The 72,089-nt window shown below is 36.2% G+C and overlaps 1 protein-coding gene across 1 annotated transcript; it reads left to right on the top strand.

The window, feature by feature from the left end:
- The first annotated feature begins 23,933 nt into the window (after positions 1-23,933).
- On the top strand, positions 23,934-71,728 carry IGF1 (insulin like growth factor 1). Its single transcript, XM_050907784.1, has 4 exons — positions 23,934-23,996; positions 28,355-28,511; positions 63,793-63,974; positions 71,650-71,728. The coding sequence occupies exons 1-4, from the start codon at positions 23,934-23,936 to the stop codon at positions 71,707-71,709; spliced, it is 462 nt and encodes a 153-aa protein (XP_050763741.1). The 3' UTR covers positions 71,710-71,728.
- The last annotated feature ends 361 nt before the right edge of the window (positions 71,729-72,089 follow it).

Genomic DNA, 72,089 nt, shown 5'->3' with positions numbered 1-72,089 from the left:
CAAATAACATTTGAATTCATCTTCCCCTTATTCACAGGATGAGTCATTCTGTGTCGTACACACTTCATTTTTGATTTATGTAAGACGTACATTTTAACATCCTTTCTGAGACTCAATTATTTAATCTATTTTTGTCATTCTATTCATTTGGTTATTCAAGTCATTTTGCATTAATAATCAGTCTCCATTCTTCTTCATTATTTAGTATTATTTGGTATAATGGAGTGTGTGCCAACTACGACTTCTGGATGAAGCTTCTGGATGAGTGACACATTTACTGCTGAAAGTTAAAACATATAAAACTTCAGACAGTGAAAAAAGCAAGATATTTGTAGAAGTACTGTCTAGTTTTGAACATCATAATTGTGACTTGAGCCAAGTTAGTAATAACAGTATGCTTTTCCCAGCTATTTGTATCCATACAAGAAATAAATATGTTCTCCCCAACAAGTCAATACTGAGAACTAGAAATGTAGCTCTTCTCAATTTTTGTAATACCTTGTTAGGTATGTCACAGGGAATAGGAGGTGTTACTTTAGTAGAAATCTTATCTATGAAGAGACAAATATTAAACATCTTATTTATTAATTAGTCAATATATGTGGTCTACTTTGCCTGTAGCACTGTGGGCTCATGAAAACTGAAGAATGCTCAAGAGTTTCAGACTTTTGCTTTACAGACCCTGTATATTGTTTCCTATAAACAACTGAATGCCAAGACACCTGCCAAAACCTTCTCATGGGCTAGAAAAGGAAACAAAATAGGCTTCTTCCAACCAACTACCCTAACCATACTTCTTTGCTACCTATATACCCAACCAATTCCTCACAGCCCCAGGAAAAAGGTCAAGGCTAAATTCTCGTGCACTGTGGTTCACAAAACAACATTTTGCCTTGTCAGACACATTTTCTGATTGTTTCAGTCATGTAAGTCAGGACATTTTATGCAGACATATTAGTCTACATAGTGTATGGACAGTGTGTGGAAGGTGTAGTTCTTGAAAGTCATTTCACAGAATCACAGAATCGTTGGGGTTGGAAGGGACCTCTGGACATTTTCTATCAATCCTCTAACAATATCAGCTGCTCTCCTCTCATCCACCACCCTTCTGGTCTGAGCAGGGTCAACTAACGCAGGTTGCTCAGTAATATATCCATTCAGGTTTTGAATATCTTCAAGGATGGAGCCTCCACAATCTCTGCGGGCAACCTCTTCCAGCCTTTGAACACTCTCACCACAAAAACCTTCTTATGTTTAATCTGAATGTACTGTGTTTCAGTTTGTTTCCATTGCCTCTTATCCTTTCACAGGATATCATTGAGAAGAATCTAGCTTCACCTTCTTTACTCCCTCTGCCCTTTACCACTTTGATAAGATCCCCCTAAGCCTTCTCTTCTCCAGGCTTAACACTCCCAGCTCTCAGTCTTTCATCCACATGTCAGATGCTCCAGTCCCTAAATCATCTTCATGCCCTTCACTGGACTCACTCCAGTATGTCAGTGTCCTTTTTGTATATGGAGGAGTCCAGGACTGGAGTGGAAAAAGGGAAAGGGTCATGTCCCTCCACCTGCTGGCAATGCTTTGCCTAATACAGCCCAGGACACTGTAGGCCTTCTTTGCCACAAGGGCACATTCTTAGCTCATGGTCCACTTGTCCACCAGGATCCCCAGGTCACCACGTCTTTTCTGCAAAGCTGATTTCCAGCTGGTTGGTCTCCAGCTTGTGCTGGTGAATGGGGTTATTCCTTCCCAGGTGCAGGACTTTACATTTCCCTTTGTTAGAAATCATGAGATTCCTGTTGACCCATTTCTCCAGCCTCTCAAGGTCTCTCTGAAAGGCAGCACAACCATTTAGTGTATCACTCATTCTCATTTTGCATCATCCATAAACTTGCTGTGTGTGCACTCTGCCCCTTTATCCAGATCATAAGTGAAGATGGTAAACAGTATTGGCTCCAGTATCCAGTCCTGGAGCACAAAAATAGTAACTACCCTCCAGCAGGACTTCATGCTGCTACCCTTTGATCCCAGCAGTTCAGCCAGTCTTCGGTCTACCTCACTGTCTGTTTATGTTGTCCAAACTTCATCAGTTTGTCTATGCAGATATTATGGGAGACAGTGTTGAAAGCCTTGGTAAAGTCAAAATAAACAATATCAGCTGTTCTTTCTTTTTGTCCTTCTCGAAAACAGGAGTGTCTTTGCTGTCTGCCGGTCCTTAAGAATCTCGCCCAACTGCCATGACTTTTCAAAGATCTTTCAGAGCAGCCTTGAAAAGACATTGGCCAGCTACCTCAGCACTCTTAAATGATAATTTCCTCAGCAGTGTTACAATACATTTAGAAAACGCTATCAAAGCATTCCAGTAGCTAATTGATATGTCTACATGGAAAACAAATCTTGAATTGTGTGACAGATGTGTTTTCTGATTTATGTTGCACGGGTAAAGAATTTAAATCTATTTCAGGTGATTCTCTCACTAGCCATTCTCAGCAAAGCCAGTAATTACTTATTCTTCCTATTCTTCCCAAGATGATGAGAGTATCACATGAGTTCAAATAAATCATGAAACAAAAGCAGAAGAAAGTTCTTTTCACTAAATAGGTGCCATTTTTTTTAAAGTGTCCATCATAGGAAAGGATTAGCTATGTAAACAGTCAACAAGAGATAAGATCAACTTGGCTGCTGCAGGTTAAATGTTAAGAAGGTAAGCAAATAATTGAATATCATATTAGCAGACTTTCACTTCTCATCCAGAAAGAGTATAGTTGGAAGAAGCAACTACTCAGATCTGTGATCCTCATTATAACAATGCTGGCCATTATTGGAGATTGCCATTTGGCATCAAAAAGATAGTTCTCTCATACACCCTAAATTATCTGTGATAAAGTGTCAAATTCCCAAACCAAAAGAGTATCATTCTTTTTTGACACAAACCTGTATGAATTAGCTACCTGCAAGAGGCTTACTAATTCTTCATCATTAGGCTAATACAGACATCTCAAAGATATATGTACTGCGAGCAGAGCCAAATATTTTTCCAAGGTACTAACAGTAATATCTTCAGCATAACTGATTTTCAGTTCCTGCATATTTATCCCATGTCACTGTTTCCCATACCTCTATATCTGTTCATTTTCTGGCTGCTTCCACAACTGGAGTTCAAAAACCATTAATCACTCTGGTGACACCAAGGAAACCAACAATGATACTCATAGTCTTTTAGGGAGATATATATTCTTTTTCCTGTTTAAATTCTGTCATTCCAGTAATACAATAAAATGTCCCACCATTAAGAACATGGGCCTGGTTTTGTTAATTATTGTATCTGCATATAAATCAGCTTGCTTTTAAGTTCTACCAGGCATAAAGTTTTTTAGAATATTTAGGATCTCTCTCAATAAGGACTCAGACACATCATCAAGTTGCTTGACAAATTATCATACAACACATGATCTTTGTTTGCCAATTCACTCTTAGCCAGAAACAAAGGGAAAGTACTATGAGTTAGCTCAGTCCACAAAGAAAACAACTTAAACTAAGACTCGTTTTTGCTCATGCTACAGGCTAAGAAGACCCATTTACATTTGCCACAGTTCAGCTGACAGACAATAGCATGTTAACATACCATAACCTGATCTGAAATCAAGGATGATAGAGTAACACTAATGATATTGGACCTTCAGCTGTGCAGAAGATACAGGGCTTTCACTGCTGTTTGAAAGCTCTGCTTATTTTTGTGTCTTCTGGAATATATTGTGGGAGAGGAGGTGTCACTCAAAATCTTTAATTGGCTGAAAGTTAGCAGCTAAACTAGTAGCCTGGGTTGCCTTCTGTAGCACAGAAGAGTAAGATTGAGAGTGCCAATACTCAAGTAATATATATATATACTCATCTTAGAAATATACAGTGGCTATTTGTTGACTGGAGATAAAATACAGCTCCTAAAAACATTCACTCTCTTTCTCCCAGTTCCTTTTTCTCCAGGTACTCAATACAAGTCTTTATGTCAAGGTATTACTGAACTATAGTATCTCTGACCTTTCTGGATAACATTATGTGTAAAGAGTTCCCTACAATGAAGAATATTCCATACATGATCAAGATGTTACTAGCACAATGTAAGCTAACAAACACATAATAATATATTAAAGTGTTTTAAAGTGAGAAATTGTTATATGTTTCAAGATCATTGAACCAGTTCAACTAATATTGAATATTCCTTTACTAATTTGAGGGGATTCTGAAAGTATTAAAGCTTTTAAGTTCTGTTTGGCTAAAATTTCACACAGTGGTAGGTTAAACCTTTTCAATGATCTCAGGATTAACCTTAGCTTTCAAAGCTCATATAAAGGAAAGTTCTATAGTCCTTTCATCTGAGATCTTATTTTCTTTAGGATTATGAGATAATGCATCTGGAACAACATTCATTCATCCAGGTTTGTGGTTTAGCTGAAAGTCAGTCCAAATTCCTGTAATCGCAAATGACATCTGGCTAAACATGCACTTGGGTCAAGTTTAGACCTCGGCCACTATAAAGGGCTGTGGTTAGATAGCATGCTCAACTTGACACCTCCCAAACAGAGGAACATATGCTCAGTCCACACCAACACAACAAGTTAAAGTTACACATCCTTTTTTTTTTTTTTTTCTTCCCTGTGGCTCAACATTTTCTTTCAACAGCCTTCAAGATTTATTGTCAAAAGCTTTTGTGGTGTTTGTATGGTGCTTTCCACAAGAACTTACGCTAAAAAATGCTCAAACCTATACCTGATGCCTCCTAGTGTCATTCAAATCATAAATCAGAATTCCAGAGCATTAACCAGTAGTTCCAAAGGTAAAAAGCCTGTTGCACAATCTGAATAGGCAATCAGTTTATGAAAGGGAAAAAAAATGAACTAGTTTGACAGCAGAGAACATGTCAGAAAGTCTGTAAATTCAAAATCAACTAAAATTCAGCTGTACTTTAGTCATGCTGTAACAAAACCAGGGAGCTAGAGGTCTGCTTGCACCAGGTCTTTCAGATGAGACTTCTTTGTGACAGGTCTTAGCTTTTTTCATTCTCATTACCCATTTTCTTGTACAGATGCATATTGACCTTCTCTCATCATTATTTTCTTTAGATCTGAATGAGTGACTGGATTTCATCTCATAGTTCCTCCAGGGCCTGGAACTGGTCAGTCTTGCTTACGTTTTAAAGGGTTCATACAGAAAAACTACTCTTTCTGAATCAGCAAAACTGATAAATCTCTTTCTGCATCTTACATCACTGCAGAACTGAAGACTAATATATGAATGGAAACTTAATGAGGATCAATGGCAGTCCTCTCAGCTATTTAACGATACTGATGATAACATTATTCTGTTGAGTAAAGACCATGAGAAATGTAAAATGGATGACTGTATCTGTCCAAAATGTAGATGTTAGACTTCCAGTGAATACCATGCTGTTACATGAAGTACTATTGTTAATCTGTTTGCTGGGTATTTTTCTTTCGTGTTAGTTTTGATTAATACTTCAGCAGGACATTGAAGACACACTATACTATTTTAAAGCAACATAAAACTACAGTTCTTGCTGTCTTTCCTCCTAGGCTAATTACACCACTGACCCCACATCTCAATATTTCCCCTTTATCTCACAAGATGTCAGCTATCATTTCTTCAGTGGTCATACCACACAAATCTGTCTCCCATTAGGCTTTGGGCTTCAGAGTCTTAATATTAACTGAATACTTTCACTGGCACAAGTTATCACCCATGGCATTCAAGTGACAGGACATCCCTTATAGCAAAAAATATTGTTTAATTAGAAGCAAAGCTTTTCCAAGAAAAATCTCTTGTATACCACCTTCCACCTGAAGTTCACTATCCCAAATGCTCAACATGGTTGCAGTTAGTAAATAGACAGCAGTGAAAAGGAAAATTTATGCTAAAGGAAGCAGACAACCCATGGAAGTACACAGTAATAAAAGTGAAGAAGAGCACATAACACAGGAGAACTACAAAATACTTGCTGCACTGCAAAATATACAGAAGGAGAAAACAGAAGATTATATAGCAAGAGAAAAAAAAGGTGCCATAAGCCCACTATAGGAAGAGTAGAAGAGAAAATTAGATAAGCATTTTATTTAGGTTTAGTGAGGATTTTTTGTAACATCTGATTCAGCTTGACTTCAGACAACTCTCAAGCTATTTCTACACTTTTCTGCTTCTAAAAATGTGCTTTTATTTTGAATGTGTATATTTTCCATTCCTTGTACGCTCTCTACTTACTCCTACTACTTTTTTTAAGGTGGTCCTTTATGTTATTATATTTACAGCTCTTTCCTACTCCTTCTCCCCAGAGCATGTTTTTAACTGCCTCCTTTTCCCTTTGACTCCAAACTGGAAGTAACACCTACACTGTTGATGGCTTGGTCATGGTCTTATAATTACCCCCAGCTGTTTGTCCAGGAGGCTTTCTTTCTAGAACTGTAACTTGTTTGTTCATTTTTCTATTGGTCAGATGTGGAAAAGCCCATAATCCCAAATAACTGCACAGTAATTCATTTACTAACCAGATCACCTTCTGTTTGCATGAGTTTCACTTAGCATTCTCTTACTTTCTCAAAGAGAAGCTTCAAGTTCAGCACTTTTTTTCATTAAGCATTTCCTAAAGGTTTTTCTGCGAATTGGTTCAGTCCCCTTTTATAACAGTTTTCAGTACATTAATATTTGGTAATACTGCAAATAGAGTTTCACATGAAATAAGGACTGCCCAGGCAGTGTCATTGAGAATTAGGACTTTTTTTCCCTAAACTTCTGTTTGAGATCGTTGTGTTGCTGGATGCAAACCAAACTGATTTCTGAATGAACCATTTCTAGAAATTTATCTAATAGTCTTTGGAATGAAAAAAATCCAGCCTACCATATGGGGTAAATATATAGAGGTATACAGGGTAGAATATTTTAAACTGAAACAATACAGAAGTATATATCTTTAGGGAGATAAAACTTTTCCCTGTAAGAATCAGTAGCTTACACAGAGTTAAATACCAGCCATCCAACATTAGGCTATGAACATATTCTTTAGCTCAAATTCACTGTCTTCTCTTGTCAGTATGATTAAAGGCTCAGATTCAATGTAACTGATGTCTAAGGAACTTTAATTTTTCTTTGATAAACTGACAAAAAATCGTTTCTTTAATGTTAATCCAAAGGGCACAATGTTACAATGGACTCCTTGTGATACACTAAAACATGTGAAAATCTGTTCTTATCATCAGAGCGCTTTACTAGCAGCCACTACAATACCCTGCCAGATACAAGGGTACCTGCAGTGGATTAGTCTGGAGCAATTAGCTATCAACACTTGGTAGTTGTTGGTATGGGGGGGAGAGAGACATATATAATTTCCCATAATGATGATAGCAAAATAATAATTGGGTCAGAATAAAAACCAGGTAGAACAGAGAGCATATGAAAGTAAGTAGGAGAACCTGAGGCCCTGCACATTAAGGACATCTCCTAACTGGTGTTGGGGGAGCGTGAGGGAGTAGAGGTGGTGGTGTTTGATTTCTGGGTTCTACCAAATTCACTGCTTTTGTCTCACTTTTCTGTCACAATTGTCTGGACAGATGCACATGCAGCCTTAAAACCTTTGTGCAGAGTAGGGCTATACTACTGCAATCATTATAAGGGAATTACAGGGTATGAAGTCTATAGCAGAAGTGAAAAATGGAGTGTTGTCTTCATGATTCTAAGCCAGTGCTATAATGTAGGACCACCTTTCTACTCCCTTTCTGCCTCTTCTCCATAAATACATACATACTCCAGAAATGTACATACCCATGTTTCCTGTGGATATGTACACGGCACGTGTAACATTTGTCTATATTTTAATTTATTTCCTGTGATATTTTGTGCCTTGCTTCATTTAAGAAGAAATATAACATGACAGAAATTGGACTCAAAGGAATTAATCATGTCTGTATCATCACTGGAATGAAATGTCTCTTTCTCCTATCCCTTGTTTCCATTTTCATTCAAATTGGACGGAAGAAACAGCCCTAGCAGATTCAGCTCGTCAGCTATATTACTGGTAAAAATCTGTTTGGAAACCAGATTCCTCCACATGAAAATGTGTGTGTTAATTAGCCCCTTTTGTGTCAGCCTGTTTCTGAGCCAAGTCTGAAGAGTCATTTAAGGGCACCGAATGTCTGTTCTGAAGAGACGCTTACGTGATTGAGAGTGTCATGACCACTTGAAAAACTTTCTTCAAGGATGAGAACTTTTCTGTTGGCAACATGTTATCAGGAACATCTAGTCCAGCACCATCAAGGATTTTTCTGTTTATTTTAAAAACATGCAGACACTACAACTCCTTTTGGTTGTAGTGATACAGGGAATTGAGGGCAGAAGAAAAAATGCTCAGAGAGCACTTGATTTAATGAACTAAATGCATTTTATCATGAATAAGTGCCTGGACTTAAGTCCCACAAGTTTACCTATCAACTCCTGCTCCATCTGTAATGCTTTTAAGCACAGACCAAAGCCAAGAAATACAGTTATAGCTTATGAATTTCAATCCCTATTGAGAAGACTGGCAATGATCAACTGAGGGGTGTTGGTCAACTTATTACCAGCAGAAAGAATAAAGTCCAGGTGTATCTGCCTGATATGTGCCCATTTTTATTAAAAGGGTGGACTTAAATACCTTCCCTTTTTGGCTTTTGTGGCCAATAAGGGCAATGTATTCCAAATCATCCTGGCTTCTTTGGCTCATATAGGGCCCCAATCCTCTGGATTGAACTGGAGTGAGCAAGGAAAAACTAACCAATTTCCTAACAAAATCAGCAAGTTTCTTCATTCCCTTCCCCCACGCTAAGTCCATGAACTCTGTCTTTCCCACAACTCTTGTCTCAAAGAGGCACAAGGGTTATTTTTTCTCATAACCACCCCAAACTGCATTTCTGAGAGGACACTACTTCCTTCCATTCTCAGCAATTTCAGAGGCTGCCAGAGGCTGCCCCTCTTCCCAGAAGTCACTCACAAAGTCAACAAGCAGTTTACCCTCTAACTGTTTTGATGTTGGCCTGCCTTCCAGCAATTCTCAGTTGGCACATAGTCTCCTGCAGACTATAATCAGCTTGGCACATGTTAAAACAGCCATGCCAGGGCTATGGCCAGAACGAGTCGAGTCAACTGCTGTGTTGCAGTTACAGTTTGTCTTGTTACAGTTTCAGCAGCTCACTCAAGACCAGATTCTCTGACTGCCCACATTGTCTAGCACTTTGAATCTCCTTTATGTGAAACTGAGAGCATTGCAGTTTTAATGTCAAGAAATAAACCTTAAGAGAGCTCTCCTCCAGCATGCTCTGAATTCTTTACACAGCTTAGATGATCTGCACTCCGGCCAGCCCACCCCAGTATTCCAAAACATCACGCCTAACACAGCATAGCCCATCCTGCCCCAATCTCACATCAGACTGCTTAACCCCCGTACCTCTACACAAGATATGTCCCTTCCAAAACCCTGCTGAACAGACCGAACTCATAAGGCAGGCATTTTTGCCTTTGGAGACAAGATGTTCACAACTGGGAGAAGGGTGTGATCATGACCTCAGGGACAAGCAAGAGGAAGTGGACTACATTATTCCCTGGGAGGGGAAATGTAATGAGGCAGATATACCCAGGTCTACAGTCGTGAGGATACAGATAAAGGCAGTGGAACATCTCTCCTATCTATATGGCCACAATCCCCTTCCCTCTAAGGCACAAGGACAGCCTTGGTAGGCAGGATCACCATTCAGCAAAAGTAAACAGTCAGTGCAGACTGAACTGGCCACTGTTAATAGGATTAACAGTAGCAGCACTACTCCAGCTCAGCTCACCTGTCTGCTTACTGCAGTCTATATATATACAGCACCAGCGAGTCCTGGCAAGTGATTTTACCCACATGACCAAGAAAAGAGTACAGAGGGGGCATCCAGAATATCCTCAACACTGGGCAGTAAAGTAACTGCTAGGTACAGGTTTCCCAAAGGATTATTGACAGCCATGGAGAAGGAGCTCTCTTGACTCTTGATTTTGTTTTTTGTAAGGCAGGATGTCCTGTTTGCAGTCATATACAGGAACTGTGATAATAGCCATTTTTAAATGAATACTCGGTGGAGAATTCAACAGTCTGTATGACAGAGAAGGCTAGTGGCACTCACTCTTTGCCCATTGTTCTTCCACAAACACATGTTGCAGGTAGGGGATGCTTTTTTTCTTAAATACTTGGAAAAAAACTTGTCACTACATGACTCGTATTTAAATTTTCTGTTTTTCCCTGATCAAACTGCAAAAATTCATTAACACTATGACAACATCCAAATAAAGCAGCCCATCAAGGGCATGAACATGTCACAGTGTTCCTGTAAAAAGTCAATGCTTAATCTGACTGTGATTAATATAGGTAGCCTTTCTATATAGATTCTGACTATATTGGCAAAAAACTTTTTCTGCCTTTTGGAGGGAGAGTGTTTGTATTTAACAACAGATTTAAAAAGTCTGTCTTTCAGGTTTCACTACTTTTTAAGACTTTTTCTCCATCTAAGGCTAATAAAATCTGGTTAAATTGGAAAACAGAAGTGACTTTTACACTTAACCAAAAAAACTGGTTTTGCTGTTTACAAAATACTCTATTATTTTGGCCTAATGCCCAATGTATGTTGATACAGATGGTATGTTTCCCTTTTACCTTGCAAGAGCAGTATCTACCAAGGTCAAGGTCTTCACTGCATTGGAATGAACAGTGACAGTCCATGCTCTCCCTACAGGCATTCTGAAGAACTCTGTAGTCCTGAGTGATCCTTATAGCACTCTTCACACTGCCAGTCCACCTGCTTCACAGGCAATGCCTTTGTGCTTTGATTGAACCAGAGGAAAACTCAGCAGATATGTGGCAGCTGTTCCATGTAGCTAAATTCCTTGTAGTCTCATTGTATGATAGTACCAAGGATGTTCACAATACATGCCCAGAATGAGCAAGACACAGTTGGCCAGAACTCTTATGTTCTTCATGCAACAAAGAGAAACTGGGACTTGACCAGAACAAGCACTGTCCAAAAGGACACAGTCTACAGTGACCATTTGTGCAGAGGGCAGAAGAATGTTGCTTTACTTCTGGGTAGTAGGTTCACCTCTTTCCTTGGAGCTTCCTGCTTCCTTCCTCACTCCCCTCCAACCTTGTTAGTCATTACTAATCAGAACACGCAGTCACAGAAAGATCAATGGCAATGTTGAAAGGGAACAGTGAGAAGGCTCCTTTATGAAAAGCAACATGATCGGCCACAGAGTTTTTGTGGTATAGAGCGAAGAAGAGAGCAAGTATCCTTACAAGAGGTGCTACAAGAAACTGTATCCCAAGGACATCCTGTGAACATGAATGGTGTGGTTGAAAATCATGGGATATTCATTGTGGTCTTGTACATGTCCTCTGCCTGACATATCCCTATTGGGGAGATCCTCTTGAGCAATGTAGAGGAGCTACATAACTGTAGCAATCTAGGACCCATAAATAACTTCCTTCCTTTCTTGAGCTTGTCCTGGTGCAGGAGAGTTTCTGGGCCATCATACCTTTTCCTAATATATGCAGGGAGGAAAAGTCCCAGAAAAAAGTATTTATTACAGCCTATTGTAATGACTAAAGATATTTTCCAGCTGCTGCTGTAACATAGAGATATATGCATAATGTTTCACCACCTCCCAAGATCCTGATTCCTTTCTTTCCTGAAGTTATAACCCTTAAGATCAATGTTTATTTAACACTATGAACAAGCCTGGACATGTCTATCTAACATAAGTCTAGTAAAATGTACCCATGTTGCCGATGAGGTGTTGGATGTCAAGTTTCTCTTGGAGGAACCTTTGAAATACAAGCAACTAATAAATAAGTGCTTTTTTTTTGTTAATATAGGTCACTTAATCTTACGGTTTATCAAAAGTCAGTCATTTAATGGTATGCTTGAATCTGTGTGTGGTTTGCTTTCTTTTTTCCTTTTGATACTTTTGGTATTAGCTCAATTTCAGAGTTCCTACAAATTTACTGTAAAAGATCTGTTTGACAATGAGAGAAGAAGTTGCCAGCCATGCCAATTATAGTGATTTTGTGGTGTGGGACTTTAGGCCACTGGGAACTAAAGGCCCATGCCAGAAAAAAAAATGCTTTTCTAGGCATCTCTGTTTCTTTCACAATTGTATTCACATATCCAATTCAAGCTATGGCTTGCTAGTATGTTATCTAAAGAAAGAGATTAGGCTTACATTAGGACTTTTCTGAGTAACTGATATTAAACGGGGACATAGAAGAAATTCTTTTTTTTTTAATCTTTTTTTTGCCTAGGAAAGTAACATCTGGAACAAATAGAGTCTTTAACTGATTATCATTAACACAATTGTGTTGTGTTCTCAAAAAGCTATTAAAAAGTGTTAACATGGTTACATCATGAACTTCAGCTGGTTCTTATAACACATGAATCAACTCAAACCAGAAGTGTTCACATAATGCATATTTAAAATACTGTATTGTAAAACATGATTTTCAGAATATTTTCATTAATATTAGGATTATTTACCAGTTCCAGCTGTTACTTTGGGGATAGATTTCACTACCCATATCACACTGAACAGTATGTAAGCATAAATGTAAACATGTTCACAGTTCTGTAGGTAATAAGCAGCTAATCAGTTTAGATGGAAGAGACAAAAGCATAATTGTTTTCTTTTTATCAAACCACTCTGTCTCACCTGTTATTCAAACATTGCCTTTAAAGAAGAACCACACATGATCAAAATCAAATACAGACTGCATTAGTTTTGAAATAAATTAATATTGATAATCAGTATGTGTCTTGAAGTGTCTATAAGAATGTTAAAAATGTCTCCCTGTATAGAGCCCCAGTGGAACATGATAGTTTTTTTTTTTACTATGCACAGCACGGTGTATCAGTGCAAGACAGGAAGGAAAGAAAAACATAACCATCTGTAACTGCAAGGATAAAAACAAGGACCTAGGACCTATCATTAACATCTGCTAAAACCTCTTTTGGCCTCAGTGTATGCCTTCACACCTTTATGAAGAATAACAGCATTAGCTAAGCCATTTCTTTTAGCAGACAGACCTTCTTGACAAAGCTTCCCAACTAAATCATGAGAACATCTTGGTTAGTTTGTCACATATAGTAGTGTGATAGCCAAAGGCCACGTGCCTGCTGAGCTACAAAAGGATTTCGTGTGTTTGGAACGAAGATTGCTCTAGACTTCTCAACTCACCTGACAGCCACGAAAACCCAGTAGTAGCTAGCAAGTACAAGTAATTAGTACATAATGCATCTGGATCATGTCAGATCTTTTTACATACAAGGTCATGTAATGGTTGCCTCCAGGAAGACTGAGCCACATTAAAATTATAGGAGGCTGTCTCCCAGGCAATATTTAGTCAATGAGGTTCTTGTGACTACATATGGACAGCGAAACTGAGAAGCGCTTCTAAGTTCCTCAGTTGAGGTGCACATCCTGTCCACATCCTGAGCCTTGAGTCAAGACCTGAGCACGCACCCTTCTTTGCTGTAATTTCCAAAGAAAGGTGGTGCCTAGGTTGCCCGCCCTGTGAAGCGTAGGCACAGCCTCCAAAAACATCATCACTGGTAAGTATGGCACTGAACACAATGATACAGGCTGTTTTTCCTATCTTTGGGCACTACATGCCATGTGCAGCCACGGAGAAGCAATAATAATTTTACTAAATGGTAATGAGACACCACTCTTGTGGCAGGAGGAGTAAAGTATGAGCAAAAGGAGTGAGTCTCATGTTCAAAGCCCAAGAAATGACGTTTGCTATTCAGATGGATGTTTTGCAAGACTGGAAAGTGGTCTTGGAAATGCCAAACATGTGGCCACTCATGTAGCCTTGAGTCCATCCTTTTATTAAACTGTAATTACATGACCACAGAGTATTTCCCCCAAAGAATTCCTTCTTCATTCAGGGAAGAAACTGAATGTACAGTAGGGGCTGATGAAAGGATTCAGGTGCAACTGTAAATCTTATTTTTTTCATATCATGTGCTTGATTTTTCAACCATAAAAAACTCTTTTTTAATTTAGAGGGGAGGGGATGTTATTTTTATATAGTAACAATGTTAAAGATTCTTCTGATGAAAGTAATACTGGCAAAACAGACAATTGTTGTTCCAGTAAAGAACTGAATTGTAAGTTTATGTGTATTTCAATATGACTAGAATAATATATACCTATCGCAACAAAAAGCAGACAGAAAAGCACCTAACATACTTTTGTTTCCATATAAACAATATATGTTTATAGAATAAGAATAGAAGAAAATGATAAAAATTATCAGTAAAGATTAGAATAAAAGAAACAGAAATCTAACATGCCTGTCAGAGCACTGTAATCTTCTACAAAAAGATTCAAAGATAATTTTTAAAATGAAAAAAAAATGCAACTGATTCTAAGCCAGTATGTTCCAGTCTTGCTAGAGTCCGTGGTTCAACGATTAGTACACTCAGTTTTAGGGCTTCTAATACTATATAAAAATATTCCAAGCATACATGAAACAAAGCTTCAAACAAAACTCACTGTGCCTTTTAAAATTTGCTCAAGTTTTGACAGGTTAATTTTGTACCTGTAGTCTTTATGCCAGCTCACATAACAATTGCCTGCGCCCCTCTAATGTTAGGAAGAATAAAATACCACGTCTCCTTCTGCAACTAGCATAAAACCACATCAGCACTGAATTCTGCTCTGCCTTGTTCAGCTGAAATGTGATCTTGTGTTCACAGCTGATCTGGCTCAGACTTGTGTTCCTGAATGACCCAGTAGCATATAGATCCAGTATTAATGATTATAGAAACATAAAAAAAAAAATTGTTTAAAATCTGAATCATTCACCAAAAGACAGATAAGTATAAAAAACCCCCCCACAAACATTGCAAAGTATAGGTAGATACCATGCTTGTATGTATGCTTTCTTTTCTGTCAAAAGACAAAAGAATGGAAATAATAGAAATTTATAAAGAAAGAGAAACCTTTTAAATCAAACAAGAAGCAAAGATCTTTGTTCCACTGATAAAATCTGCCTCACAGCCTGCTACACTTTTCAAATCTTAAAGGAGTGTTTTCAAACACTGATGATGATTGGAAGTATCTCAAAACTGCACCAATATTCAGTTCTTTTTATCATAATGATGATGCTGTTGCCCATAAAAAGAAAGATTTCACAGTAACATTTTTCTAAAGAAGCAATAATAATCTTTGATCTAGAAAATATCCTATGTAACAAAAAACCATGCAAGAAACATAAAGATTTAGCAAACTAAAGATGTGATAGCTGTAAAAGCAGACACAGAAACAGGAAAGTCTTGTTTAACTAGATAACACAGAATATGAAGTAAATATGTTCTCCTTCTCTTAACCTTTTGTGAGAAAAGTAAAATTCTAAACAATGAAATAATTTGGCTTAAGACTCTTATTTCTCTTCATCATCTAAACTTCTAACCCATGATAATTCTCACGGAACTTGCCCCTCTTTAACAAAGATAAAGCATTTTCTCTTACTTCTTTGTGTGGGTTTTTTCATGTGATAAAACTTTTCATATTCATGATTTTTTATTTTATTTTTAAAAAAGATCTAATATCCTACATAATACTGAAGGAAAAGAGGTTAAACGAATACGGAAAGGGTAAGTAAAATTCAAATCAATCTTACCCATCTTAAATGGTAACCACCTATTAGCACCAAAAGAAGTCAAGTCAGCGCTGCAGGTGCTCATTACCACTGAAGAGCAACGGAGACAGTAGCCTCTTTGCCAGCAGGCTGTTTTTCCTGCACAGGGGCATGGCTCAACCCATAGGCAGGTTCAGAGACTGGAAAAAAGTTTCATGCTAATAAGACTGCTTGTAGAATCAGGACCCTATTCTATAAATCAGCCATGTGTACATATTTAGACTAAGGATTATTTATTAAATTGTTCCGTGTACATCCCAAGTAATGCATAGCTAGCCATTGGTGTCTGCCACCTCATGGGATGCAACTCCCTTTCCAGCTATATTTCACTGTTTTCAGATATATTACTCCTCACTTACATAAGTTTAAATAACAGCGTTGCTTTCTTAAACAGCAGAGTAATGAAGCATAAACTTCTATCATACTTTAATACCAGTATCGTATAAAGAACAATAATTCCAGAAACAATTTGCAAAGAAGGTCTTTGACAAAAACACTTGTGAATGGTGTAAAAGAAAAAATAAGAAAATAAGTAAAAGGAAGCATCTGTTGGGAATTCTTCCAGCTATGCTTAACACTTCTGGAAGATGACAGAGACATAACACGCGCAGGGCTAGCACAGTAACTTGTCACTTCCTATAAACATACAGAGGTGTTTTTTGGCCACGGTGATGTTTTCCAAAAAATACATAACGTGGCTTGCTCTGCTTTCCTTCTATGAGTCTCAAAGTACATTACAAAACATTTCAGAACTATTATTCCTGCTTCACAGACAGGAAAATATGGAACTGATTGGAGAAATGGCTCAAGTGGCTCAAGGTAATACAGTAATTCAGAGGTAGAAATGATAATAAGAGCCAAGTTCAACACAATTGTATTTAAGATCTGTTAGAGATCAAAGATGCATTTTTGCTTATTTTAATGCATTCACATACAGAATGCCCTGAAATTCAAAACCACAGATGTGCAAAATCAGTCTCCATGGCCTAAGCCGCCATTGCCTTTCAGAAAACCTAAAAACATATCCAATGATGAAATAACATTATCAAACACAAAGTGGATGAAAATAAAGGATGACAAATACATCAAGCTTACTAAGCAGATATTGTTCAGAACCGCAGAATCCATGCAAGAGTTAAGATAGATTCACTCCTATTTTGCTAAATGCAGAGCCTCATTCTGCTATAGTCCAACATACTTCATACTTTAAGATGAAAAGAGGGAAAGAAAATCAGATTTGTTCATTTGATGAGACAACACTGTTTAAGATGGTGGTTGAAGAGATGGTTGCTATATGGGCTACAGTATAGATAGAGGTCTGAGCTTTAGATGACACAGGTTAAGTCTTTATTACAGAGAAGCACTCATGAATCAGAATCAATATAGCTTTTATTTGGGGCAACTTTGTCATTCTGTGGGTTCTTTTTAGTAGTTCATTAGTTAAATGAATTATTCAGTAGTTTCTTAATGAAAGCATAGTTGACCAAAATCTAAACATTTTAATTAGGTGAGGTTGTTTATGGGTTTGGGTTATTTTTTTCATTAGCTTTTAATGTTTTGATCAAAATAAACCAGAGTATCACTGTAACTAATAGGCCAAACTAGAGGTGACCAATGTATCCGTAACTTCTATTTGAAGAAAATAGAAATGAAAATGCCAATGAGGGGGTTCAGTCTTCGAAGGTGCAGAACATACTGGCTTCAGTCCACAAAACACTGTATAAATTTTATGAGATAAGCCCCTTCTGTGTAGTAAATCATGGGAGTGAAGAGAAATGAACCCAGAAGAAAGAGTCCTAAGCAATGCAGTAGGAGCCAGATTAATTGTAAATTAAAGAAATTAAAAATGGACTAAGCAGATGTTCTTTTTGTTTACAGACATCTTATTTCATCTCCAAATAGTGTTTGTTTATAAGTACAGACTTCAGAAAGTATACCTCATTGTAACTCATGCAAAAACTCTTCAGGCCAAGATAAAATAAATAGGCATTTTGCCATGTGCTCACACTGTTTGCTTTGTATGGAAATATGCAACCTGCTTGTGATAAAATTTACAGTATTCAGTTTGTTCTCTTTTACAGTTCTTTCTGAGTCAGCAAACAAACAAACAAAAAAATCACACATAGGCATTAGCATCCATGTGTCTAACTCACGGAAAATGCAAAATACCATTAAATATACCTGCTAGACTGTATTTTATAAAAATCTATTATCACAGATTAACCCTTGAGATGACTCAGGAAAAAAATGAATATGTCTCTACATTTAATCTAAATGTGGAGGTAAAAGTTTAGGAAATGAAAGGAATATCTAAGGCCATGCATTTTTCTTCCTGTGATACAGACATTTAAGTGACTCATGGAAACCATCCTTCATCTACCAGGAAGCTATACACATATATGTAAACCCCAGCCTATCACAATTCCCACTTGTTTTGCCTTCTTTCTCTGCATGCAAGCATAGAGCTTATGCAGTTATATTTCTCAGTTGTCTTTCTTTGTTAATTCTGACTTTTTGCTTCTTTTAGGAATAAGAAAGTAAGCAACTTTCTGGAGCAAAGATGATCTATTCAGTGCTTAACATTGGGAAAGGGAGAGCAAGACTACAGACAGCTGAAACTGGGAATTTCCAGTTTAATGGAAAATTCTGGTATTCTGATTATTCTGAATCAGAACAAACTATTTCAAAATTTCCCACAAAACAGAAATTAAAAAAACTAAAAAAATGCTTTCAAAAATGTTGAAACACATTTTGTTCGAGCTTTTTAATTTTGTTTATTTAATTTTATTTTTCATATTTTGTATTTTTGTTTTACCAGTCATAACTACACGTCATCTCATGTCACTTAATAATAATCAAGTAATTTTCATAATACATTATAATTATTCTAAAAATTAAGTATTTAAATTGTGAAGACAATATATCCAATAGTTGCTGTCTATTTCATTTGAGTAGGAAAATAAGATAGATATTTGGCTTTGTATTATTTTTAGCAGCAACTGTTTCTAAAACCAAGGGAAAAGAACATACTAATACAAGGATATTCAAAATGATAGCTACTTTAAGTTATACCATAAATTAAAAGTATACAGTACTTCATTTTATTCATCACAGCATTCTAACCACACACTTTCTCTGCATCCTAGTTGCAAGCAATAAAGTCCTTGCCTTCTTGTGATCTTAGCAAAGCTATTATTCTTACTCCACACAATGTGAAGTATTCAGTAGTTTCAGTTTACAAGTCCATGGATTAATTCTGACCTGTTATTAACACCGATTGTTTCTACCACTACTACCTATAAGCACTAATTCTGGACCGAGGTTCTCATGCATCCAACCTGCTCTTGAAACACTCATGTTTTTCTTGATCAGCGAATATGAAAGGTTTCAATTTACTTGATCCTCATTTAATCATGAAACTTGCACTTTCCCTGTTTTGCCCAAGTGAGAAACTGCTTTTCATGGCACTGCTCTCCCCTTGGTGTCTCTTCAATATTGCCAATGTAATGACAGCTCAAATTGCATGCCCTCATCCTCCCCATCAAATTTGTTACTTGTTTTTCATGCAGTGATGATGCTACTTAGGCCACCATGAGAAAAGGTGTTTTGGGTTTTTTTTAAAACAGTTCATTAGCTCAAATGAATTAGTAAAATAATTTCTTTCTTGATTTCCTAACTTTTAACTTGATGAAAGGAATTTTCCACCATATACTTGACTTATCACTAACTTCAACACAACATTCTGTATTAATAAAATACTCCCTTTTACCCCTTTCTCCAAAGTTGTTTCTTAGAAAAGAAAGCCAAACTTCTCCATTAGTAAACGCATAATATTTTACAAATAATTCACTAGAGACTATAAGAGCTAAACAATCATTTGTGTGTTTCAGGAAATAATACTAACATTGTAAATAACATTTTATCTTATCCAAAAGTAAGTAAGATGATTTATGAAGCAAATAAAAAGAGACAGCTCCAAACCAAAAGACCTTAATCTGGAGGCTAAGCAAAGGAGAATAAGGAAAATATACACTCAGATCACGCTGAAATTCAATGAAAATTGTTGTGTTCTCCACTTTAAAACCTCTTCACAAATGGATCACAAAAATAGTAAATGACAGAAGACAGAGTATCTCTATTTATGAAGAAGCCAAAGGTAATACTCAGGCCAAAGGCTGCACTGACAAGAATCCCAGATCAGCGTGCCAAAAGAAGGCCTTATGGTGGGGTTCAGTTACCTGCAGGTGCTGAAGGCCATTTGAGATGCCCTAAAGTATGCAAGAAATCTATATGAGGTCAGCAGATGGGACATAGAGACTTATGGGAAATAAGTATTACTCTGTAGTGGAAGCTGGGGGCATACAGGATATCCTGCAGCACTGAAAATGACACCAGATGCCTAGATTTAGGCAAATTAATAATGTCTTTAATGTCTAATATCATGACTGGGATCTCAAAAAAAAAAAAAAAAAAAAGGACACAAAAAATACAGTTCCTATGGGCCCAGTGAAGTGAATTCAGTAACCAGTCAGTAAGCTAAGGGAAGACTGATAAGACATCATTCCTTCAAAAGGCTCCTCTGCTTTTTGGTGGGGAGCAGAGAGGACAGGGGACACGCTACCCATAGCATTCAATATAGCTCAATCATCTGTTCACACTGCACGAATCTTACTGCATCTGTGTATGTTCTGTGCAGGATGAATGTCCTTAAAACAACATAATAAAAGACAATCTTGTCTCTGCTATTTTCATATAAGGAAGAACAGCTGTTCACCAGCCACTGTATTTATTGTCTCCTTCCATCCTGTCTTCCACCATGCTCTCAGCCCTATCACCCTCTCAGGTGATATCTATTATAGTGGTTCTATCTTGGTTCCAGAAAACTTATAATCCCAGTGTAAGAAAAGAAACAACAGTTACAGATAACAAATAACTGCAGATAGGTAAGAATGATCTAATATAGAAGAATGCAAGAGGATGGCATACCAGTTGCCTTACTTTAGTTCAGATTTTTTCAGACATTGTGGCAACGTTCCTACCTTTTAAGGAAGGATTTAAGGAGGGATAATATATTAATTAGGATAGTTGATTATTTGTAGTTTTGCTAACTGTCTTCTATAAAATGGAACTCTCGCTGGAAAAACTGACACATGAGCTCTACAGCATTACAGCATGTTAGTGGTATCATAGGAGTATTAAAGTGCAAAAGATGATGATCAGAACACATACATTCCTAAATATCTGATTATCTATCATCTCACACATTTCACATGTCTTTGTGGCTATTCTGTCACTGCAGGTTATACTTAAGAAGCTAAACAAAAATATATATGCTATTGCCTTTTAATGTAGAATAGCTATACACATTCCAATTAAATAATTTTTTCTGACCTGGACATCTTTTGTGAGTATTTTGATGACTACCATACACTCTGTAGTTTACAGGTGTATTTTATTAATTATTAATATATAATTAGTAATTTATTAAAGGGAATGTGTGTAACTGCATAAACGCTCAATCATAAAGTAGTAATCATACAGTGCTTTATTCTAAATGGTTTATAAAGTAAAAGCTATTATATTTAACAAGGGAGAAATGAACAAATCTCCATTAGTTAACAGACTGCTATACTGACTAAAATATTATCACCAGAATAGAACCTATATTTTAGGAAAGTAGTGATCCCCAGATGAATATGTCCTGAGGAATGTTTAATTTTCTAGAAAAAAAATTGAATTACTTGTTAGTGAGGAAAAGCACTGCACTAACAGTAACTCTAAAAATTACTACCAAAAACCTCTCTTGAATCTATTCTGTTTTCCTGCCTTTTCACAATACCACTTTAAAACAAGAACTAAAAGAAAGAAGTGAAGTGCATCAGAAACTTAGGCTGGTCAGGTGGAATGAGGATAGGAGTTCAGAATGGCTTCATGGAAAGAAACAGGATTAGCAGTTTTGTAGAGACACCACAATTCTCTGGCTACCCTGGAAGCCAAAAGTTGCATCTTCTACCGCATGCTGCTCTCATGACCAAGAGAGGCCTGGTGAAACCTAGGAGAAAGCAAGCAGTGAGGAGTGAAACGAAGGTTTGAAGCTCAGGCAGTGGGGAAGTGATGAATGAGTGGATTCCTTCTGTTATTTAGGAAAACAGAGGCAGAAGTATGTGCACTCATCTGTAGTACTGTAAATGTCAAAATTAAAAAATATCAGAGCTTTGATAATTTGTCCTTCCACGTTCTTCTCTTAGGCTGGTGAAATAAGTGATACATGTGCTATGAGTTGCAGCAGGCTATGTCAAGCTCTGTGTAGAATGGCGCCACTATTCAATGACCTCTGAAATGCAGAGGGAAGAATAAAACAGACCAGAATATTAAAATACAGTACCTGCAGTACAAATGTGTATTAGAATACTTGAAATATTGGTATTACTTGAACTAAACAAACTTACCTCAAAGCCCCCCGTGATTCTGCCATTATGCTACATTAGAAGAAATCCCTTGCAAAGATTAATCAGCTTAGCTAAACATACACCGTTTAAAACTGCACAGAGCAGAGTATTAGCGATTCATAGAGGATACAAATAACTCAGTGTGTCCTTTCTGCCTGGCAAGCACCATATAGTTCAAGGTGGATCTGAAAGCTGAGACTGGACCTGGGCAAACATGATCTCAATTGTTATTTTCAATAATAAAGTACAGCTAGCACCTCAGCATGCAACTCACACTTGAGTGGAAGGGGATAGGGACAAGATGCAATGTTCTGAAACAGCTTTTATGGAAATCATGCAGTGTTTATGACATGTATTTGGTCTCTGGAGCTGCAGTCTTGTTTAATCCTCTACTTTTAAATGCCATCTTGCAAAACCAAAGGGTAACAAGTACAAATTGTATCTACAAAACAGCATCACAACTTTATTCTCAATAGCTGAGTATTGAAATGCAAGCATACATTATAAATAGAAAAACAGCTGGCTTGGAGCACATTGCAAGCCACTAACACAGTTGAGGGATTTGAATGACATCATAACCCGTGAGAGCATGTTGCTGGCCAGCTGGTGTTATTTATAATATACTCATAATTGAGGAAAAATAAAAAGGCAAAAGTTAGGTATTGCAGAACTAACAAAGTTGAATTCTCTGTTTCCCAATGTCATTTAAACTGTTATCAAGAGTAATTATGAAGATTACTACTAAAAAGGGGGAAAATCACTTTAGAATTACAACAGCGTATTTAAGATAAATGTCATGGAAGCCCCCCAAACTGGGCTACTTGTGTTACTATATTCATGGTACTGTAAATTCTAGGAAATGATATGACTTCTCCTGTGTGGTTGCTAAAAGATCACAAAGCTATTTTGCCCTATTTGCAAGTGGTGCTCAACAATTCTGTTATTTTTAGCAAATAACAAACGGCTATTTTAGGGTTAATAGCACAGAGAGTTGGAGGTTTTAATTGTTACTCAGCATATAGGTGTGCCAAGTTTAATAATGTAAAGATGAATTAAGAAAAAAGTAGATAACCGACTGCCTGTCTTTGTATACTATATAAATAAAATACTTGTGCCTCTATGCATAAATATGTACATATATACAAAGGTATGCATATATATAAAAAATGCCCTTACATATATAAGTTTTTATATATTTGAAATGCAGACACACACACATAAATACAAATGCACACATAGCTATCTGAAAGTTAACCAGAATACATTTTCTTATTTTTCATAGCAGCACAAGCTGTTTTGTCTGCTAACCCCTCAGTCACTAATTCACATTCTTTTAAAGGGAAAAAAATATGCTTCTGTGCTCTAGTTTTAAAATGCAAAGGTATGATGTTATTTGTCACCATGCCCAAAAAAGTCCTTACTCGGTAACTTTGCCAGAAGAGGGAGAGAGAGAGAAGGCAAATGCTCCCCCAGCTGTTTCCTGTCTACAGTGTCTGTGTAATGTAGATAAATGTGAGGATTTTCTCTAAATCCCTCTTCTGTTTGCTAAATCTCACTGTCACTGCTAAAATCAGAGCAGATAGAGCCTGCGCAATGGAATAAAGTCCTCAATATTGAAATGTGACATTGCTCTCAACATCTCACATCTCTCTGGATTTCTTTTTTCTCATCATTACTGCTAACAAATTCATTTCCAGACTTTGCACTTTTAAGAAGCAATGGAAAAAATCAACAGTCTATCAACACAATTAGTTAAGTGCTGCTTTTGTGATTTCTTGAAGGTAAATCTTTATTACTATTTCAAATAATTTTTTAGTTTTATTTTATTGTGTATTGTCTGCTTCTGGTTTGAAGAGTATTGTGCACTTTTCAATAACATTATTTTAGAACTGAGAATTATTTATAAATTGCTGAACATGCAATTTTATGTGATCTGGAAAATGGCTGTATGTAATAGTTGCAATTACATAGATAACTGTAAGGGTAAACTATTGCAGATACATGTCTTAAATTTCACTTCTATTCAGAGAACTTTGCAATTTTTCAGTTATGTCATTATTAAAGGGTCCAATTACATCATTGTCTGTATTGTTAATTAATGCTTCTGAAAAAAAGAACTTTTAGCTATTTTCTGCAGGTGCAGGGTTTTATAGGAAAAAAGGTATTATTCACATGTTAAGTTTCTGCAATTTTATTATCCACAATTATAAATAAAATGTTCATGCTTTCACAGGGAAACTTTTAAGGGATGTTGTCACTGCAGCAATTTTCTGGCAGCATTGTAGCATTTACTTGGTTTTTGCTTTCATAAATTAAAAGTAAATGTGAAGTTCAGTTTGTTTTCTACACTAGAAACCAGCTGCGACTCTTGCTGACCTTGCATATTTGTATAGCTTAAGCAATTGTATATAAAGAAAATGGAAATTCCCCTACATGTTCATCTCCAAGTTTTCCCTTGTAGGGAGGGCTGTTTCAGGAAAGTTTGCATGTGAAGTTTCATGTTATGACCCTATAATTTCTACACATTAATATAAACTGTCTTTAAGTAAATTTGGCTTCAGTAGGTGCATTGACCTCTGTTTCTGTCAATTGGCCCTAGTTCAACTTTCCATTATCAGCAAATTTATATCCTTCAAGAACTTTTTTTCTTTAATATTTTGCAAGGACACTTATACAGTTGACAGAATTACCCTGTTTTAATTGTTTAGGGCCTAATTATTTTTTTAGAGTGTCTTACACTTGAAACACACTTATCTCATTCCTTAATGATTCAAAAGAGCAGGTCTGTAATTGCAATGGATGAAACCATTCTCTTAATGTATAAATGGGCATCCCTTCCAATATACTTGAAAGATGAAGATGATTTTTTTTAAAGTATTGAGCAAGGCACTAAGAGACATTACTAAAAGTAATGTGCTAGTTCCTCAGCTGGTGCATCCTGCCAAGCTTCCTTGGAATCAATGGAACATATTGATTTAGGTTAGGATGTAGCCCAGATTCTTTAATCAAAGTTAGCAGTATTTAAACCTTGATCCATTCTAGAGTATATATGCTTTATTTGTATAATAATTACTAGTGAATACTGTTATTACATACTAATTACATACTTCTACTATGGCTTGGTAATCAGGTCCAACCTCTATGTAGCAAAATGTAATTTTGAATATAACTCTGGATTTTTTTTCTATAGCATATACGATCCATAAAAGTGTTGCCCCTTCAAGATATTTATAATTACTGTAGATGCTCTTATACGTTATTAAAATGACCAAGCATGTGAAGAATTCTTATGCACAACTTCTGCCAACTGATAGATTGTTAGAAGAAGAGGACTTATATAGAAGAATTAAGAAGTAAAAGAGATGTAGAGTGTTCATATATGACATTCCTCTGTGGTGCCACTCTTCTGGACTATTAAAAGAGGAATGCAGCAAAAGCTGGTTATTTTACTGAAAAAAGAGGAAATTCCAGCTGTGAAAATATGGTCAGTCATTCTATGCAACTAAAAGAAGTACTTAACCAGGCTCATCCTGAACCTGTATCCAATTTCCAAATGTAATTAGATGCTTCAATAAACCCCACCCACATGCCAATGCATTTTCTTTTAAACCCTCAACTTTCTAGTCAAATTGGGGATATTGCAAGTACTCTGCCTGTTTGTAAAGAACCTGAAGCAATATTGGATTACAACTTTGTATTTTCTTAAGAATATTCCCCTCAGACATAAATGGGAACTTTGATTTTATCAGAAACATATTGAATCAACTAATGTTATGTTTAATTAAAATGATGAAGTAAAGTTAAAGTTTTAAACTATGTTTTGGAATTAGTTTTGATGAAACAGCACTTAATTTAACAAATAATTGATTGAGCCCTAGAAACATGTGAGTCTGTTTTCTTTTCCCCAAAGTTTTTACTTGCTTGAAAGTTCTTGACTGTTGTTAAATTTGGAGATAAAGTTAGAAATTCTCTGTGGTTTATACTGTGCAGCCTTTTTGGCTTCCACTAAAGGAAAACCAGTAGATAATCTGTTTTGTTGTAGTTCAGTGCTGATATTTATCTGAAAATGCAACCCAGCTGAAAAGTCTTGAAAAATACAAAATTGTTAAATGTCTAAGATTTATGTTTATTTCTGGCCCAAATGTTATACAGGAACAAATTGTTAAATACATAATGTTCTTGTATTTGTAATGTCTTTCAGCCTTCTGAGGCGGTGTGCTAAACAGCTTTCTGCTTTACCTCCTCAGAACTGGGAACAATCTTAAACTGCAGGTGCATCACATTTATCTTAGAAATTCAAAAATATGGCAAGGGAAAAAAGAAATTGATGTTGTTAAGATATGAAATCATTACAGGAAATAATGCCTCGTGTTATCATCATTCATTTAAATCTGATCTTCCTCCATCTGCCATTGCAGTCATGTCCATGCATTAAAGCTTGTTGGTTTTTGCGTGGTGAAGTTGGCTAAAGACTCTTGTGAATGGGAAAATAATTATTCTTTCTTTTTATGATATATCATGGGATTTAGATTTGTTCATTATTTTCACAGTGGAAATATCAGGAAAAAAAGGGGAATAAATTCTGACTTATTTATAGATTTGTCTCTCATTCAGCTTTGACTTAAGTTGAAATAGGGGACTCATCCAGCAAGGTGCTAAGATCTCTTGCCAAGAAAATAAGAATTCTTAAAATTATTGACTAAAGAAGGCTCAATACCCCACTGGATCAGATCCCATATGAGCAGACACTAGATAATTTCATTGGTTTTTCTAAAGTTTAGTGAAAAAATAAGAATAAATGGTCCCTGAAACCCTGAAAGAAACTTTAGGGAAGATTAATCATTTTACTCCAATTACTTTGCACTAGTCAGCTAATACAAAGCAGTTTTAAGCCAAGGTTAACTGTATGTGCAAGAAAGATTTGTAACTTCTTACCTGACTGCAATACTAATGTTAACCTTGAAAGAGAATGGAATTAAATGCAGATTTACACCTTTTGAAACTAGCATTTTTGGCAAGTGATCTAAATCAGTTCAGAATAGGTATTAAGCACATTCTTCACTGTCCTGCTACTAAATATAAATAGCTTTTCCTAGTATTTAAAAAAAAGTAATGCTATCTTCTTTGGCATGTTGGGTAAGATCTTTGGTTGATATAAATTGATATAAAAGGAAGTGGATAAATGAAATGGTGCAAATTTACACCCATTGAGGATCGGCCTTTCTTCAATCATAAGTCCAGGAAAAAGATAGTTTGTAACCAAATGTAAATGAGAAAAGAATTATCACCTCTGTGTATACCTCATAGCCAAACCTGACTAAGAGGATATAATGGAGGTCAGTGAAAGTATAGCTGTTTCCATCAAGTAAAAATACAAATCCTTAACACTCCCACTAGTGCTCCTCTTAATTTTTTGAATGCTTCCAAATGTTAACTTGCTAGTAACAGAGGACTGTAAGAGTCATTGAATGTGGTCCCCTACTACGGAAGGTCCCACATCAACTCTTCTGTAACTTTGGCAAGCTCTACCTTGAAATTTCTTTTGTTTTGTCCTGGTATTTCCCTTTTTAAGGTGGCTGGAGAACCATGGAGTACTAATTATGAACCCTTTTCCTACTGGGCCAAATTTCCTTTCATCCAGTTTACAGCCATTTATTCTTGTGCCAGTGCTGTTCTTTAGTTTAAACAGCTCTTCTCTGTTGTATGCCATCTCCATCTCCCACAGTACATTGGCAGACAACTGTCATATTCCTTCATAGCCTATCTGGTCTCAGACAAGACAATTCAAGACTGTCTAGTCTTCCTTACTCTTATTATTCCAGGCTTCCCTTTGCCTGTCTATTGCACTCTTCCATATCCTCCTTTTGCAGGAGCAACCATAAATCATAGTTACTACAAGGTTCTCTAACTACGTGTGAATGTGAACCAAGAATATTCACCAGAGGAGGTAATCAGTTTACAAAATACATGGACTAGAATATGTAGACAGTTGCAAAATTATTGCGAGGCATTTCCTGATACTGTGTTTAGTGTCTAACAAATTGCAGTACATATACATTCTCAACTCACAAGGGTGCAGGAGTCATTTTCTTCAGGACTCTGTTGGGAAATTCTGACACTGCTTTTGCTTCTTTGGCAGGTGAAGATGCACACTGTGTCCTACATTCATTTCTTCTACCTTGGCCTGTGTTTGCTTACCTTAACCAGTTCTGCTGCTGCTGGCCCAGAAACACTCTGTGGTGCTGAGCTGGTTGATGCTCTTCAGTTCGTGTGTGGAGACAGAGGCTTTTACTTCAGTAAGTCAACCCTTTCATTCAACTGCTAAATTTTTCCATGTACTCCATTGGAGCTTGCAACTGCTATAAGCAAGCTTAGAAATGATCAAACCAGGCTGCTGAGTATGACTAGTATCCTCTGTCCTGGAGATCCCCAAGTCTTCAGTGACCGTGAAGTCTCAGTAAAGAATAAAGCTGTGCCTGTGTTCAGCCTCTCTGAGTTTCTGACAGATTTTCCTTCTCAGACATGTTATTGTTTTTAACCACTTTCCAGCTGCTGCTATTCCACCTGCTATATTACTGCTTTCTGCTGACCTGCCACTGAAAGTAAATGAATGAAAGCACATACTAGACCCAAGACATTCATGAGGCAGAACTGCATGTACCTGTTATGTCAGACTACTCGTAAACAGTTTAAGTACAAATTGTATGATATTTCAAAACACACTAAGCTTCAACATCTGGTTTGAAAAAAAGAAAATCTGGAAGGCAGCAAGCAGAAAGTTACCACATTCAAGTATCCACATGCTTCAGCAGTTAAATACAGGTGAAGGAAAATTCATGCATGGTGAGATAATAAAGATTAACACCAGTACAGAAAGCAGATAAAATTGTCTGCAATAGTGTGGATATATTAGTACTCCAATAACTTTTTGCAGCAAGACCTACACTTTGGAACTGAACATCACAATATTTTTCCTTCTCTGTGATTTAGATTGTGCAAAGCTGGAGTAGTTAGATAAGTAACTCTTTTATCTTGGTGCCTTCTTACAAGTGCTGTCAAGATCAAGAAATACACAACTTGTAAATAATAGAAATCTATTTCTAATTTTCAGCTATTTGCTGCTCAAATGACAAAGTTAATGAAACTTTTAGCTAGAAATATATTCATTCTTAATTCATTCATTAATATATTTAGTCAAAACATGCAAGAATTTGTGCTTTTAAAGCCTCTGAAGCTAGTGTTTACTTTTAATAATAATATGTGCTTGTCTGAACTTCTTGTCTGAAGTTACCTCTCCTTCAGGGCCTCAGTTACCTTTCCAAACAAGAATCTAACAAAGAAAAGGAAATATGGGGTGGTTAGGCTATAAAGAGAAGAAATTAACTGAAGGGGTTTTCTTCTGTTTATTTGTATATTCTTTGTGAGGTCTGGCTTTTTTTTTTTTTTTTTTTTTTACTTTTATAATCCTCATTTTTTCCTAATAATTCTTGCTTTCTAAGCTATCACTTCTGTTTTTTCTGATCTTACCCGCCCCATTCCTATTTATTTATATTCATGGAGTTATTGCTTTCAATATTTTTCTCCTTGCTTGCAATAAAAATAGAAATCCAGATTCTCGCACCTTTAATTTACAGAAAATCCTAATTTCTTCAACATACAAGCTGCAAACGTTTTCACTGTCTTCTTGGCACTTTCTATTAAAGTTTACCTTTGAGACTGGGAGCCTTAGTTTCATATATGCAAAGTAATTCACTAAAGAACCCTTCCTTTCTGTATTTAACACTGTAGCTATTGTTAGTGAGCATCTGCTCTAGGGTGCTGTTTAACTTAGTATTCTGGTGCTAAACACAATATTAAAAATACTAGAATCTCTCATAAAGGAATTTATATTTTTCTACCAACTCTTTATGTGTTCATTTGAACACCAAAATCTGTTACATTTATCAGCAGCTGAGTTAGTTACACTTAAGGGGCTATTTGAGTGTCCTACAAATACTTTCTCTTCATGGCTGGAAGGAACGTAAAGGAAAACTTTCATCTCCCCCTCCTGTTTCTGCACCAGAAAACAATGAGACAATATACTGCATCCTTAGAACAGCATAGCAATTTATTTTTACTGTGCATGTATCTTAGGCATTTTCCCAGTCATTCCTCTCCCGGTAAAGTGTTTGCTGCTTGTTCAGAGAACTATCACACTTGCTTACCACAAGAGTGGCTGTTACCGCCAAGCAATCAGACTTACTGTTATGTGTACTATTTGTGTTCCTCAAGGTAAGAGGACATGTGAAACGCTATCATCAGCAATAACTCTCTTTGTTTTCAATTATCTCAGTTAGTCTAAGGTTGCACAATCTGTTTCAAATCTCTACATTCCCTAAGCTAGATCATCCTTACTTTAAAATACCAGGATGGGTTTCTGAAGTTTTAAAGGAGATCTTTACCCTTGCAATCTTGAGTTTTATCTGCTGTCAGTAACGACTTTCTCTATAGTTTGTTGTTTTCCTACATTCTGAGTTTTCACTTGAAATAATGTAACTGTTGACACCATAAGGATCTAGCTTATTTTGTATGGAAGGCTGTGGAAGGTTTTACTAATGAATGACTACTTTGTTTTAGGAAAGTCTTGCGCTGTTGTAATCAACAGACTGCAACTGCAACATTCAACAGGAATTTTATGAAGTTGGTACATGGCCCTTGGATGCTAAGTAATGGGTGTCCTCTATCTGACTACTTCTGATTCATGAGGCAGCAATTTAATCTGTTTTAGCCTTCTTCCTTTTATTTGTTAGTGTTTAATCTAAAATATAGAACTATAGAAAAGTAAGTCCAGTAACATTGGTAAAACAACTTGAGGTCCTCATATCAAACGTACTACAGAACGCAGCATGTTATTGGAAGTTAAAAATGTTGCTCCATTTCTTGGGACTTTTTAAGAATGCCACATCATTTGCAGACACAAAAATCCAGTGAACTTTTTTCTTTTAGTGTGAAGAGGATGTCAATTTAAATTGTATTTTAAGCCTTCTATTCTCATACTCTGGTTCCTTTAAATAAAGTATAATCAATGGTAACGTTTGCCTTTAACTTACACAGGAAATAGCTGTGAGGGAAGGTTTTTCTTCCATCATTCTGTATGTCACTAGAGACTCCAAATATAAAGAATACCTTTTGGCTGAGGTGGAACTCCTGGTTCAGATTCAAGGTCAAAGCTTCTGACTGTTCCTTGGGAGTTGTGGGTGGAAATGAAGATAGAAATAATTGAGTTACTTTCTGTTGAAACTCGGTACTCCACAACCACAAGGTTATATCTACAGCTAGGACTAGAAGAAAAAAATTTTCTTTATATAGTCTACTCTGCCTAACTTCCTAGCTATAAAAGGAAATTCTTTACAGCTTCTGAAGAGATGCCCCAGCTGCTTACCACACACAAAGAAAAGTATTGACTTCAAGAGGAAGTCAAATGTGGTTTCTACCACTCCCTTTCTTCATGAGGTAGACTGGCAAGGAGCATTTATAAAGTTTTTTTAGGGGAGAACACTGCACAAATCCCAAAATAGAGCATCTGCTTTTTCCCTTGGTCACATTTAACCCCAGCCAGCAGTGGCTACTTCTTGGACAGCTTTTTCTCTCCCATGATTCACCAGTGAAGAGGAGTTTGTTGCCGCCTTTTATCTAGCAACACCTCTCCAGCAGAACTTCTGCTGCTCAAGTTCCTGTGTGCTAGCTTATGTTAGGAGAAGCCAACAAACAGAGAGTGTGGCCACAGCTACACAAGTGGCTACACTTAGACACAACTCTTCTCAATTAATGTTTCTTTAGTCTCAAAAACTCTGGATTCAACAGTCATGAAGCAAAGTGGGATGGCTGCTATGTTCACTTGAATTTTAATGCCTAGAAAGGTCTACTATGCCACTGGTACTACAAAACAATGCTGAGGGCAGAGAATGTTGGAAAAACTGAAAGGACAAATTACAGGAAACTTACAGGAGCGATAGCCCAGGAGGGGGGAAATTTTGCTTGAAATAGTCTAGTCATCACAGGAATTTACTTTGTAGATTAATTAAAAAAAAAAGGTTTTTTTTTTCTTTATACAAGTTGAATTTGATGGACAATCATTCATTCTTGCTCATGTTGTTTCCTGAGGACTATTACTACCATGAGAAAGGAAAGCAAATGTAGTTTGCTCTAAGGAGGAAATGCTATATTCTTCTTTATCTAGTTTCTTCTCCTTTGAAAATATACCTTTTCCTTTTCCAATAAATGGATACCAGTTTGGCTAACAATACAGATGAATGCCAATAAAGAAATAGCTTGCTTATTTCCTTAGATACTTTTGGTCATTCTAATTTCTAAAGCCCAAGTTAGATGGCAATACTTATTCAAAGCCATGGCAATCAATTTCATGAATTAAAAACCCACCTTTTCTCTGTTAAAAAAACTGCTTTGGGCTTATGGTGAATCTTCTGAAGCATCACTTGTATAGAAAAGAAGGAGCTGAATTTAGATACCAGACACAATGGAGTTCCTCTGATATTCTTCAGAGAATGGAGAATAATCTGGCACATGCTTCCATATGTAAAAGAGTGAATCTCATAAAAGACAGGCTTTTCTGGTATCCAGCCTAACGCACCTTGTGTCAATTGCTTTGTGCAGAATCATTACAGATTTTTACTACATTTTTTTCCACTAAGACAATCAGAATTGTGTGCTGTCCTTGGGAATATCCCCAGCTGTGCGCAGCATAAGACTATTGGTTTATAATCATCAGAAAATCAGGATAAGACAGCGAACATAATCTTGGGTCATCAGAGCTGTCATCAGATCTCATTGCTTTGTAGAACTAAGGTGTATATGGAAGAATTGCTGCCTTACAAAGGAGGAAATAAGGGGCATAGCAATAGGCAATTACGTTTTGCTTCTTCCATTTCCCTTTAGTTAACAGCTTCTTGTTTACTTCAGGAAGTCTGCTTTTAAGATGTTATTAAAGTTTCTAGGCCTGTCAAACCTATCAACATAATTACAAGAGATGGCATGGCACTCAGTTCTTTAACTACTCCATACCTGTAGGAGCTATGAGTCATTAGCTCCTCTCTGTGTCCCTGACTGAAAGGAATGTTAATGTTAACAAACCCAGGAGAGGCGTACTGAAAAGCTGCTGTGGAGACACACAGCCTGTGGTGTCAGTGACAGTCATACAAATCTTTGCAAAGAAATGCTGGTCATCTTGGCTATGTTCACACAGCAAGATGTGAGAGTGTTTTTACGTTCTTTGGTCTGGCTACATGCCCCATTTGTGTCCAAATCCTGTATCCATGGAAGATCTGAATGTATTCCTCAATCTTTATCCCCAGGTTCCTTAATTCTTACAGGAAAGCTAGCCTAGAAAGGAGCTAAGATGTGCTTTAGCCAGGTCTGCAGGGTCAGTGCTCAGGAAACCAGGACTATAGGCACAGTTATTGATATACCTCTGTAAGAAAAAAGACAGCTCTGGCTTCTGGAATGGTATCACTGTATAGTCAAATAACTGATACATAAGTTTGGTGTGTGCTCTGTTGCCCCTGGCAGTAATCATTGAGGAAGTTCTCTGAAAATAAGCCAGTCGTTGAAAGAATTTCGTCCTTTTTTACCACATTAAGAAAGGCTAGGGAGTGTTCATAAAAGCTAACCCTAGTTTAGTGAGGTTAATCTTCTTAAGTTACCTCTTTAATAACAGAGGGAGGTTCTGCCTTCTTTCTCCATGGATCACACAGTGAGTCTAGGAGGATTTAGCCTCTAAAACACACTAAATTTAGACTCTGCAAACAGGTCTCCTCTACAGCTAGTTCTCAGGTCACCAAGGATTTCATAATTTTTCAACCTTTTCATTCAGAGGGACTGTAGTAGTAATGATAATTTTAATGAGGTGACTGGAAGCAAACCCTTGATCAAAATTTCAGCAAGAAACATTTCTGTAAAAATTGTCTACTACCAAAACCAAATAAGTTCAATTTATATGTGTCCTTATTAGTTGTTAGATGTTAGAGATGCTAATGCTTGTTATAACGTTTGCCTTTATCTATGCACTAGACCAAGTTTCAAATTTGGTCTCAAATAGCAGAAAGCTGTTATTTGACATTTGATTCCCTAACTGCTATATGTGTATTTAATACATTGTTTAGTCTCATGTTGGATAAAGTGACTCAAAGAAGCACTTGGCAAGATCAGCATTAATTCTTGGCATAGCTGTCCCTCTTACTTTTCCACTGAATCTTAAATACCAAGAAAAACCCTTCACTGACTACAATTCTGGCATATGCTTTATGCAATTGGCCAAAACCTTTGCATATGGACCTCTTCATTTGTTCTGGTATTAATAATGCATTTGCAATATTTGATCAACAGCACCAAGAGTCACAAAGCAAATTATTCAGTTTAGCAGAACCACACAGTCTCTTAATTAAAACTTTTTTGCATTAACTACTTGAGCATGTAGGGCAATCTATACAGAGTGCTTATTCAAAGAAGGAAGTTCATACAGCCATTTCTCTAGAGCTTATTCAGCACTTTAGCTCTTATGCATGTTTCAAACCCTCTCACATCACTGAAAATCAAATAGAGCCGTTTTCATTTCAGAGCTTTGCTAAAAAGGGATGGATCTGAACCATACCCAAATGTCAGTATTTCCCTATGATACAAGCTTAATTGTTCAAAAATATGACAACAAATGAAAGGGGTAACCAACAGTTAAGTCATTTCTCAGTCTAGAAATCAAGACAAAAGAAATAACACAAATGTATACTTATTGAAGAATTTATGCTAAAATTATCTCTGGTAATAACCACAGGAACTTCCATGTCAAAAAGAAGAAAAAGCCATTAATTCATACTTTCTTTGTGGTGCATTTAATGCAAAATCACTATGCAAGATATAGCCTAAGTACTAGGTCCAATTGTTAAGTTATGACACGCATATTTCATGTTTGCATCAGTGAATGAGGTTCTGAGAACAAGAATTTTAACACATCCGTAGCTTTTGGAGGGGCATACCCTATACTGACCAGTGGGTCACTCCAACTTATAGAAAATTTTGCATTGTCACTGTAAGTAAAAGTTTAAAAAAATTGAACCCAGTTAAATACCAAATGCCTATTTCAACTGAAAGGCTGTACCTTAGGCACTGGTTAACATACAACTTTCAGAATAATAGGATAAATTGCTTTTCTTACTTTATCAAAGCAAGAAAAGTCAAATGTTATCTTCTTTTCACACTTCTTTAAGTATTACACAAATTACATAGGTGAGCTTATCTTGTCAATTATACCATCTGAGCAACTTTTAGCTTAAATTTCTGATTGCCTCTCCAATGACAATTCCTGGTAAATTGGTTTGGAATTCCTTTGAAAACTGCTTTGAATTCCTTAGTAAACTTAAATTCCTACAAAATCAGACACAAGTCTGAGATACTTGCTGTATTTTTTGATTGAATCCGATGTACAGTCAAATTTAATATGTTTTCAATGTTCTTGCTCTTACAAGACAGAGTGGAAGTTGTTTGCTTACCTCATGGTAAATCCTTTGCTAGTGAAAACTGGAATAGCTTCTTTTTATCAAAGAAACAATTTAGGGCTCATCTCTCTTTTTTTTTTTTCCTGAGTCTACAGCATATTTATATATTTCCCATCTTACTTTTGAAATTCAGCTGTGATCCCAGTTTTCCTGTCTATGTAATATAACTGTTCTAGAGTAAGAGAATGCCTCCAGAGAGCAGACCCTTCTGCTTCCGTATGTGCCCATAAAAGTGTGGAAGTAGGGAAAGAGTGTCCTGTTAAAGCACTTCCATTAGGAAATTATGGCTCATGCCCAAACCTGAAATTATATTAATTTTTTTGATACAGAACTATTTGTTTATAGTGTTTGTGTCTTTGTGTGTTGAGCAGAAATTTACACAAGGCTGAGTATGCAGAAAAAAGAAGGGACCATTCTCACTCAATCCAGCTCAGTGAACAAAACTGTTTTCTTTCTGAAAATAAATATTCTAGCAATACTTATTAACTATTTCTATCTCCAAACAAGCAAGCACTTAAGTAACACCCCGAGCTCCTATAAACAACAACTTCTAAGGAAAGTAAACACTACTGAAAATCGTTTTGACTTCAAAAGAATGTTAATTAACAGCTATATCCTACTAAGGCAATGGATAAAGCTTAAATTACGTACACAAACTCTGTATTTCACAAGAAGTCTGTATTCTAAAGAATATATTTAAATGTATGGCTTATGCAAAGGTAGAAAAAGTGTAAGTGTTGTGGGGAAAATCGTAGAGAAGATGTTGTTATGGTTGTGGATCTGAAAAGATGAGTATGTTCCTAATTAGCTTCGATGACTGTGTAGTACTATGTATAATAAATCCAATTTACAACAGAGGGATTTTTTCAGACTTGCGTTAACTATACTGAAGGTTTGTTTTACCTCAGCCCCATCAAAATGACTGGATAAGAGCTTCTACTATTATAATGAAATTTTTACAACTTCTTTCTGCAAGTCTTCATTGATTACTTTAGGTTACATGAAAGCTAATGAGGATATCTATTTTAGGTTAACATAGCAGGTGTAAATTGAATACATTTCATACCTTGAAACTTCTGTAGACAAGCAAAATGTAATAATTTGTTTCTACATCCCCTGAATTCCTGAATTACTAGTCAACAGGTCTTCCATGAAAAAACTTAGTTTTTCCTACGTATTTCAAGTTTTATGTTTCTTTCCATTAAAGTTTCCAGCCTTTCACAGACATATTTAGTTTGGCAGGAAGAATCTGGTGACTCATAGACTGAAGAGATTTGAGAGCAAGCTACTGAAAATGTATCTAATTTCTTCTAGTGTAATTTGGGAGCAAGCTACTGATAGTATGTCTAATTTTGCTAGTTTAATCAGATGTATTATTGGCAAATACATGTCCTGAATAAAAGCCATGTTTATTCCTGAAATATATAGCTAAGATTAAATGCAAAAACACCATATATATTTGCTTTTAGAAAACTTCTGTTTTTTCTAATTGTTTCTGTCATTTTACTCTAAATCAATGGGCACTGAATGAAAACAGAGGTACTACTGAAATAATTTGCATTATGACCCTACTTATATTTTGGAATTCAGTAATATCTAAGTATTCCTTACTAATGTTTTTTGGTGGGTTTTGGGTTTTTTTTTTTTTCTTCTTTTTTTCAAGGGAGGATAGAGGTGTAGGAAGAATAGGTGATGTTATTGTACCTCCACAATTCATATAGAGAAGGATAGATGTATTAGAAAAGCTCTCATTTGTATTTTATGTTGTTGACTGTATTGTTTCTTTCACCTCTTTTCAGATAAAAGACTTTTAAATTCAGTTCTTTCTAGACAGACAATCTGTGACAAACATTTTCATTTATCCGTGTACAGACTGAACCTTCTGAATGACAAAGGTTAAACAGAGCTTGATCCAATATACACAAGGAGATTCTGTTTCAGATTCATTCTATCTGCTTTTGGTCACTTAAATGAGGTATCTGAGTTAGGAGCCTACTCAAGCTCATTTTACAGTCAGTGAGAGGAGTAAGAAATTTTCAGAGCTCTCATTAAGTTCTGAATATCCTGTAGGACATACTTTTCCTTCTCCACTAAATTAAGCAAGGAAGCTATGGTAACTGTATCCTTAAGTTAGTTGAGTAAGGACCCTCCATTAAGAGCCTAAATCTCGGTGGGATGAATCTATTTAAAACCACACAGTGAACTTCAGTGTGGAGCTAAGGATGCATTCATACAGACCACATTTCAGATGAAAGCAAATCCAAGCTTATTGTAGCTGCCATGGTATAATACAGTTAAGCAAAGACCCAGTATGTACCTTATGCAGGTAACACCAGTTAGAGTTGCTCCTTTGGCCTTTAAGAACTCCCAGGCCTTAGTCTGACTAAGTGTGAATCCTGTTGGAGAAAGCACTCCACTCTGAGATAGTAACAACAGAAGGGAAAAGCTTTTCTATCTTTTCTTTCTTGATATAATAGATAGAATATACTCTTACATGCCATAATAAGTAACACTCCTTCATGTTTTATTCCTGCATAATGAGACAAGGTGTACTTATCCATGCATAAATAATGAAGCACTTTTTTACACTGCTGTTCACACAGATTCATTTCTATTCCTATGAAAATACATGGCCCAGCAGCTTTTTAAGAAATTGAGACAATAATAATATTTAAAACCCAAAGTGACATCTAAATATCAGGTGTCATTAAAGAAGCATTTTCTCCATTAGAATGCGGTGCCATAAAGTAACATCATGGAGAAAGGACACAGAATGATGCTCAAGTACAGTTTTGAGACACTCATTGATAGAACAGGCATACAGTTTTGAGATACTCAGGCAATTTGAAGATTTAAAAAATAGCTACTGCTGACCTAATGAGCTCATCTATAAAAGCAATAACATGACCGAAATAAGATAGAACCCCGCCTGAGGTTGTTAACCGTTCCTCGCTTCAGTTCCTCCCTTCGTCCAAGGCAATATAGAAACAGTACGGAACCACTTCAAAGATAACCGCATTCCATGATCTTCTCTGAAGTGATCCCTTTGCAGGGAACAGTAATTGCAGTAGTTAAAATTTCCAAACCAGCTGTGGGGGGGGGTAGGAACTGTACTTTAGGTTGTTCAGATCTTGACAAACCTTTCTCAGTAAATGTATTGTTTTGAAGCAGCCAGAGTACAGCACTAAAAACCAGAAAGGATTATTTATATTTGCTATGAATAAATATATATACAATTTAGCTTATTTCAGGCTACTCATAATATTGTGCATTGTACAATGCACATTACAATGTACAATACATTCCCAGTTGGTCTGGCTTGAGGGAAATAGGGTAGAAATGAGGGTAATGTTTCCACAACGTTCTCTCACTTCACAGTTATGTATTGACTTCTGCATTTAAAAGTCATGAAGGGTGATCTTGTATGAGATACCTGAATGATTTTCATACACTTGTAGAGTTCCACCACTATTTCAGGAATTAGATACAGTAGACTTAATATAGCTATCCCATGATACAATCATTTCAAAAGGTGGAGTGGTCAAGATAATATGGTCATTCAAAAAATAATAGGAAGATATTTTTGTAGAATTTGACCCTTACCTTTTTGCAAACAATGGAATGAAATTCTGCAACTGCAGCTCTAATGGCATTAAGTCAACTACTATAATTTTTGTTACATAGTCATCTTATTTTAGTTTTTGAAAGCAGTAGCAGTTGATGCAATAAAAGACAACTATTTCCTGTTATCACTAAGATGAAGACTAATAAAATGAGCAGAATTCATAAGTGGTGATATTCTTATTGTCTGCTGCTCTTTTCAAATAGAAATTTATACTCTGATATGAAACAGATGAAGCTCAGATCTGCAAAAAAAGCAAAACTTTTTTAATAAATCAAGCTTGAACCCCCCCCCATCGAGAATCAAATAACCTGCAACAATTTTGAATGTGAAACGATTATCTTTGAATTATGAAACAGGCGGGAGTGCCCTTGCTAGGTTTTTTGAGGATATAATATTTTAAAAAGTGTATGTCTACACTTTCATACAGCAGAGAGAAGAGAGACATTGTCAAGGAAAAACTGATATTTAGTATAATAAAGAAGGGACAAAGATGATACCAAAGAAGGGGAAAATAGTGACGTTAATAATCCAGGCTGGCCCTGTCCAGGAGTTTCTTCACTTCATAATCCACAATCAGGAGTCCATGGATACTTACTCAAGGTTATCTATTAACTTCAGTTGGCTTTGGCTCAGTGCACTGAGGATAGTGTCAGTTAATTTGAGAAATTCTCTATGCTCACTAAAGAAAACATTGATCATTGATTTTCCTAGGTCTTTTGGCCATAAGTATCATTGCACCACAAATATTTTCCCTTGACTGGATTCCCACTGGTTTCTAACTAGTCATCTGTTTTTCCTAAGAACTACCAGCTGAACTTCTGATATTTTTCCTTCTGTATTATAAATATAGCAAATAGAGGCTCTTTTGAGCAACCAATAGATACTACTTGTGCCTGATTTGAAAAGGGTATATGTACATCAAAAAAAACCTCATTTTTAACATTCATTCAAACCAATCTGAAAGGTTTGTAGTGTAATTTTAAAGTTCATCTACCATTCATGGTACAAACTGTTACAAATTATCAATTCTTCATACATAAGTGTTTGCCAAAGTGCCTAAATTGGTCTTGATTTTGTGGCAGCTAGATGGCTACATCTAAAAGACTGAACACTAACTTTTTAGAAGTGTTAATCTATTTTCAAAAATTAGTACAAGTCTCATGAAAAGTCAGTGAGACCTTGGAGGCTCCTAAAGGCATATAAGGCAGATTTTCAATGTTTTTTAGGCACTGAAGAGGCAGATGGACACTCAAGAGATTTTTTCAAAAGCAGTCATATATCTAATTGCCACTGAAATCAATGATAGGTGGTCCTAGGCAGTTGTTTTTTTTTTTTAAATCCTTCTAGGCATATGCCTGTGTTTTTAGTCACCTTGGTATCTTTGGAAATACAAGTCAGAGTCCTTATCTACTTGTCTAAATTTTGCTTATGGACCTTATTGACTACTTGTGAAAAAGCTATCACTATTAAAAGCTCTTTAAAATAAGAATTGGCATAATGACTTGGCTTCCTCTCTGACGTTAAACATACTAATACGCTTAGTATGAAATCTTCTTATTTCTAGCATAAATATGTGAGGCATCAGACGAAAGCTAATAATTTCCCAAGTGAGCTAAAAATAATGAAGGCTGAATTTGAATAAATATTCTAAGAGGCATTCTGGAACAGACAGTGGTTAATAAGTACAGTAAATGCTACCTTTCTACTAACCTCATTTGTAAGATGCCAAATCCTAAACATGGACCACAAACAATACAGAATAAAGATTGAACATGAGAAAAATTATAAAATTGCAGGAAGTTGGAGACAATGCATATTTTATTGTTTTCTTTGTCTTCTGACCAGAAAAATAGAATTAAAAATCTCTCAAACTTCTTTAGGATATCTTATTTTGGAGTTTCATGTACTTGTGACTTAGACCTAGTCTCCACTGCAATGAGACCATCTGACAGCACCTAAATTTACTGCAATAATTCTAAATACATTGTAATATAAGGAGTAAGACAATCTGCAGGTTTTATTAAAAAGTATTAGTTTGTGTAATGACAAATAATGCAGGAATGTCTGAATTAAACACATTTTTTAAACATGTGCTGTAACTCAAACAGAAGAGCTTAATGAAAGAACCAGTGACTTAAGCTGTGGTCTTAAGTATCCCTTAAAATCTGGGAATATTAGCCTTAATTTTGGTCACAGGCCAATCAGTTTTACCTTATGATATAGTCCATCACTAAATGATTACAGTCTTTAACAAAAAATTGTATCCATAGTTATGCAGGATGCACCTTTCTTGGGAGAAGGAAAAAATCATTCAAAAATTTATTCTGTCTTCACTATGTAATGGGTGGGCTCATGCCCTGTTGACTTGCAAGATCCAAATATTGCAGACAATAAGAATTAATATTTTCCTCGTAAACTCCTCTAGAGTGCTCATCATAGAAGTATTTCATTGCAGCACTCGGACAAATACATTATACCCTACATTTTCCCAGGAAATAATCTGTTTCTCTGAGCATTTGTAAGTCTTTTTGCCCTAGTAATTGCATATCCAACTGGAGATGGCAAGGATTTTTTTGCAAAGTGGTTTTAACATTTCTGCTAGCACTTTGTACATTCAAAACAGAATACAAATGTCAATCAATTTAACCTAGAGATACAGTGAAGTAATACCTTCCTTTTATACAGGGGAAACTGAAGCAAAAAGGCAAAAGCAGATTTTAAAACATGCAGCTGCAAGTGTGCTGCTTGCTCAAAAGCAGCTTCAGCGTATACCCTATCCTACCTGAGCTAACAAAGTACTTTTGCCAAGAGAGCTGGAAACAAAAGCAATGTAATCTTCCTCTGGTTTTGTTCAAATCTAAGCACCTTTCCAAAGAATCATTAGCCTCTTTCTGCTTTCATTCGAGCGACAGAAATTACCTCATCCTTGCGAGCTGCAGAAATTCCAGAGCAGCTGCTGTGCAGGGCAGCAGCAAAGCACTGACCAGGAATAGTTTTTGTTGCCAAGTGGCTAGTGATAAATAGAATTCAGTTCAGAATCATTTAAAATTTTAAATGATTGAAATCTCTTGGTCAAGAGATCTGATTTTAGATGAAAAGGTTAAAAACAATTAAGAAAGAACATAAAAACATTTATTTTCCTTTTCAGTTAATGAAGGATCTCATGAAAGATGGGACAGGAAAGCCCTATATCTGTTCACGAAAAGTTCCTGAAGTACTATGGTTGTGTAAACACCTCTCAGAGTTGCATGCTAAACCTTCAGCTGGAATAAGTAATTTCCTATCTTCAGTAATGACAACATAAATTAGGCTTACCCATTCATGGGTAGTCAATTGAAACTACCAACTGGATGAGAATTCATTCAAGCAATTTTATGATGTGTTAGCAGAGACCACCAGTGCATTTCTCAAGTCACTATAAAAACATAATGTTTTTCACATACCAAGCTTTGTTGGCAATGGACAGTAATCTACTAAATAAAAAGCCACTTTATATGTCAATTTGTTTTTTTTCCTGCTTTCCCCACTCTGCATCACCATATTGTATGCAACACTTGGAAAACTGTTTGTTCTGAACAACCTAAACAGATAAATACGATTTTGTTGGTCGAGTCCATCCTAACTGTCCTTAATTGGACTTTTTTCAGACAAAGGAACTGATAGGCTATCATTGCCATATTACCAGTATAGATTGATAATATTTTGATAAAGTTTTCATTTTGCTGTTTCCCTATAGTCTCAGGAGATGGAGAGATGTCTCGGAAAACTAAGACCTAATTTGTATCAACAGTAGATTGTTTTCTTGCTGGAACAACTACAATCACAGAAAATTTGTGGCTGAAATAGGCAGTTGAAATCTGAAAGTCCCATTGTTTCTTATTTTGAGCCAGTACAGAAAATCCACCTTTTCTTTGAACTACCTCTACCTCTTCAGTTTGCGTTATATCCTCGTGCAGTGTTGAAAACAGAGTCGTAATGCTGCTTTAAAGTACTGCTTTGAATTCTTTTTAGACACATTTAAACTATAGTACTTTAGCTGATGGCCGCTTGATTTCAGTGCAGCCACTGAGAAAGCAAGCAATCCAATGACCCCAAGTTCACTGAGATTGCTGGAAAATAAAAACAAGGGTTTGGAAGGCCAGTGCTTCAACCCATAAAGAAATATATTGAATACTTCAAAAGATATAAAATTCTTAGAACTGTTGGACAGGCTTCTGTGTGTGAACTTTCCTGTCCAAGTGGCATTGCTAAATACCATGGCACCAATCAGAGGGCTGACATCATGTTGTTGTGTAACTCATAACCATAGCAATGTCACTTTTTAAAACGCATTATATGTGTATTCAGCAGCTTAAAATCTCAACTGTGTCAGATGTTAAATAAAGTACAATTCAGGAGATTTATTTTGAAATATGAGCTCTTTATTTTTTTTATAAGGGGAAAAGAAAATGTAAAGCTTGTTAAGCCAATGTTAACACTGGAAGCTTGGATTCAGACAACAGACATAGTAAGAACAGGTTTCATCACCAATATAACTCATAGTGATATAGTCTGGTAAGAGAGCTAATCCTGATCATTTTAATGGACGACAATAAACTTGAGCTTCTACATTACAAATGGGCCATGATGCACCTAAACGTATGCAGTCGATAAATAGCATAGTACTGCCAAATTGCTGAGTAAATGGTCTATCTATCAGTCCAAGTTAACTTAGTATAGGTTAGGCCTGACAACTGTAAGCAATGGTGAACAGCATGTAACAGAAACTGGGAATGTAATCCTTCTCTCCTTTTCCTCAAACCTACGCACCCTTCCAAAGAATCATTAACCTCTGTCTGCTCTCACTGGAGTAACAGAAACTGCCTTATTCTTGTGAGCTGCAGAAATTCCAGAGCAGCTGTTGTGCAGGGCAGCAGCAAAGCACTGACCAGGAATAGTTCTTGTTGCCAAGTGGCTGCTAATAAACAGAATTCAGTATTGCCAGATACTAGTAAAGGGAATGACACATAACCTTTGCCTCAAGTGACATGCGGTGGGGAGCATCTGGTGTTATCTGTTACCTGTCCTTTTAGAATATCAGTATATTGGAGCTGTAAACCAGAGGCACTATGTTGGACTGATTGTCCCTTTATGTGATCATAGTCATCAGCAGTGGTGTAATGTAGCCATTGCCCTCATGATAATCCACTGAGGAGACCAGTAACACTGTCTTTATGATGCATAAAAATATGAAATAAAGGCTTAATATACCCCATAGGCTGCATTCTATTCAATGAGTTTTGAAGCTATGCTTTCACAAGATAAGGGATGATATGTCCCTTACAACACCGTCATCTGGGGTAGACTGAATTACAGCTTCTTTGGCAAAGATAAAAGGACCTGAATTTCTCTGGTAACAAATAACAAGACCACCATCTGGTCTTTCAACACTTGGCAATTATAACTGCTACTTAAAGTGCAGAAGAATTCTGGACACAGATTACTTCCAATATCAAACCCACAGTCACTTGATTTCTTGATATGCTGCATAAGACGATCTTGTTGCTAACCAATTTCTCGTATGTACAGAAAATTTATTTATAAATTTTGCACCCATAAAAAGAAATGGTGACATGTTGAAATGTATGAGTCCAGCAGTACACAATTATGGCTAACACAGTCCCATTCTGTGCAATCCATGAATCAAAAAATAAGAGTTCTGAATACGAGAAGCCTAATTGGTGTAAACTCTCTCTCACCTTTTATATTTCAGAGGACAGACCAAGTGCTTCTGTAGGTAGGCAATAGATAAAGAATAAAGCAGCTGGAAGGACTATGACTATTTCTAGCTTTGGGAATAACTAGCTTACATAACCTTGAACAAACCAATTTTATCTGTATTTGTCTTACTTTCACCATGTGTGAAAATGAGGCAATGATGTTTATTCACCTTTTAAATGCTTTTAAAGTCCCCCGATTCAGGTAACCATTCAGATTAATCCAAACACTATTTTTTAGAAGCTCACCCATATGTAACTCAACCACTGGAAGGGTTAAAGTTTTAAGCAAAATGCCACATTGCAGTAAGGATGATAAATTATGGGTAATGGTCTATCAGACTTAGGAAGACAGTTCAGTAAATACAATAAAAATAGATCAGTTTACATAAGGGATAAAAATTGGCTACTACTTTCAAACTAGAAGTTAATGTATGCCATATTACTGCAGAGAATCCCTCAAACCATTTTTAAACAATACTATAACAGTTACATAAAACTTAATGGCAAGTTAAGTAGATCACCCCAGCAGGCCCTCTGCTTACTGCAAGTATATGGCACAGAGTTCATAGGTTACTTGAGACTCATTCTCCCAGCCAAAGGAGTCAAACAATAACACTTCTAGGCGCTGAAACACTTTTCCTTGGATTTCAGCAGAAGCAGATGTGGAGCTGACTACACACTGAACAAAAAGAATATTTTGAAAAGAGAATGGCAGCAAAAACATAGGCTCAGCTTGCAGTTTATCTGTAATCATCCTTGCCTTTCACCTTGACACTAGCTTTCTAATATTACCCTCTTCATCTGAAGATCAGTGCAAAGCTTCAATATACTGGAAGCTCATTGCTTCATGCGTGCTTCAGATTCCTCTGCTAAACAAATTGGTGCAGTGTTTCAATCTTCATTTTACTTTGGGGTGTAAGTTCTGAGTCATCATCATTAAATTTTCTCCAAGCCTCCAGCTCGTGTTTTCTGTTTTTCTTCCTGGATGTGTCATAACAACTGAATTGTACCATCCCAGTAAAATGGTGAAGCCTAGCAGACATCTGCCAGCAACACAATACTGTGCTCTCACTCTAATTCCCCACACATTCCACTTTTCACACCACTTTCCTTGCATCCTCTCCATAAAGTCGTAGAGCCTAGTAAGCAATTTCTTTTCATTCTCCACAACATTCTGCCGATGCTAACAGAGAGAGGAGGCAATAAATCACGAGTCGCCTCAGAGAAGAGTGCACTTGCCTTGCATGCTCTTTTCCTAGCCCTGTTTCTATCAATATTCCCATGAGACTAACTTCCCTGAAGTCAGTGACTTCCCTGTAGGTAGGATATCTCTCAGTTCTGGGTCAACTGTGTTAATGAACTATGAAGGTATTATTTTTCAGAATTGCTAAGTAATTTTGATTTGGGAAAATCAGCTGAGAAACGTTTTACTCTTTCAAGCTTAACAGAAACTCTGTTCAAAAGTTTCCAGTATTCTTAAGGCAGGAACAACAGAAAAAAAATCCCTTAGTCTGAGCTTTGAGATACCCATCATTAATTTAAAGGAGTCAATACTCTAGTATATTTCTTTTAAAAACAGTCATAATACATCAGAATTGCATGCAGAAGAAAAGAAGGTGAGAATTAGCAGTAAGAGAAAGGTGTTACAAGCAAGGTAGAAAAATTTCATCTGGAAAGAGGTAAAAACAATGAATCAAAAGAAAACATAATTTAAGACAGAGGAGCCTTTAAAAGTTGCTAATAAAGTTCTGTATTTGGCAGCTACCTTACCTGAACTAGGACTTTGATTCCTTTGAGGGTGAATCATGTTTGAACCAGGTTTCAAGGACAGTTCTCCTCTCACAAACGCACAGCACATGCAACTGTGTCCAATTTTTCTTACCAGATCTGGGTTGGGCAGTGACTGCACCGTACTAGCAATTGCATGTCAGTGGATAGCTGTATAAGTATCAATCTTGCAGTCCTGGTTAGCACAGACTGTGAAGCAGACTGCGAAGCATCTCTATAGAAATACCCACACCAGATCACCTAGCCAATAAGTAGCCACATCTCATTTAAATTCAATCTCAGTAGAGTCCAAGAAAAAAACATTTTTAAGAGAAACCTCACCTCAATGTTCAGATGTGGAAATGTCAATATCAGACAGCAGGTTCAGTTACGGTAGCAGTAACAAATGATAGCAGCCATTCTAAAGAGCAGGAGGGTTGCCAGATGACAAGTCCTTGAAATTATCATGAGGGGAGTATAAAAAGAAAATACTTATGGCAGCCCAACTCTTCAGAGAACTGAACCAGTAAATACTTATACTGGACTGATAAATACCTCAGAACCCTGGAAATTTGCAATTTTTCGATGAATTTCCACATGCAGGACACAAGTGTACACATCTGAACCAAAGTAATTTCCTTTTTGCCTCCTCCCTGAATTCCACCTTCACATCACAGAAACACAAGGGTTATTCAATAAAACAGCCATACACTTCAGAGAAGAGGTGCTTACGTTTTAATAGGGGCAAAACCATGTGGCTTCTAATCTTATTTTTGGAAATGACTCAACGGTTTTAGCTGCACCTGTCTCTCTCCTGTTCCTTTACAAGAAGAAAACAAAAAAACTCAAAAACTTATCAAAGATGCACAAAAGCTGAAACCCAGACAGTTAAGGTTTGGTTAAGTTATAAGAACGTTAAGGCAGAGATTAATATTAAAAAGTGTCAGGCAATCTGAAGTTTAGGTGTTGTTACCTGCTCCAACTATTAGTGTCAATGGCAATATTATGGTGACAAACAATCATAATTTATATGTATGATTACCAAACTTTGTGTTCTGCTGCGCAGTTGATGATAGTGTTACAGTATATTTAGTTTGCTTTTGCAGAAGTATTTAGTTTTCAAACACTTATGTATACTTTGTGCAATAAGACAGGATGAATTGTTCTTTAGGGATTGGGCTGCCCCTCACTGACTCAAGCTTGAGCTATACCAGATGCCATATAGCCCATCCAGAAGAGCTAACTCTTAATCTTTCTTCTTCTACATCCACTAAATACGACTTTATATAATTGTGCCAGAGCACTGAGACAATAATGAATGAATGTCCATGAAGAACTCTGGAGAGGTTTCAGCAATTTCTGTAAGGAAATGAGTCAAAATGAATCTGAGCAAGACACAGGACATGGTGCAATGATGTCTGGTTTCTTCTGAATAAAAAGAAAGAACAAGTGTCCTATCACTGATATTTTATCTTGAGCCAGTATGATGTCTAATGTGAAAATTTACAATGTGAATTAATAAATTAAGAACGTCTGTTCTATTAGGAAACAAATACAGTACTCAATAATTACTACCAGCTTCAACACTAAAATGTTAACAATATGTTTGAATTTTTAAAGACTGCATTTCTTAGCAATTTTACAGCATATCACTTTGGAAGACCTTGTAGATATTTGCCAGATGTAATACAGTGGTAGAGGATCACTACAGCAGAAAGCTTATTTATCCTTAGATCACCCCACTCTTTTTCTCTCAAACCAGAGAAATTATTTCTGAATTTCCTAGTGATCTTGGAAGACAGACATTGAAAATTAGTAGAGCTAGAAATTACTATATTAAAAGGAGTATTATATTCTTTAATTCTAGTGCTAAGAACATAAACCTTTCCTAAGTCCTACTTATCAGTACAGTGACGTCATCCTGGAGTAGGGGAAAGGATAATCTTCCTTGTTGCTGCATTATTGAAGAACGGCAAGGAGTCCTGATAAATACAGTGCTCATCATGCATATAAGTTTAATTACAACCAATACTAAACAGTCTTTTACATAGGATGGAAAATGTTGTGGATTTTAAAAGCCATATCTTTTCTCCCTACAATACAGCAACATGTTCTAAGCATTTTTCAATGCCTCCTCTCTACTCTGTGCCTTCACTCCACCAGCTGTCACTCCAGTGACATTTCCCAAGCATGAAGCTGACAAAGAGCAGCGTAGGGCTTAAGTGCTTCAGCTGTGGAGATCAGTAGCAATATTTTAAAATATCAACATAACTCAGTGTTTTGGGAACAATTTCTGATATCATTACTTGAATGGACAACACTGTTTACTACACAACCCCTCGCACTGAACATAGTTCAGTTATTTTAGAAACTTAAAAGGTTACTAAACTACAGCACACAGCTATTTTGTCTGTAAATTTCCTGTTTTTCTACCATAATACTTAATTTAAACTAGAAATTAAGGAAGCCTACCCCTGATTAATACTACGAAATTTCTGTATAGACAATTAAGAAAGCTATTAATAATGCAGAAAAGAGGCCAAAGGACAGAGTACAGGACAGATATTTGAGAACTGTTTTACTTCCTGATTTGCACATCTTCTCTACCAATTTATTTTTCAAATTCCAGAACTGTATTTACAGGTCAAAATTATCTGAAATTCTGGTCTAAAAAAGGTCAAGAGGAGTCACCACATGGGAGTGCCTTCCTCCAGCAGTTAAGCTTTCTTCTCACTTTCTAGTTCTTGCCTGTTATTTGAGCCACGGTAGTCCAAGATCCAAATGCTGACAGGTAAAACTACTGCAACATGCAGAGCTAGCATAAGAATTTTCTCCAACCTGTAAAAATACTGGTCCCACTACTGAAATTAAATTAACTCAGCCACTCCAGCAGCAGAAAGACAAGTTGATGTGATTTTCAATAGCCTCCAAAAATCTTACCTAGTGACCATAATTTTAGGAAACATTCAAGGTAAGATTTCCAGTTTGCCAGCTGGCTTGATTATGGCATTTACCATTCTCATGTGTATCTATCAACTGAACAGGGAGCGAACCTTAACTTCTCTTTGTTCAGAAATAGTTCCGTAGTGTTTCTGTTCTTCCCACGTTATGTGGTAAGAAGGAGGGAAAATTATCACAGGCCTCTCTGATACTGCTCATGAAGTGACAGCATCACGATATGCAGGAGCAATTTCTGTGAAGCGAAGACACAGCGAGCCTGTTACGTCCTATAGTGCAGGCATACCCTTATACTGCAGCATGTTTCCACTGCTCTGGCTTGTAGGTGCTGCCACACTGCTAACCAAGTGTGAAGGAGCCCTCTAGTGTAAAAAAGAAACTGAACCTACTGCCCATATTTTGCACACAAATAACATAGCAAAACAATGACTACAATGCCACTGTCAGTCTCCAGGCATTCCAGCAACACACACTGGCCAGAAGATGCAACAATTATAAAAATTCCTGGGTCTCAACGCTGAAGGAAAAAAGGTATATATACTTACAGCTAGTCTTAATGGGTGTTACAGATAATGTGATTTCAGTTCTAATGCGTGACCGGCCATAAAACCAGTCTTAATTGAAAGAGGAATCCAAAAACTTGAGAATGATGCAGAAATAAACTGCAGTCCCTGTCAGATAAATATTTTCTTTAAATTTTTCAGTAGACCTTGACCTTAAGAACAATTGATAAAAAGCATTTAAAGGACAGAAAGCATTTTTGTAAACCTTATGTACTAGGGTAAATTTTATCTATTATGTGCTGATCACTCAAATCTTCTGGAGGTGTAGCCAGTTTGCTCTATAATATAAATAATATCCAGGAAATTCCAGTGTTCAGATCTATTTGCTAGTGATACGGCTTCATTACAACAGCTCCATCTCTCTATCTCGTATGACAGAGAAAAAAAATCCTGTATATTTCAGTACAGCATGTAATTCATGTAATATTCACGTAACATATACAGTTAAAGACACAAGGAAGCTATTGGAGAGGCAGCATATGCCTCCATGGTACTTGTAGTATTCTGTGAAGACGCTGCATAATAGCTGTTTGCAAAAGATCACAGTTATGCAAGTAGAGAGAGACAGACACGTAAAGAGAGAAAGACAGAGATTCAGTCCCACACAGGTCCATAATATGCAGCTATTTCCTGCATCAAAGCTTTTGGTTTATGCTTTGTATCACTAAGATTAGAAAAAAATAACAAGGATGATGCTTATGTTGATTGTATTTTATTGTCACTAATTCTAAATGAGTTGTATGTTAAATTTATTTGGTCTAAACCAAATATTGTTCTGAAGTTGTATAGAGAAAACCATATGCAATAGTTTATTTTTGTGTTTTTAATCTTTAGAGTGATCACAGTTGATTGCATAGCAGTTTTATGATGCTGGATGGAAAGTCAAAACAATTATGAAGTTTAAATTGATAACAATTTATTTAATGCCCTGCTGTCTAACTGCTAGAGGGATAAACAAAGAATACCTAGAATGCTGGAATGAGTTTAGGAAATTCATTAGAAAAGTTATGAAGTGATATTAGAAGACGACAAAAAGTAATGCATGAGAGGCATAAGCAACTGACAGATGAGGAGAGATTGCAAATAATTAAGCAAAATCACAAGAGACGCAGTTTAGACAATCATTTAGAAGCAAAGAAGAGAAAACTCAGACCCATTTTAGACAATCAGAATTGTGAAAGTGACTTCATTTTACTTCCATTTAGGATTTTATCCTGGATGCCAACCTGAAACTTTTCTGAATTTCACGAATGGGGAAAATGAGTTCTGCAAAATTAAAGCGTCGTCTTGGTTAAGGCCCTTACGCTGGAAATCTTATGTGAACAGCCACTCTCACTAAACTTGCTGAACTTCTCACTTCTGCACAGGCTGCACAGCCTCCTTGGGTTATTTTGGCACCTCCTTTTCTGGCTAGCAAAGAGGAGTTCAGAGGAATGTAAAAAGAAAAACAAGGGGAAAAAAATTAATCCAACTTTCCCAAACCACAGAAAACTTTCATTTGATATACATTTTGACCAAAGGTTCAGTGAGAGCAATGGTCATATTTTATCTAAAAATCACTCTCAATGGAAAGAACTCTAAAAAGTTTTGGAACAGAAGGACTAAGAGAAAGAAATATTGTACCGCTGGCATCTACATCCACACTCAAAGTGTATAAATACTAAAAGTGCAGGAGGTTGCAAGTATTATCACAATTATGCAATAGCACTTTTAGAAGGTAGAGTCAGAGGAAACTGTACAGATTGTTCCACTTTTTAATGACATTTGAGTGGCTAATGACAAAGTTAATTTGAATATGTTATAAAAAAACCCCGCTTTTTAACCGCACATCTATAATATCTGAAAATGACTTAACCTCCTCTGGACATTGCCCATTCCTTTAGTTGCATCAAACTAGATAGAAGAAGCAAAGAAGAAAAAATTACAATGATTTGGTGTTTTCGTGGTTTTTTTGTGTGGAAGTTTTTTTTTTCTATCCTATTTGATTCAGTTTATGTATATCAATTCAGATTTAATTGTATGATTGACTACAATTAACTACTTAAGGATGGTTATTTGAAAATATTTATGATCTTATTAAGTCAAATTTTGGGTATGAACAGAGTATGCCTGAACATAATTTTCCTTTGTACAGCTTGACTCTTAATGTCATATTTGAATACTGGATTATTAATTTCAAATACAGCTAAGTAACTTGTAACTACAGAACTAAACGTCTAAAGACTCACATCAAAAATATTTGAAAAGGCCTTAATACTGATGCCTATGTCCAAGAAATATCTTCAGACACAACTCAGAATCTATGATTTCAGATGATCAAAAGCTTTCTTCAGTCATCCAGGCTTTGAGATTTATTAGCATTTAAAGGAATAAAAATTGAACGATAGGTGTTGAAGGCTTGATAATTAAAAATGGCTGGGATATCTAATAACCAATACAGGAATAAAAGAGATTCTTTAGAAATGCACTTCACAGGAATTACTTGGTTCTACTTTCTCATTTTCTGTGATACCATGTAAGCCCTCCACTGGCCAAGTATGCTTAAGACAAGTATTTTTTTTCATTTTTCCACAACACTTTTTTTTTTTTTTCTTCCCCATAACCACCATAGGTCCTGAGCAGGGATAGGCTCAGCCTGATGAAGTGGATGTCATGATGTGCAAAAACACTGGCCCAGCGTTGGGAAGAATAATTTTGTAGACTGAAGCGCATCTAACAGAGTTAGCATTTACAGAGTCACCATTAAGCTTACACATTAGTACACCAATAAGATAAATGAAAAAGTCTACACCATTGTAAGCATACTTATTCATCCTACTTCTTTTCTGCTGAACTGGATTCCCTTGCTTAAACGATTGTGGATGCACAAAGTTGTGGCTCAAAAGAAGTCAGTGAGCACGTGGAATTTAAAAGCCGGATCAACTTCAACATTGCCACAGCCCTTTTAAACTTTATACTATTCCTGTATGACCTACAGAACAAACCTAGTGAAACAAAAGGACAGCAAGATTGCCAAATAAAAGAAGCCATTGAAAAACATCTTTAACTGATGTGGAGGTTTCAATCATTAATCAAGCCTAAACAAGTTGGAAAGGAAACAGTAAAAGAAAGGAATAATTCTGGTTACTTAGAAAAACTTCTCTTTAAATGGAAATTAACTTTTAAAACCTTTGAACTTCTCTGAAAAGGCCATTGAAACTTCAAGAGTGAGAACTTAAAACCACACATCCTTTTAAAAACTGTGACTGGAGAAGGCATTGTCAGCCCTGTAAAAGGAGGACTACTTCCTATTTGCTTCATAAACCAACTTTACTGCCTATAAGCACTTCCGTTTTCAACGATCCTACAGAAACTCTAGTTTTGGTATTTAAGATATTATACTGGAGCCAATTTTTCCCTGCACTATACCAGTGTTCCTTTATAATCCCCCTGAAGGTCTTCAGTAATAACAAGGTGAGCTGGATGGTCAAGGAGAACAAGAATAGTTTCATTCATTATTCAGCAGCGACTTCTTTTTCTTTATGTTCCTGTCACTAGAACTGATTCTCCTAGCTCCTATTGCAGTATTAAATCACTAAAGAATGGAGCTACAACTGGTAGAAAATCAGTGTGAGTGAAAGGTGAATCAAGCATAGCAGTATATTTTAGCTAGGTTTAGTTCTGGTCTTGTTTCCAGACACAACTCACTGTCCCTTTCTCATCCCAATGACTTAATCCTCACTCCCTAATGACTGTGTACTCCACTGGAAAGTCTCACTTTTTCTTTTATCTCTTTAGACAAGTTTAACAGGAGCATGATGACCTCAAAGGAATGTTTCATTTCAAGATTAGATTTTTACATGCCCTACTGACTCAAAAATAAGGTTAAAGGAAGACAGGTATATAGTTAAAGCATTGGTCTGGTGCTTATGTTGTAGGTTCAGTTCCTGGCACTGTCACAACTTTCTGCTGTGCAAATAATTGATAGGTAGATTCCATAAATATTACTCAAATTAAGTACTGTCTTTCTCTGCAAAGCGCTCTCTTAATTTAGGATAAAGTACTGTTTAACATCAGTGAAGATAAAAGAATCTGTCTCTTAATCTTTCTGTCTTAATTCCCTTTCTGAATGTAGTGGTTAATTTGTCCTTGCTAATCAGGAATCTTGTAAGTCAATCTTCACTACTAAAAGTATCCCAATATGCCAAAAGTAGCAGACAATCAAAAGTAAGTTTTCTGGAAAATAATTCATATTTAAAAGGTTGACCGTAAGAAAACTACATGCTGGACTTTTATCAAAAGCATTAAGTCATCTTACCACGCTTAAAGTAATTTTTGAAGTAATTAATGTCATTCTGACTTGTATAGAAAGGTTCAATAACTGAAAGTCTAAACAAGATTCAGACAATACGGCACAGGTACAAAGCTGAATCTTGTTTATTCCTTATGCTCTGTTGCTGCATCATTGTACAAGGTTGGATGCTTCTTCCTGACAAAGCCCTCGGCAATGATATCAGATCTTACTGAACAGAGCTTATAGCTCTGGAGCTTAGAGCACATTTGAGTAAATCCACTGAAGTTAACTGTATTAGACAAATACAAAACTAGTGTAAGTGAAAAGTGAGCCAGGTCCTTACTGTTATCTTCTTTCTCCCTCCTGCTTTCTTTTCTGTTGTCACACTTGTTTCTAATAAGGGAATTAAAATTGTCTACCTCTATAGTAGATAGGATGACAGTGGCCTGTGCTCAACTGCTTACTCTCCTGTAAGTGCTACTGCTGTATAAATAGAAATAAAAATTGTAACGTGTGTCAATAGGTACACTTCTGGATAGTGTGAAAGGTATTAGACAGGAGTTACTTAATGCAACAGCCATTCACACCTTCTGCCTCCAACCAGATGATGATTCCAAAATGCAGGACCAAGAGTACCATGTTTGTCATTTGTTATTTGCTTTCGTTTCTCAGAATACAGCTGAGAAAGAGTACCTATAGAGATAAAAACCTTGATTACACAGTGCAAAGCAATGTACTGCTTGTTATGTGGTCAGTGGCGTTAACCACATAGCAGTCATTCTGCTTCACATTGTACATCAGTATTCTTTTGTTCTTACCTCCTTCAAGGAATCATGTCACATCCATTCCCTGCAAATCTCTCTAGACACCACTAAGATAGTATTTACTCACTGAACTGTAAGGTTGGAAGAAAAAGTAAGTGATTGTTCATTATCAGCCTGATGCAAAGCCTACTAAGGGCAATGGAAGTCTTTTCATTGATTTTAATAGACCTTGGATCACGTTATATATAAGTAGCTTCTGGCACCTGATTCATCAGGACACAAGCCTGACTGCACTAAAAGATTTCCCAGTGACTTCAGTGATGCTAGGATTTCACGCAATTACGGTTTTTGCATTGTTATTCATTTGGTAATCCAAATAAAGGGCAGTTTTCCATTGGCTATGGGATAGGAAAGGTATGAAAGGTCCTATCGTGATTGATCATCCTTCCACCACACACAAGGGTAAGCAGTAATTATCTACTGTGAGAGCATATTCAAGAAGAGGAGAGGATGTATTCACATTATGGACAGATGACTGTATTACTATTGTCCTCCTTGATGCACTACAGGGGGCAATATTCAAATGCAACAATGACCTACTAGTTTCTAATTATCTTGTCCTAAACCCTGATAAACCTGGCTATTCTTGCAATAGTGAATTTCTTTCCAGCAAAGCATTTCCCTTGCCAAAGTATATATTTTTTGGCAGCGTCTGGCACTTTCCAGCCCTGGAATCTGACGTAGGCTTGTAAATTGTGCTAGGTTGGCAAGGTTTTCACCCTCTAGAGCACTGAACTGGTGTAAAATAATACATTATATTGTTTCCCACTCTTTCTGTTATTTTTTTTCCTCAAAAGAATTCTAAACTCTGTAGTTTCCGTTTCATATCCCAGTGCAATACTCACAAAACTATAGGTCTTTCTCTTCACACGTTGCAACTGGCTTAGGAACTACTGTGTGAAGCATAATGGCTCTATCACGTGCTTAGTATACTTCATGGCCTCCAAACCAGCCGTTCCATAAAAAGGGCAAAGTACAGTGCAGCTATATGTGAGAGGAAATTGTTACAAGTGCTGTACTTTGGAAATAAGTTGAGGGGAAGAGGAGATTTTTTTTTCCAATTAAATACACAATGAAGGAAAAAAATGCTTCTGAAAGCATATTTCTAGAGAAAAAAAAATTACCTTCTTCAACTGTGTGGCAGACTAAATAAACACAGACATACAAATTAAAAATTAAGACACCTTTTGGAATCAATCTACATTTGTCAGCTAACTGACTTTAAAGAAGTGAAATAGTTATTTTACTCTCCATTTGAAACATCAAAGAGTTTTCATTTTTTCATAAAGTGCAGCTTATAAATCTTAACTATTCAGGCAAAACACCCTGTGAAGTCTTGATAGGTTTCTCTTATAGATCAGTACTAACTGAGTGCCTATGTTTTCCCAGTCTTACTCGCCTAGAATTTCAGAGCAATGAGCAAATATCTTCTTGCCTTAGACTCGGTAATTAATGCAATCCAGTATTCCACAAAGCAGTAGCTCTAGTGCAGTATCTCAATATTAATAAATGCATATGCTTTCATAAAGATTTTACTTGTGCATACTGATAAAGCTTATCCTCTATTCTCATGCATATTAAATTAGACCAGAGCTAGAGCATCCATTCATTGAGCATTTATAAATGCTAATATATGCTCATTTTGATGAATACAAACAAAAATCAGTCTAAGCATAATTATTTTTTGGCACTAACAAAACATTGAAGGAAAATGGAAGCTAAATATTAAATATTGTAGCTTCAAAATGCATGCAACTTATTTACATGAAAATCAGATTGCCTACTTTGCAACGTTTAAACCTTGAGGTATTTCTGTTAAGGGACTTTACAACAGCTCACAAGATTTGTTGTTTGCTTGTTTGTTTGTTTTAACAGTTCATAGAAGTATCAAAATACAGGCATTTCCTGCTGATTGAACATTGACTCATAATTTTCCAAATACAGATTAGAAATTCCAGAGTACCCTCAAGAAGTACTACCAATACAACATTAAACCATTTGTCTAAGATCACAAGGAGATGAAAAGTGATATCGACAATCTCTTATTTTGCATTTGCATGCATTTATAATGCAAAAATAGACAAGAATACTAGCCTGATATACAGAACATAGTTGAAGAGGTATGGAGATACATAATTAAACAGCAGACTGGCTGGTATGCTTTTTAGAACAATATGTGTCATTGTATTTAATTGTTAAAATGGAAATAAAAGGGAATGGCTTTGTACTCCACCAGTGACATACATTTTGTGATTTAGGACAAATCACTTTCAATGGAATTCATTTTCTTTGAGTTCAGTTACCTAGAAGAAGTTGTGCATATACTCTAAGACTAGATCAAGTAGCTTTATCTGTAGTCGATGAAAGAACACAGGCTCTTTCAGAGGACAAGGATTCATTTCATTTTAAGCAAAGCATTCAAAGCAGGAATAAGTCACTCTCCAGACACACCTGCTTGTTGACTTGACTATCTTAAACTAGATCCCTAATTTTCAGATGGTAAAGCTGAGTAAGATGAATCTCAAACTCAGCATCCCTAGTCTTCTGTGCCACCATAAGGCAGATAGTACATGCAACTCAAAAATACTCCAACCACCAGCTCCCAGCCTGGAACTAGCATACAGGATGTGCTTGTTCAGTTACTACATTGTAATATAGCACCACAGAATCGCAAGCTTGTTGTTCAGGCCACAGAAAAATTCTGTCTGACTGACCTGATGCCTCATAGTATGCTTACATACATCCAGATACTGTAAGCTACGAAGTGGACACAGCGGTAAATGAGAAAAGTTTGTCATCACACTTCTCAGGAGGATCCCTCACAGAGATGCCCCAAAACTGCTATCAATGCTTCAAAATTGTACAAATTACATTACCCTGATGTTTTGATGGAAACATTTTGAGTTTCTCAGTACAAGATTATAGTACACTAACAGGTCAATAACCTTTCACATTACTTTAAAAGCTGCAGTTATAGCTGAAGATTGATTGTAGGTTAGGCATAAGTTCACTGTTTTTCAGATTTATGATGTTTTTCTGAATTACAGTCTAAATGGCATTCTCAGGTTCTACTGCTGGGCTAAAAAAGACACTATGCACAGCAAATATAGAGAGTCACATAAACGCTCCAGGACACGTTACCCCCAGTTCTCCCTAGAGTCCTCTAAACAGTAGATTAGCTTTGTGTTTATCCTGGGCTATTTCTCATGTAATTTCTAACGTTAATGCTACAACAGTAGATCATAATTCTCCACAGAATGCCTAGATAGTTTGACAATCGAAACTTCTATAGCCCACCTACACCCATGCTTCTCACATTGAAACTGTCAGTAGAGCAGAACCAATGGCAGCACCAGTGAGGTATTTTGGAGGGAAGGGGAGGAACAAAGAAATCAAGCGTAAACAAGCCCTGCTGAATTACTCCACTGACTTTGCATTATTTAAAGGGAAATGCTGTTAGTACAGAAGCCAGCTGTTTAACTATTGGAATTCTGTACCTTGGCCTGCTTTCAGGGGACTTCAGAACAGTGTGACTAGACTTTGTATCTGCTTGTAGCACATGGAAAGAAACATTCACATATTTGGTACAGTAGATTAAATGAGAGCCAAAAATTCTATTAAGTAAACTTTGACCTACATGATATGAAACCTCCTTTGAGCTAGCAACTGACAAAAAAGAAAAGAAACCTCCAAGGAAATCGGTGTACGTCAGCAAAAAGGAATGCCTAGGACTGTTATATGTCCACAGGCAGCACTTTGAAGGTTGAGTAAATATAAGGAACTTTTTGATAACAGCTGGAAGGCAGCACTCAAATTGTGTCAGAAAGATGACAAAGCTATATGGGCACCCAGTATACTGACACAGCAGGATCAGTCAGTACTTTAAGGCAATATCATTAAAAAAATTAAGGAAGAGAAAACTGGTATTAAATGTGCAGAACCACCAGCTATTTATTTACTAACACGGATTTTGGTCTAGAAATTAACTTAAGTGATTAGTTACGTCAGTCCCTATGTAGGAGAGCACTCAGGCATGTGCTCACTGTTGAATATGTGCTTTAGTCCAACAGACCGTGTAGGAGCTTGAACATTTGCCTAGATCTAAGTGCATACTTTGGTAACTTGATGAACTGGGACCATCTGATCCTGCAGTCCTTCCAGAAGATGGGCCAAATACTGATAATATCTATAGAAGTGGCAGTATCTCCTTATAATTCTTTATCTCATCTTTGTCTGTGATGGCATCTTTGTATACTACAGCACTTAAAAGGACAGCAGCAATTTCAAATCTATTGGTTTAAAATTAATTTAGACATCAGATACTTCTCAAAAGTAGAGTCCAGAATCATGATTACTGAAAAAGAACAATTTTTCCTGTTTTTTTCTGTTTATTTGCTCTATCTGTTGTACAGCACTTTAGGTAATATCACTTTCTATTTCATATGAATTCTAAGTATACTTGATTGCTTAGGTCTTTCAAAAACCTTGGGAAAACTTTTTTTTTAAAGCAAAAAAATAAAACCATTTGACTTCACAATACTGTTATCTTTTTATGAAGGAAGAGCATTTAGTATGCCATGTAATGCACGAATATTTAAGTCTATAAATAAATGTCAAGTTTCGTTGCTGACCACATCACTGATGTGTTAGTGTTTCCATTCCAAACTTGTTACATGTACCATACAGGTTTTTTAAAGAGCTATAAGATATTATATCCTCCTTCATAAAGTTATTACTCTGTCAGAAAGAAAAACCACTCATAGATGTCTTTGGTCTGGCTACAGTAAAAATAATTTTGAAGTACACTGAGATTTTCACCTGAAAGATTCCAGGATTCAGGATTTGTATTAACTATTTATGCATACGATAGTGCAGGAGAAATGTTCCTACTAGTTACTAAATAAGCTGGGCAATGCTTCATGGGTTATTCAAGGTATTTTATCAACTTTATAAACAGTTAAATTCAGACACTGAAGGGTAAAATAACTTCCATGTAATCACACAAGATAGTAGCTAGATGAGAATAAGACTCAGAATTGACAACTTCCAACTAACAAAAAAATTGTATAAGTTCCTGCTTGACTTATTGGGAAGACATCATACACAAATAAAATGAGTGTTGTTATTAAAAGTTAGAGTACATGGCTCTAGTTCCTCTACTTTATGTACCGTCAAAGAAGAATGAAACGTATTCCTGTTGAAATGACGGTATTTACCAAAAAGTCATAAATTTCGTACAAGAAATTATACTGATAAACTAGTAGAATGCTATATAACCCATTGCATGTCACTGTTTTATCTTACGTCTTGAGTAAAAAATAATTAAGGAAAGAAAACATCAGTTTATATAGTTGAGCTAAATTTAAAATGGCAAAATACAAGCAATGCTGTACATGTACAGGCTCAACACAGACAAATTGGAAAGAACTATTGATTGTTAAAGGAGATGAAAGATTTCCCCCCCAAAAAATCACCTCTACCAACGAGTTCATCTTTGGCTTTAATCATGACAAAGCTAAACGTTAAACATATTAAACAACAAAATTTTGAGACCTTGCAAACTTTACATTTCATTTGACTATTTCCTTTATAACCCCTTCATATACCAATGGATCCCATAAAAAATGCCGCTATCAGTCATTAGATATTTATAGTCTTGCTACTCATGGAAGGAAGATTTCTTCTATCAAGTTCTGTTGTTAACTCATGGAAGTTCCTGGCCAACACATTTCATCTTATTGATTCTCAATTTTGTCACCTAGAGGTAGAATTATCTACCTAGTATGAATGTCATGAGGAGCTAACATTTGTAAGATTCTTAGAAGCGCAAAATATTACTAATCCTGAAATCTTCTATTAGATTGATAGAATTTTTTTTAATAGGTAACTTCTTTTCTAGGTAGAAAGGTCATGATAAGCCAGATGAAACTAACCAATGAACTGTCCATCCTTATTTTTACTATTAGCAGTAGCCAGGGAATCAACCAAACCTCTATGCCTGTTAGCTGCTATGAAATACTATTTAAAGGAAAATTCTTGAAGAGAAGCTTTTAGAGTGTGTTTGCCTATGAAAAATTGGCAGACTGAGAAAAGAAAGGTAAGCTTAACTAATCAACTATTTCTACCTACAGTTCAGCTGGATCTGTCAGGAAGAGTTACACTTGCACATCCAGGAACAGAATTTGCCCCTACATGTTTTAAATGGGAGCAAGACAAAATGTGGAACAGCTCTGGGTATCCCGCACAGTAATGACACTCCACATTTTATCATGACTGCTAAATTTTAAAAGTATTAGGCTAAGACAATCTGATTAACAGACTTCAGAAAAATCTCCAGGGAAAAGCTTGTACTTTATAACACAGTGAGTGAAAACAGTGTGGGAAAAACCCCCAAAACTCTGTGTCTTAATATTTATAATACTTTTCAGTGATACACAGAAAACAACACACACACACAGACAAATCAAAATGTTACTGTAATCTACTCTTGGCTTGCTGTTCTGTTTAGTCTTATGAAACAAATAATTTAGCAGGCAGTGTACAGTATAGAGGCCCTCAGTGGATTGCAATATACTAAGCAAGCATGTTTTTCTTTTTGTTTAATTTATAGTCTCTGGAAAAAAAACACATTTAAAAACCTATTGTCTGGGTTTACAAAGCTCATAGGGATAGTTAGTTCTTAGCTGACTGTATTGCTGGCTAAAATGTTAGACATACTTTACCACTAGAGGTCTTTTCATTTACGGATGTACTAAGGCCTCAAGGGGTCTTCATCAGTGGACATGTGTTTTAATCACAGAGAATTGCAAAATGCAGTTGTCTTCAAATTGACAACTGCAGGACAAGTATATGGATATTAACCTAGAATTTGCTGATAAGCATTGGAGGCAGTAATTTCCCAAAGAGAAACTGAATTTTGATCTTTTTTGATACCCTTATCCTTTAACTAGCTTGAGTAATTTCTTAAAATGCAAACTCCTGCCAAACTCTGTGAATAACAGTTTTTTGGTCTCAGTGATAAAACTGAAGGGAAAAAAAAAAAAAACAAGAAAAAAATTGCTGACTAAATTGACTTACTTCATTTTTTGGCTCTTGGTGCAATTTTCTTTCCTTTTTTCCATATTTTGGGTTCTTAACCAATGTGGATCATTCTGTAAATGGAAACACTGAATGCTGAAAATGTCAAAACAAAACATTTAATCGTTTCAGAATTTTACTGTCTGAAACCAAATTCTACCAGAATTTTAAAATAGACGTAGTAAGTAGGCAACAACTTATTTTTGTGAATTTACTGTTCCTTCATTTCCAGTTAGTCATAACAGGGCAACTGTGCATCCAACTGGGTTGCATACAAACAAGCCCAGGAAATAATGGGTCTGTAATCTTTGCATAGTATAGCAGAGAAATCAACAGTTACTAAAGAAATCATAAATCACAGGAAAAAAAGAGTGTAAGAGTTCTATGAATGAAAATGTCACCCTTTACTGGAGCTGAGTAAAAAATGCAAAACATTTGCCAATCAAGTAGTTTCTACAGATGTCCAGTGCAAACACAAAACACAGGAAAGACCACGTTATGTCAATCCCATTTCCTATCTTGTGCAAAGCTATAGAACATAAAATCTTCTGCTTTTATCTGTTCCATCAACCATCTTCCTATTTTTGCTGCATTTTATTGGTTACTTTGTTATCTTATTTCCTGCTTTCCACCAGTTTTTGAGCTTGCAGATCTTACAGCCTGTGCAATGGTATACTACATTTATTTCCCCTTTGGAACATACTATGACTTCACATAGTGGCTCAGTGTAGCCTTTTCATTAGAAAATAGTTGCCTACAACACAGGCATAACCTATGATCTTTAAACACCAGCTACCTCAGTCAGCTCAACAATCAGTTTTCATCCAAAAGCTAAAGGTCAAATTTCCTTTGCAAGGCTTCTAAATGTCAGATTTCAACTTCCTCCCTCTCCGTATTTAATGCCAAGACAGTTCAAGAAAATCTTTTCATAATACTTTTCTAAGAAGATATGATTTTGCCTAAATGCTTAAATAGCAACCACCCATAGGCAGAGATCAAAGCTGGCCATTTCCAGGAATACCTTTCAAATCTGTATCTGAGAATAGGGTCTTAGAATAGATACACACAGGCAGGCTCTACAACTGTCATTGGTGATTCAGTTAAAATAATGCAACTTAATATGATTGCTTCTGAGATCTTTGCAATTTCTTTCTAACATAAAAACTTTCCATTTGTGTTTTGAATAGGTAAGCCTACAGGGTATGGATCCAGCAGTAGACGCTTACACCACAAGGGAATAGTGGATGAATGCTGCTTCCAGAGTTGTGACCTGAGGAGGCTGGAGATGTATTGTGCTCCAATAAAGCCACCTAAATCTGCACGCTCTGTACGTGCTCAGCGCCACACTGATATGCCAAAAGCACAAAAGGTAGGCCAGGCTGGAAAAAAAAAAAAAAAAAAAACAAAAACAAACAAACAAAAAAAACCCCTACCTATTTTAGGGAAGGAAAATTCTATCAAGGCTGGTAACATAGCAAACAACTGATGTGTTCTGCCTACTAGGGACACTGAGATTTAGTAGAGTTTTGGAAAATAACGTCTGTGGTAGGAAATAAGTAGGAAATGGTGTGTTCTATCTCATCTCTTAGAACACTGAATAAAACATGGAATTGCTAAGCTAGTAGTTGTGAAGCTTTATCCTGCTACTGGGTTGTAAATGACAAGTACTCACATCATCCAATCGTAAATACCACCTAAGACTTCTTTCAAAAGAGAAACCAAACACTGAATGTTTAACAACCGATCTATCCAGAACCTCCTCACTCATCCTTCCTTGTCAGGAAGAGGTAAAGTGAGTGATCAAGAGGGAAAACACAGCTGTTCTGCTATTCATTTTATGTGTAAATGAACAAATGATTTTTCTTCTTTCCTCATTATTTTGGCCTTCTTTTTATTTATCAGAACTAAGTTACCTGGATAGTCACTGCAATCATTTCATACTTCATTTTACCTATTTAATATGTATATTTTCCAAGCACTTCAAATATTCGTTAGTATTGTTTGTATAGTTGTGGAGTTCAGAGCATGCAGATTTTTGTTCCTGTCATACTAGATATACTGTACTTATATGTAGTTAAATCTCATCTCTCCTCAACAGAGCCTATAGTTCAGAAAACCCATCTTAGACTAGGCTACCATTAAGCTCATGTCCAACTGTTTCTCCTGTTTCAGTTCTGAACATCTGTTTTACATGTTATCTGTCTTCTGCTGTAAGCCTCTAGTGATACGTTTTATTCCTGTTGACCCTGTCTGTCCTACACATATGTTGGCCCCACTCCTGCAGTTATCTGAAAAATTTTTCTTATAAGAAATGGAACTGCATGAAATCCTAAGATTTCATAGGAAGTCAGGAAACCAGCACCATATACTAATTTCCTTAATATCATCTTTATGAAAAGAACAATTGTAATTGTTCCAGCATCTATTTCTTTTCCATAAGTCAATCCATAGAATGGAATTCTTTCACCTCTTCCTCAAGAGTTTTCAACCTTTTAAAGTAGTGGCTGTATGATTCTTCCTGGGAAGTATCACCTTAGCCATGAACATCTCAAAAGGCACACATGACAACAAGTGAAGTCTATATTTAAGGCTTGTGGGAAAAGAAGAAAACAGGCTTGGCCAATAATCTATATGCTCCTTCCCATACTTGTTGCTAAGGTGATGAGTAAAACATTCTGTAACTTCAAGTAAAAAGAGACAAGATACCTGCCAGCTCTCTGATGGATCTCCACACCACTTTCCTTGGAAGGCTAAGGAATTATGTCATTCTTTAGGCAGCTGTCCTCTTCCCAGTTCAAAAGATAGGCATGAAAACACTTTTCTTACAAACTGGAAGGAACAGAAGAAAGGCCTTGCATCTTTCTGCAGCAGCAGGGGAGGTAGTGTTCAAGAGGGGATATTGGAAGAAGAAAAAAATTAGAGGGAGTATGTAGTAATTGAGAGAACCTAGCTGCAGAAGAAATCATCCAGGAAATTAAAAAGAGAAAAAAATCAAGAGGTGAAAAGGGCAGTAAAAGGACAATGAGGAGCAGAGGAAAAGAAAGGGGAGGTAATTAGATCAAAGAGGCTGAGAAGATGAAAAATATCGAAGAACTGAATGAACCATGGTGCATCTCACAGAAAAGACAGGATTTTGAGAAAAAGGGAGAGAAAATAAAATTAGAGAAAAATTATTAAAGAAAACAACACCTTTTAAGAAAATGTATGTGAAAAGGAGGAGAGAGGTGAACAGAAGCAGAAAAATCATAAACACTTCTTGATGGGAACTTGGCGATAAAATAAAAGAAATCTGATGGGAAAAACAAACTGAAATTTTCATTAATATCTCTGGATGGAGAAAACTAGATTGAGGAAACAAAAATATAGAAGGGGTAGGAGAAACTATTATTCAGATTTATGATAGATAAAAGGAAAATACAGGGAAGGGAAGAGAAGTGAAACAGGATTCATTAAGAAAAACTCTATGTGAAAAAGCTCTGGTACATATTCTCATGTAATTATTTTTTCTTTCTTTTTTCTTTTTGCAGTCAGCTGTACATGCCTCCATTAAGAAAGACAATGTTATGTTCATACTTTCTTCTTTGGATAGGCTCCCCCAATATGAATGCATTTAGCTAATTCGTAGTGTTGATACGTCACTGATTTTAATTAAAAAATTAATTATACTAAAGTGAAATTATTTTTCAGTTGAGTAATTTTTTTCTGCTTTAGAATATTTTTCTCGCTTAATGTTATGTTATATATGAGATATAGATCTTATACATATAAAGCGAATATATATATGCAAGATAATATATATGACCTCTTTAATATTTTCTTATTTAGATACAAGATTTAAGGCAGGATTAAGTGGAATATATAAGATGTTGTACAGTTACTCTCAGATTTCATAAACAATCAGTTTCTTATGCCTCTCATACTTCTAGTGTAGCTTTTTTTTGGCATCTCCTTATAATCTTTAATCGACAAATCCAGGATTTGGGTTTTGGTTTAAATGTTTTTGTAAGTAAGTGGTCTGCTTTCCCAGTTTCTTGAGCAGATCATTCCTCCTATGCACAATTTGGTAGAATAACTTAGTTCAATGGAGCAAGGCTATTCTTCTCTTTATAGGTTATGTTAATGCTGATCTTTAGTCATTACATTACAAACAAGTGTTGCTACACTACACACACAAATCTGAATGATGAAGGCCAGGCATTGAATGATTAATATGGGCTGGGAACCCCAAAAATGCCTATTTGCTGCTATAAGGCCAACATCAAGAACTAATTTTAATCCAATTACAGAGACTGTATGTGTAGAGTTTTGTTTGTTTGTAGCTAACAAACAAAATATTTCTTTCTCTATAGGACCATTATTTGTCGTGTTCTAAGACCTTTACTCACAAATAAATATAAAAGTATATTGAAAAGTAAAAAATAAACACATTGTTATGATATACTTAAGGGTATTATATACACAGCATACTTCACAGATTCACAAAAAAAAGAAATGAAGAAAGAAATCCAACCAACCTGCAGGATCTGTTGTTCACTCATTTACTGATCGCTCATCAATTATGCTCATCCAAAGCCTGTTTTGTTTACTTGCTTGCTATTTGAATACTCCATTGAAAGCTTTCAGTAGAATTCTTAGTGTTAAAAAATGAGAGATACTTAGGTATTCATCTTGTCAGAACTGATAAAAAAAAGGAAGTGATCAACTGCATGATACAAATCCATTATAAAATTCTACCTCAACTGCAGTTAGTTATGTATATGAGCAGAGATTATTAAAGAAGACACAACTTAATCGTATGTCAGCATTTCTAAACCCAAGAGAGATGTCCCTGCATTTTTAACAAAGAGAACAGGTGTGAAACAAAAGCACATTACAGATCAAGATTTTTTTTTTTTAACCTAAAACTATGAGAATAATTGTTGACATTGCTTTCAGATTAAAATCTCATTTAACGAGCAAATACATCAGCTAGTAAGGTAGGAGTAAGGAACAGGAAGAAACTTTCAGTATTTGTGCTGGAAAGCAAAGTAATGATTTCACCTACTTTTACACTAAGTTTATTTAGAGTTTTAAACTGTGAAACAGGAGCGAGAAGGGGAATTAAACTTCTGTCTTCAGTGTACATGGTTTCATCTAGCTTTTCTCTCATTCATTTCTTTCTCTTCTGAGAAATGCTAATAAAAGTTTAGTCTATTTACCCTTAAGTGAAATAAGTTTTAACAGCAGTTTGGAAAACTAGAGAATAGAACTTTGAAAAACAACTGTTCTCTGTTCAAGCAAAGGAAATAATTGAGCTATTTCCACAACAATTGTGTACGTGAGGGAAGACTGTGACCTTTTTGAATGAAGCAGTGTCACAGAACCAGTGGCACAAAGTTCTTAGTGATTTAGGGCTACAAAGTACCTTGAAAATTATTACATGAATGTGAACACTGGTAAAGCTGATTTTAAAATCCAGTAAATAAAGAAGAGGAAAAGCAAAAAAACATAGTGCCACGTCATCCCCTTGCACCCTGAGCAAAAGGACCAAAGAGGTGTACATCTTGATATAGTTTTGCTCTTCCTAAGATTTTTAGTCCTTATTCTTCTTTAGGCCTCATATGTGGAAAATACACATAAATATATATAACAACAAAATATCAATAGGAAGCAGATTCTCTCAAAAATCCTTTTCAGATTTTATCTAATCTTATTTAAATAAATACTAAGTGGGACTGAGAGAGAGAGGGAAAAGATGTTAATATTTTTAGTTTAAGAAAATGCCATTAAGAAAACAGAAAAAGTATTGCATTATTTCTCATTAATCTTTCTAAGATTGACAGATTCTTTTGTAATTGGCTCAGTATCAACTCACAGATACATTTACAGGCCAAAATACGCACAGTGGCACTAATCCTAATTTCTATTACAGCCATGCCACATTACCAAGCCAATGAGGTAAGGTTTAGGTATAACAGATAGAAGAACTTGGCCTCTTCACTTCAGAAAATTATTTTCTCCCATTGCTTACTTTCCAGACTTGTTATTATGTTACTGGTCACCCTGCCCACAGAACTAAAAAGCTTTCAAAGCTTTCAAAGAGACCCCAGAGAGTCCATAGCTCTGCCAATATCGTGCCTGTTACCACAAACATTAGACTTTCCATTTATTACCAATAAAGCAAGAGACCTTTTAATGCCAATGTGAGGTTTGAATGTCCATCCTAATAGGACAAGAATGCTGCTGCATGCTTCCCAATACCCTTCTATCTTAGTTAAATGACCTATACTATCACTGAGGTAGTTGTTTTCCTTATGTTAATGCTTCCTTGTCTCCAAAGATCCATGCTTAAGGTAATAGGTTAGAAGTCTGCGCCTCTCTGTTCATGAACTGGCTTACCCAAAGTTGACATTTTGCATCTGTCATCTTAAAATGCTTATTGTCTTTGTCTGGGTCTGAATATCAGCTCAGAGGATCTGATAATGAAACAAGCATCACAGACAACAATCTGATTTCTAATTATCTTTTTTTCAAAGACTTGAGAAATAAGGCAAGCTTTTCTATACCAGTGCAAATGCAGGTTTGAGAACCTGATTCAGGCATTCACACTTTTTTTTTCCAATGATCTCAACGTTGCATACTTGAAAAAATGTGTTATGTGGGTCAAAGCGTTTTCTGGCACACATGTTACTGCTGCCACCACCAGTGCCACTTCTTTGTAGTTATTCATCAAAATGCTGATTCCAGAGGAGAAACTCTTCTAAAAGTAACCTGCCATCTTCCCTCAATGTCAAAGCTAGCCTGTGTATTATGACAGCTCTTTTTCCATCTACATGTCAGTATTAAAAGCTATAACTGAAACACTGCTGCATCTTAGTATTTGCTTTATTTGGATGATAAAGCCATTTTAAAGTCAGACAACAACAGTAGTGGAGAGAATTTATATTTTCATTTGGGAAACATATAGTTAATTTTCAATTTAAGTATACTTTGAAAGCCACTGTAATGCAAAATGGCTGTTGTTTCATAACAAGGCTCTCACTGTCCATTTTACATATCACAAGTGTGCAGCCTTTAAGAATGTATGACTTTTTGCAAATAAAACGTAGCACATAACTTTTCCTATATGCTGCTAAATTCTCTTCAAAGAGGAGAACCTAGGGGCAGCACTGACGAGGATATTTTGCTTTGTTGCCATGAGGAAAAAAAACAGGACAGATGAGTGAAGGAATTCCTGTTTTCTTAGTTCATTATTACCAATATAAGCATTTGTAGCATAAGGATCCTTAACAGCGGCAGACTCCTGTGAAGTGCTGCAATGATGATTTTGGTGAAAATCAGTGAAAATTGAAGGGTTCATCCAGAATGAGTACTTCAGGGCAAAAACTAAGGTACAACCTAGGGAAAACTAAAGACAGAAAAGGTAGCTTTGGAAAAGGTGGAAGAGAAACAGGCAACAAAACAGCAAAAATTATTTTAATTTATGGATAAGCAGAATTCTGTTGACATTTCTGTTTCTGTATTTGATCCATGCTATGGAAGCTGTTCTATAGCAGTATTAGCAAAATTTGATGAAAACAAGCCAGTATCCTACTGAACTGATCATGGGAATAGTGACTAGATGATTAATCTCTTCTTCCTGATTTAGTATTGCATTTCAGACTAAGAATGTCTAGAATGGCAGATTCCTAATAAAGATATTTCTTCATTATGAATACTTTGCTATTAACAAATTTGGCTTGTCAGTGATGATAAATCTTAGTTTGGCTCAATGTTCTTACTTGGTGGTGGTATAATTAATTTAACAATTACTAGTACTGCTTGGGGTTTTTTTAGATTCTGAAAATAATAATTCAACTCATATCCATCAGAACCCAATTCAAAACCAGTGAAAATTAATGAGCTCTATGTGAGCTCAAGTTTTGTGATCCTTTGCCAGTTTCTGATTTATTTTATGTTTAATAGATACTGGAGGCAAATGGAAAAGTTATATATAGAATAGTCATTTATATAGGAAGTCATTTAAAAACCCCCACAAAACTACTGTAATGCACCACATCAGCTTCCATTTTCTTTCAGTCTGTCAGAAAAGCAGGTAAAAATTTCATTACTTTTTAAATTTTAGAGATTACATTTCCTTTTTTTAGGGCTTAAATAGCAGATAATGCAGTGGTAGAGCTGCATACGCATGCCTCACCTTTCTCAGGGAGATTTTTTATTTTTGGCTTTTCTTAGGACAACAGGCATGATTTCAGCTAACTAAGAATTTTACTTCTGATGAGGATTATAAATATGGAGAGTCACTTAACAATTGTACCTCTGGTCTGGTACAGAATGTGTAAAGATTTGGGCCCAGCTAGTATTTACCAGTATGGCAAATAAGGAAATCAAACTGAAAGATATATGCCACACCCATCACTGCTGTTGGAAACCGGCCTGTGCATGGAACAACAGTGAACTGAGGGCATTATTCATTCCAAAGCCCTCTTGATTTGCCTGGCATATCACCTTGTCTCTTTTTGAAAATACAAATTATTTGGCTGCAGCTCCTGCGGTAAACCTACACTTTTTATCCTCCTAAATGCCTTATCCAACAAAAACATTACACATCTAATATGCCATTTATGCAATATGTAGGTGATAGAGTCCCACTCGGCAGTTTTGAAAACCTCTGACCACTGCGTACCAAAGCCCAGGAGGCTCCATAAATCCTGCAGTTACAACTCTAAAGTTCCCTGGCCCCTACACATCCTGCTTTTGCAAATGTCGTTGTTCTGAAAGAAAGAAATCTTTGGTACCTACTGTGTGTCTAAGCCCATCCAGGTTCCAGTATGCAGATGTTTCCTCTGCCAAGATCACAAATGACAGCAATCAAAGTGTTTATGCCTAGGAGAACGGGGAATTTAGTGTACAGAGGTTTTGTGTAGTTAAGTTCTCTGTGAACTGGCAGAAGGTCTCTAACAATTCCAGCATTCAGGATAATTGTTTTCCCACTAATATGAATTTTGTGGTCATACAGCGTATTAAAACCTATCTGGAATAATTATTTTTTTCTACACCTTCAGGAAGTGCATTTGAAGAATACAAGTAGAGGGAACACAGGAAACAGAAACTACAGAATGTAAGAACATGCCATCCACAAGAATGAAGAATGAATGTGCCATCTGCAGGATACTTTGCTGTAAATAAATTATTTGTTAAACATTGGAAGACTTAAAAAACCCTATGGTTTAATAAGCTTGATGCAATCTCAACCAATGGGCATTCTCCCAGCGAACAATGCAACTAAACATTCCAATATTAAGTCTTTAGAGAACAGAACATTTTAACCAGCCCAGAGCTAAAAAATTCTGTGGTTGATATATTACTGTTTGTTAACCTGTTTTAAATGTCCTGCACAAAATCTCTTAAAGTCCTGTACCCCTCAAAAGCCTACAAATTTATGGGCCTTTGATGGATCCAATTGCACTAAATTAACCTATGAACACTGGCTGCTGGAGTCATT

Source organism: Gymnogyps californianus, chromosome 1 (genome assembly GCF_018139145.2).
Source record: "Gymnogyps californianus isolate 813 chromosome 1, ASM1813914v2, whole genome shotgun sequence".
Taxonomy (NCBI): Eukaryota; Metazoa; Chordata; class Aves; order Accipitriformes; family Cathartidae; genus Gymnogyps; species Gymnogyps californianus.
This window is presented reverse-complemented; position numbering and strand designations above follow the sequence as displayed.

Excerpts from the sequence above, each read along its gene's own strand:
- IGF1 (XM_050907784.1), top strand. The coding sequence starts at position 23,934 with ATGGAAAAAATCAACAGTCTATCAACACAATTAGTTAAGTGCTGCTTT. Across the intron at positions 28,512-63,792 it reads AGACAGAGGCTTTTACTTCA|GTAAGCCTACAGGGTATGGA; the intron begins GTAAGTCAACCC and ends TGTTTTGAATAG. Across the intron at positions 63,975-71,649 it reads ATATGCCAAAAGCACAAAAG|GAAGTGCATTTGAAGAATAC; the intron begins GTAGGCCAGGCT and ends CTACACCTTCAG.